This window comes from Panthera leo, chromosome C1 (genome assembly GCF_018350215.1).
Source record: "Panthera leo isolate Ple1 chromosome C1, P.leo_Ple1_pat1.1, whole genome shotgun sequence".
Lineage (NCBI taxonomy): Eukaryota > Metazoa > Chordata > Mammalia > Carnivora > Felidae > Panthera > Panthera leo.
The window spans coordinates 84,428,083-84,500,171 of NC_056686.1; the positions used below are offsets into that span (position 1 = coordinate 84,428,083).

Sequence of the window (72,089 nt, forward strand, 5' to 3'; positions counted from 1 at the left end):
GTAGTGTCTTTCATTAAAGAAGCAAGGCTGATGAGATTATGGCTGTGCTTAGATTTCAGTTGTCAAACAGAGGCATGATGAGGGAGAAATCGGGATGAGCCACTGCATCACTTTGGCATTTAGAAAAGCATTTAATCTAACTATAATTCATTTCTGGAGCCTGGCCCTTTAAATTTTAAATGCAGCAAATAAACACACAGATATCATCATATCCTTGGGAATACTATTTCTCCCCTGTTATTGTTTTCTATAACTGACCCAAAACATTAAAATGCAGTGCCTGCTTTTGTAGCCAAACACATAGGATCCAAAGTACCATTACAAAATAGCCCATTGAGGAGAATAAAAATTTACTACCATCTTCTATTTGTTTCCCTGATCAATTGCCTCTAATGGCTACTCTGTGCTATTCCCCTGCCTTCTCTGCTGTTGATGTCTTTCCGGCTGCCTCGTTTTCTACTTGGTGTCCTCTCTGTACTTCACATACTTTATCGTAGGCATACTCTCCACTGGTGAATTTTCCACTGTGTGGAAGATTCAGAGCACATCATTAACCCCAGACTGACCTCCTGCTCCTGACATTTACAGAACTGCCCAGAAGTGCCCCTCTCCCCTTACAGCTGGTCTGTGCTCAGAAAATGCAAGCAATTATAATACTGTCCTGAGGTAAAAACATAATTAGGAAATCAAATCACTGGAGGCAAAAATATCCAGAATAATGCTTTCCAAAGCCAAACATAAGTGATTTATTAAAAATTATCTGTTCTCATTTGTTAGGCCGTTTTCCAGAATTCAAAATCTCATTTAACACTTCTATCCTTACCTATGATGGCACATAAAAGGTTATTTGAAATGTTGTTTATAATTATGAATTCGTGTGGTCTTACAGAAATCAAAATACCAAGAACAAATATATGCAAGGATAACAAAGCAGTTGCAAGCAAATGTTTTTTCCTCTAAATAGATTCTCAAAATTTCCTCTTACTGAATAAAATCAACGATGTGAGTGGGTTCTGCTAGAAAATATTAACAGGCCTACAAGTAAATTGATTCAATAAATACTTACCAGGTGCCTGGCATGTATCTGACACTGATGAAATACAAAACTAAGTCAATCTGTAACTTCTTTATTCCTCAGTATCTTCATCTGCAAAAGCATAATAATAATAGCACCTAAATCAAATATTTGTTGTATTGCATGAGTTAATACATGTGAAGGACTCGGGGAGGGCCTGGCATCTAGTAAAGGCTCAAGAATGACAGTTATAGTTATTTTTATATTATTGTTTTAATAATAATTATAATGGTAATTAATTGTTGTAATTACTAATTTTTAAAAAAAAATTTTAACGTTTATTTATTTTTGGGACAGAGAGAGACAGAGCATGAACGGGGAAGGGGCAGAGAGAGAGGGAGACACAGAATCGGAAGCAGGCTCCAGGCTCTGAGCCATCAGCCCAGAGCCTGACGCGGGGCTCGAACTCACGCTCCGCGAGATCGTGACCTGAGCTGAAGTCGGACACTTAACCGACTGAGCCACCCAGGCGCCCCAATGTAATTACAAATTATTGTAATAATGAAGAAGACTCAGTCTAATGGCAAGACCTAAATGTAAGCATATAAATATGGACTTCCTGTGGTTGTTTTGGAAGTTTCTAGTGTTTTTTCAAACCTCATTTGCCTCTATAATATCACTACATGAGTAACAAGTCTGGTACAGATCTGACCGAGCATTGGACATCTCAGAGACTTTAAACCAAACCAGTAAAATAAGATCTTGCCTGACCTCTTCTTCCCCTTCACTCATTTCCAGAGAAAGCTTGGAAATACTTCTTTCTGGAGAAGGCCCAAGTTTCCAGCTGAGTCTATCCTGGATCACTTTTTGACTACCTTAAAGTGAGCCTGATTATCAGGTTAAACTCTGAACATAATTTGTTTATCTGTTCCTTTTATTTATTTTTTATTTTTTATTTTTTTGGTGGGGAGAGAAGTGTAATCTATGAAATGGATAATTATAAAACTAACAAGCATTTCCATAATCCTTTGAACCAGACACTCTTGCAAGCACTTTCCATGTATTGTTGTTTAATTCTCACAATAACAGTTATTATCCCCAATTTACTGATGAGGAAGTTGAGGCACAGAGACATTAAGCAATTCACCCAAAGTCACACAGTTAACCAGGATTTGAAACCAGTCAATGCTCTTAAGCACAACAATATACTGGTGCTTATACTACTCTATTCCCACCTACATAATAAATTTTGCATTAGCCAAAACTTCTAGTGTTTTAAGGCCAGAAGCCTTAGGAGCTCCTGAGTGGGAAAAAAAAAGCATTTGTTTTGTCCTATTCAACAAAGTTTAACTGTGCAGTTCCTACAACTAAGGTTACCATACATCTAACTTACCCAGGACAGTCCCAGTTTGCACCTGTTGTCCTGGTGACAAAATAAACAGCACTCCCTTTCACTTTCAGTGGCATCCTTCTGAATAATTTAAATTATATGTCTGGTCTCTAACTTAATATGTCTGAAAATGGGAAATGAATCTGTGTGTATATGTGTGTCTATGTTTCCCTTCAGATTTTGAATTATTTTGCTTTTTTTTATTTTGCTTTTGTTTTGTTTTTTGAGAGAGAAAGAGTGAGCATGAGCAGAAGAGAGGCAGAGGGAGAGGGGAAGAGAGAATCTCCATACCCAGTGGAGAACCCAACACAGGGCTAGATCTCACCACTGTAAGATCATGACCTGACCCAAAATCAAGAGTCAGATCTTTAACCAACCGAGCCACCCAGGAGCCCCTCGAATTCTTTACATTTAAAATGCTTTTTTAACATTTTTTTGAACTTTTTTTCATGAATTTGTCTCGCACAGATTTCTTCATTTAAAACTAAAGCATCCATCTTCGTTGTCCCCTGGCAATAGGGGTAGGGGGTATGAGGAGTAATGGGCCTTTCCACCCATGACACAAAGTGTTGGCAATATGTCTAATTAGAACTCAGTTACTTTCCTATTTTTCTGCTTAGTTCATGAATTGTTGTTGAAGTTACTTTTATAAAAGTATTTGAATGCATCCTTTACCAAACACTATTAATCACTTTCAATTTGTCTCAATCTCCACATTGACGTATTCACTCATCTGATTATTAAGTAAGAGAAAAGCATCCTCTTCTGATGCATGAAATTTTCAGGGGTGGCTTCAAAGTTTTCATGCATTTTGGGGGTATATATAAAGTAACAAGTAATGGGTTTTATTTCCCCCAGTGAATTTTCATTGCTTCTTGTTCTGGTTTAGTTGTCCTTGATGCTGCTTTGTTTTATGACTTCCTCCATCCTCTCTTAATCCAAAAATAAATAAATAATATTCACAATTATACCTCTTTTATATGCCTTCTGGGTATCTACCCGCCACTTCTCATTGTTTTAAAAACAGAGTGAGTCTCCTGTTACAGATTAGAAGGAGATATCTGACTAGAACGCCCTTCTTGTCTTCTCCCTCTGGTAAAATCTTACCTATCCTTCCAAGCCCAAATTAAATATCTTCTCTTCTGTGAACCCTCTAGCCAGAATTAATTGCTACCCCCTCTGTGATACTGCAGTTTTGTTCATTCTGTATTATGATTTTATCCTCATCTGTCACCTCCATCAGTTGCAAGCTTACTCAGAGCAAGGACTATATCTTACTCGTTTTTATATCTCTCCCTTGGCCTTAACACAAGGTCCGGAATATATATATTAAAAAATGCTTGATAATGAATAATACTTTATAGCACACAAAATTATCTCACATATATTATCTCATCTTAGGTCTATAGCAATATTATGTAGTATAAGATTATGAATTTCTGCACTTCATAGATGAAGAAACTGAGATCGATAAAGGATATGGAGAGAGGCTGTAAACCAGTCTATATGTTTCTAACTAATTAGATTTATACAAATTATACATGACCTAGTTTTCCAGGGCTTCAAAATCAATAACTTCGATTTAAGAACTATTTGATTTGACAACTTTTTCTAGTGTCCAGAGAAGACTTCTGAATTTTTTTTTCTGTTTTGAGTTTATAGTAACAAAGTTATCAGATTTGCTATAAAGTTCACCATGGCAGCTTCACTTGACACAAACTATAAGGACACACTATATACACAAGTCAAGAAAGACAGGCCTTGAAATTATATTTCCCAAGTAGATTTCCATGAATTTTAGAATGGCCTCCAGAATTGAATGGCTTCCACAGAGCAGACCTTGGCCAATGTTCATGATGCCAGCCTACCAAGAAAATTTCCATGCAACAACAGACCACAGACAGCTAAGGCAACATGGGTAAGACTGCTCTCAGACCACTGAAAAGTTGTCTAAGCTCCCTTTGCAGTGGTCCCATCCTTTTCCTCTTAAATCACTCATTTACTTTTCTCTCTAAGGAGGTGGGGATGCAAGAAAAGACATTGACATAATTTACACTTGACTCCTGAACAAGAAATAATGTGAGCTTACCAAATTTTCTGAATTTAATTACTAAATTTACTAAATATATATAACATACATATTAGATATGTATTAGATACATATAATTAGATATAAAGATAGTATATATATTTCCTTCTCCATTCATTACTAAAATCATTTTTAGTCCAGAAACACAAAATAAATTAAGTATATAAGCAAAGGGAACAGAATCAGCAAGTTGAGCCTAAGCTACAGTGTACCATGGTCAGACTGAAATAAGACAAGTCAGGAGTGTTTGTTCTTTTAGCCAGTATTTACTGAGCACCTGCTATGTACCAGGCATGGTGCTACATGTTAGAGAGTTAGTACGAGATGAAATTGACATGGTTCCTGACTTCACAGAGCTTCTACTCTCACAGGAAAGCAGACTTTGAACACTTACCTGCAGTAAAGTCTAAGTGCTACTATTCAAAATGTCCACAGAAGCCTGAGGAAGAGATATTTAAGCTCAGACTAGTGGATAGATATGTTACATAGATAAGGGAGGGTCAGGAAGATAGGGAAATGAGAATGTGCTTTTCAGGTGGAGAAAGATAAGGACACTAATGAGAGCCTACTGCCACATACTCTCTCTGATTAAGAAACACTAAATCTGGCTGTTTGAGTAACCACAAGAAATTAAGAATATAGGGAGAGAGTCAAAGCTCGAAGGGGTAGATAGAATATAAATCCTGGAGTACCTTAAGTCATGTTAAGGAGTTAGGGCTTTAGAACATTCAAAACAATGGTATACCAGTGAAGTGAGAGGAGTGCTGACATGATAGACCATTCATTGACTGCTGGATGAAAAAAGGATTGGAGGAGGCAAGATTGGTGGTAAGGAAACCATTAGGGAGCTATTACAAAGTCCCAGTGTAATAGATTGCAAAAATGGCTATGAAATATTCCTCTCCCTCTATCCACAACCTTTGGCAGTGTCTTGCCACAGTGAGTCAGGGGCTCTGGATGACATTAACAAATACAGCTCAAAGGCCTGAAAAATACTTGTACATCGGGGCTTCTTGTCTTTTACTGCACTTAGAATACTGAGACCACCACGTGGATGAGCTAGCCTGCTGAAGAATGAAAAGCCACATATGGAAAAGAATCCAGCACCCTGGTCAAAAGCCATACAGCCATGAGCTGACAGCCTGTCCATCACCATATATGTAAGTAAGGCCATGGTAGGTCATTAAGCCACCAGCGATCTCAGCAGATCACAGACACAAGAGTAAGCCCAGCAGAGCTTAGCCAAACTTGTCCAGACCTAAAAAACTACACAGCTGGCACACATAATTGTGAGTAAAGTAAAATGATTTCTATTTTAAGTCACTATGTTATGGGAAATTTTGTATTGTGCAGCAAACACTAACTTATACACTTGGCAAGAGATGATTCTGGCCTGAACTAGAAGGTTAGTGGTGAGGACCAGCAGAAGATCATCGGATCAGGAGATATTTGGGTGTTTTGATCAAAAGAACCCCATTATGTATGGCTTGACCAATAGGTAGATAGTGGGTCCTACTAGCTGAACTAGAGGACAGTAAAGGAGAAAAAAAATATAGGGAGGAAGATGGCAAGTACAGTTGAGAATGTGTAGAACTTCAGGTGATTCCAACAGGCCAACAGATAGATGGTTGGAGAACACTCAAGAGAGATCCAGGCTGCAGATACAGATTTAAGATTTGTTGGTATAGAGATTCTGGTATAGAAGTCATGATAAACTTTCCTGAGCAGAATGAGGAGAGTGAGAAGCCTAAGGGGCTCTGGTAATTACTATGTCATTTTGGACAAGTTACTCAACATTTCTGAGCATGTTTTACTACCTGTAAAATGATGTAATGTTAACTGACTTACTGAGCTATAATAAAGATTATATAAAATTTATTCGGTTTCAATCATCTGACACACAGTAAGGAATTAAAAACTGCTGATTACCATCCCCATCACTTACAACTAAACTGCACAACAATGTATTCGAGTCAGTTTTGTTCCCTGCTTTTAGTTCTTGAATATTTGAGGATTAGTGGTGAGTTTCAATCATGGGCAATAAGAATACTAAATCCTCCACTCTTCTTTTGAAATCTTTAACAATGTTTCTTAAGTTACATGCATCAGAATTACCTGTGATTATTAAATATGCAAATTCCTTAGCTCCACCCTTGACCTTCTGAACCAGAAAGTCTAGAGGATGCAAACAGGATCCTACATTTTTAATAAGCTCCCAAAGTGATTCTATACACACACTCCAAAGGTTCACAACCCAACCCTTCCCTGTGGCCCTTTATGAATAATCAAAAGACAAGCAGAACTGGCTGAAGTTTATTCGATATCCTATGAAATTTACACACAAATGGCTACTTCCTTTTTTTTAATATGAAATTTATTGTCAAATGGTTTCCATAAACACCCAGTGCTCATCCCAACAGGTCCCCTCCTCAATGCCCATCACCCACCTTCCCCTCCCTCCCACCCCCATCAACCCTCAGTTTATTCTCAGTTTTTAAGAGTCTCTTGTGGTTTGCCTCCCTCCCTCTCTAATCGTCTCCCACAACTCTACCCCCACTACTACCACCATCACAGGTAAAACTCTGCAAATACTCCCCCTGCCTGTGAGTTTGACTGGTCTTTCTTGAAATGGAAATCCTTGGCTTCTTCCTGAACCATTTTGTTGTATTTCTGAAGTACAGTCTGACCCATCCCACCATCCCAAAGCATCCCTTTCAGAGCAGCATACTTGATCTCCTATTGAAGTTCCAACTCATCACTCAGGCAGCTCTGCATGGTTTAATACGCAGTTACATACATTACATGGTTTTAGACTCATGAAATCGGTTGCTGACTAAGAATAAATATTGTCTTACAGCTGTTAGAAAGGTTCAAATACTTTAAACTGAATGCAGGAAGAAAATAGGTCCAATCTGTTCTGTTCTGCAAAATGTCAATAGAGACTGTTAAGCAGGCACGTCTGATACTTTTCTTTTTGCACAAATTACAGGGTAGAATAGAAACCAGAATAGCATGAATAGAAAGTCATATTTCAGGAGAATAAAGGCAGTGGCAAATCAATGAGCTGAACCTGCACAGGTAGCTACTTGTCATGAGTGTCTGAAGCTAAGTCCATCTGAAGAGAGGAGGAAGCACTTCAAGACAGAGGTCTCTAATCACAGGGCACTGTTCTAGGCACATGTTTTTCTTTTTTTTTTTTTTAATATGAAATTTATTGTCAAATTGGTTTCCATACAACATCCAGTGCTCATCCCAACAGTCTAGGCACATGTTTCTATGAACTTGCTCGTTCATAACACTTGGAATCAAAAATGCAGGGCCCAAAAATAAACTGTATTCGTCTTTCTGAGAGCAATTTGCCTATTTCTTAGCAGCTGCAGCAGAAGGGAGAAGATAAGCTAGGGAGCCACACACATGTTCTAAAATAGCATTAAAGGCCTATGATTAAAATACCTTTAAATCTGTTCAATAACACATTCCAGCTCAAAGCACTTCTCCTTCCCAGCTCTCTCTCTGTCTCAACCCCCGCCTGCAGAGAGCCTGTGTAATTGCCGAATCACTGATGTTTGAAACAAAGAAAAGATAATCCTTCTCTGAATAAAATCATTAAGAGAGTGAAGAAAGCCCAATCTCCGTGCTCCTATCATGAGATTGGGTTTTAATATTTCTGCTGGTACATTGTGAAATACTTATTTTTAAATAATACGTTAGCAGCAGGCTGTTGATTTATTCCCGTTTGAATATTCAGCCCCCACACACCCATGTTAAAGCACATCCTGTGTCCTTAACATACTTCAGCCCAAATAATAATCACAGATGGAGTGTGCTGCTCACCCCAAGAGCACTGTGCACCACTCTGTTTCTACCTTCATGTGTAGAAAGTCTTTGGTCTTAAATTTTTTTTTATTCCAGAAGAAATCAATGTATATGCATATTGTTCTCAATCAGAAGAGGGTGCTCCTCAAAATGAAAAGATAGCGTGTGTCTCCCTATGCCTGTGGTCTGCTTTGATTCCACAAGCGCTAAACGTCATGGTCACTGATGGTAAGTCCCGTTGTGCACAATTGCTGGTAGCAGTTGACACTAGGCAACTCAAGGAATCTATTGAGAGCCACAGTTTCAATCTCAAGAGAACTTTGATAGGCCAGGTGAGGAAAGGGAGATTGCTTATGTCACTCCTTCTTTTTTTTAATTTTTTTTAACGTTTATTTATTTTTGAGACAGAGAGAGACAGCGTGAATGGGGAAGGGTCAGAGAGAGAGGGAGACACAGAATCCGAAACAGGCTCCAGGCTCTGAGCAGTCAGCACAGAGCCCGACACGGGGCTCGAACTCACAGACTGCGAGATCGTGACCTGAGCTGAAGTCAGACGCCCAGCCCACTGAGCCACCCAGGCTCCCCGTATGTCACTTCTTCTTTTGATAATTTCCTTCTCCTTCATGCCTAACTAGATCTAGTTGAAATGAAGTTTTCAGGAGTTTCTGATGGCTGGGGATCTCAAAATCTGAGGATTAAAGAGGAAAAATTATTCTCTAATCACTGTAAATTAAATTAAACTCATTCCAATATAATTCAATTAACCCTTTCTCTGATCAAGACACTACTCAGTGAATGATTCAAATACAATATATTCTACAAGCTTTTTTCATTAAGCCTTACTAATAATTGCTTTACAATGAAGTAAAAAAAATATTAACCCCATTTTAAATACTATAGGAATTCTGAGGCTCAGAAACTTTAAGTAAACTTACATAAAATCAAGAAGCTAGTAACAAAATAATTCTGAAACCACTATTCTTATTACTGTAAAGGTGTGTTGGAAGAAAGACTAGTTCTAGGGCAATGTCTTAGTCCGTTTGGCAGCTATAACAAAATGCCATAGACTAGCTGGCTTACAAATGACAGAAATTTATTTCTCACAATTCTGGAAATTGGGAAATCCAAGATAAAGGTGTCAGCAGATTCGGTGTCTGGCGAGAACCCAGTTTCTGGTTCATTTCTGGTTGGTAGCCATGACCTCACATGGAGGGGAGATGAGGGATCTTGTCTCTTTTTTTATACAGGCACTAATGTCATTCACTTGGGATCTGCTCTCATAACCTAATTATCTCCTAAAGTCTCCACCTCTTAATGCCTTAATACCTTGTGGGGTTGAGGTTTTAACATACGGATTTTGGGAGGACATAAACATTCAGTCCATTACAGGCAAGATGTATAGATTAAATGAGATACTTGATGCTATAGCTAGAGGTGAAGGTTCACTGGATTCTTAAGTAGCAGGTATACCTAGAAATAATCTAAGTAGAAAAAAAAATTGCTAAGCCTTCAAATAACCTCTATCTCTATATTCAACTAGAAGTTGAAACTGTACCAATTCTTGAGAATCCAAATTGTAATGATTTTAGTGCAAAATTGTATGTCATTTCTAGATTTTACAGATATTACAGTAAATGTAGCTGAACATATAGCTGGAGGTTTGTACTGCAAATTTGAGCAGTATTGTGGAGGTATCCAAGTACCTACCACGCCCTTCCCCCCACCCCACTACCCTGTGAGGAAAGCAATAGCAGGTAATGTCTTCTATTAAAGTTGTCATGTTTTTACCATGTGACCTTGCTATACTGGTCATAACTCAACCAGGATGCCCACAGCTAGAATTCACAGATGCCCTTTTCTCAGTGGATGACAAAATACATCACAAGAATTGCTATTGGGTCCTGGAATAGTTGTTGAATCTTGGGAAATGTTCCAATTTTCCATAAAGCTAACTTAATTGTAAAATTTGGAAAGCAGTTTTCTATGCTTCCTCATTTCTCCATGAATTCTCAAACTAAATCCCAACTACCTGAAGAAGATAATTCACCAGAGCCTAACTAGCAATATTCATCAATATTACCATAGTTTTTAGCCACAAATAGGGAGAACTATTTTACTTGCTTTTAAAGTCATTGCAGACACATCCACTAACCATCAAAAAAATGCAAAATTAAAACCACAACAAAGTATCATCTTATACCTGTCAGAATGGCTATTATCAAAAAGACAAGTGTTGGTGAGAATGTGCAAAAAAGAGAACCCTCTTGATGGATTGGAATGTAAATTGGGCAGTCACCATAGAAAACAACATAGAGGGTCCTCAAAAATTAAAAATAGAACTACCATACAATCTAGCAATTCCACTGAATGTTTATCCAAAAAAATGAACACCAATCAAAAAGATATATGTACCCATATGTTCACTGCAGCATTATTTACAATAGCCAGGATATAAAAGCAACCTAAATGGGGTGCCAGGGTGGCTCAGTTGGTTAAACTTCCAACTTCGGCTCAGGTAATGATCTCAAGGCTCGTGCGTTCGAGCCCCACGTCGGGCTCTGTGCTGAGAGCTCAGAGCCTGGAGACTGGTCAGATTCTCTCTCTCTCTCTCTCTCTCTCTCTCTCTCTCTCTCTCTCCCTCCCTCCCTCCCTCCCCTGCTCATGCTCTCTCTCTCTCCTTCAAAAGTAAACATTAAAAATATTTTTTTTAAATAAGTAAATAAATAAAAGCAACCTAAGTGTCCCTCAATAGATGGACATCCATCAGTGGATGAATGGATAAAGATGTGGTATATATATAATAGGACTATTACTCTGTCATCAAAATAATGAAATCTTGCCATTCATGACAACATGGATAAACCCAGAGAGTATTATACTAAGTGAAATAAATCAAATAGAGAAAGACAAATATCATATGATTCTACTTGCATGTGGAATCTAAAAAACAAAACAAATAAACAAAATAGAAACAGACTCATAAATACAGAGAACAAACTGGTGGTTACCAGAAGAAAAGGGAGTGGAATGATGAGCTAAAAAGATAAAGGGGATTAAGCAGTACGAACTTCTAGTTATAAAATACATAAGTCAAGGGGATATAAAGTGCAGCATAAGGAATATAGTAAATAGCATTGTAATAACTTTGTATGGTGACAGATGGTAACTAGACTTATCCAGGTGATCTTTTTGTAATGTATGTAAATGTTGAATCACTGTGTTGTACACCTGAAAGAAATATAATGTTGTATGTCAATTATACTTTAATAAAACAAAACAAAAAAGAGTTTCTTGAATTCTCTAATAAAAAAATAACAAAGAAAGAAATCCAGCTAGCCTTGACCAAAACAAACAAACAAACAAACAAACAAACAAAAAACCCTCCTTAAAAATAGCTTAGCAACTTTATATGCTCTATAAATCTATCATAAATGATCAATAAAATAAAATTTTCCATAACATAGTAAAGTCCTTAGAACAAGTGGGCTTTTAATTTGCTCGCTGTGTGACCTATAATAAATCAACTTATATTTAATTTTGTTTCTGATTCCAGACATGTTACCTTGGACAAGTTACTTTGCCTGACCTGTCTGATCCTAAATGTTCTCACCTTTTAAATGGGCATAAAATTAAAAATAAATAGTAAATAAATGGGCATAAAATTGGTTCTTATTTCATAGAATTATTGTGGAATAAAAAGAGACAATACCTGCCAAGCATTAAATACAATTCTTAGAACATAGTTAATTTTTTTTTTCCTTTTGTTCTTCTTAGTCTCCAGTCCTGGCTACTTAACAAGTATAACCACTGCAATGACAAATATATCTCACTGAAGTTTGCAGTCTAAGACATAATAAAAAGGTCCCCTTTCCCTGAATTCTTCAATACTCAGCCCCGCCCCAGGTCTCCACATTTCTAGAGTTGCAGGCCCTCACATGAGGAAAGGTGTGCATGTAAAGGCACAGTCTTAAAGAAAGTTCCTTCCCAATTCCCCCCACAGGGGCAGGGGCTTATCTACTCAAGAGTTGAGGCAAGAAGAAGCAAGGTTATGGTCTTCCCACAACGTGTACAAAATGTCCTAACAATAAATAAAAACCCAGATGCTCTTGGCTGCCATTTCCACCCAAGGGACATGGTCAGACATAGCTAATAAAACTCTGGCTGACAGGCTGTCAGAGGATCATTTATTTTCATTCTCTGCACATAAAAGAAAGCACTTTTGAACCTATGAAACATGCCAATATGCACATTAAAATACATTCTTCCCCATTAGAAGTTTGACTTTCAAAGCAACGTAAAGGTCGTGTATCAAAATTAAGCAGGTGCAAAGAATCTCAAGACATCAACAATTCAATGTTAGAAACTTGAAATGGTTCAATGAAATGAAATATCCATATTTTATTCACCAGGTGAAAAATATTTTTGACTCATCACAGAAAATGGATGACTGACAAGCTAACAAGTTAAGCCTGAGACTTCAAGAAGCAACTCAAATTACATTGAATTATAAGTGATATGAAATAAAAAGCCACAAGTGCTAGAAAGCAGATGGAGGGGGGGGAAATTTAGCCAATTCCTCAATGCGATAGAAACATCTTCCTGGTGATGCTTAAATAAGGTGCAGAGTAAGAAAATCTGTACAGACTTCTGAGTTAGAAATTGGGCAAATTTTTTTTGGCCTGTTAAAATGTGATAGGGTGATTTAAAATTAGTAATCTAATACCAAAGGAAATGAAAGATACTTCTCCACACACTCTTCCTCCCTAAAAATAAAAGTCCATTAGACCTTTTTGTTTACTGCCAAGAAGATAATTAAACATTTTTTGTTCTGTTAAAGGCCAAAAATATTGATAGGCTATGGTGGAGTATAGAACTACTTTGAAGAAATAGTTCAATAGTTGGAAGCCATTATGGCCTTTATGTTAAAAGATCTAGTCTACTGATCTCATTCAAATACCTATAAGAGCCAGGTCAGTAATAATATAACAATAAGTAATAAGCAATGATAAATAAAGTAATAACACCTACAAAGTACTTATTATGTACTAGTGATGGTTCTAAGTGCAACACATACACTTATGAGATAGGTGTCTTTTATTTATGTTCAATTTAAAGATGAAAACCTGAAATGTAGAAAGGTTACATGATTTGACCAAGCCACATAGTTAGTGAGTGGTGGAGCTTAGATTCAAACTCGAACAAACTTGTTCTAGAGGTTGTGCACTTAAACCAAAAATATAAGAGAAGGAATAGGGAAAGAATGAGAACACAGATGTTCAGTTTTATTGTTGGGAACAAAAAGGCAGGATGGAGACTTTAGATAATTGGAGAACAAACCTATCTGTGAGTCAAATTCAATCCTTGTCTCGCTGGTTTGCAGAATTAGGCCTGAAGAAGATAAGGACTACATTGCCCAGAGTAGGACACAGTGGAAGCTATAGCCTTGAGCATTGATCAGCGTAGTCTTTCAAAGCCTCATAGTAGCTTGATTCCTAGAGACTGGGCAGTTGGATGAAGGTGGGGTTCTGTGGAGTGTCATACACTGGCTTACTTGTTCATAACACCTCAAAAAGGACAGGATCTGAGTCATTGACAGCTACTTGAGTTCCGATGGAAATGGAGGAGGCAAATAGAGCCATGGGCAAAGTTCCTGGAACACTTAGCTCTTGAGAGGAGATGTTACCTGCAGAGCCAGACACTTTCAAAAATATATTATGGAATCAGAAAAAAAGCAATAGCAATCTGTGATAGATCAGAGAGCCAGGGATTGCTCTTATTTTTCCTGGACTGTGCAAATCACAAGGTTTGGAATAGCCCAAGAGATAGGGCAGGACCTGAAAAAAATGAGTGACATTAGAATTAATCCTTGGAAAATGAGAGCAAGAAAAAGTTCCAGGAGGGCAAGACCTGTCTGCCTTCTTTTCCAAGACTATCCCCAGAATTGAGCACATGTCTGGCATATGCAGAATAAATAAACCAGATTTTCACTTTATCCAGAAAAAAAAAAAGGCTCCATGGTATTTCTTCCATCTCAGGTTTTGGAGCAACTCTTACTCTATTCATTGTTGATTTATAGATTCTTTTTAAGCTGAAAGGGACTTCCACAATTATTCTTATATTTTATAGATGACGAAACTATGACCCAAGAAACCAGCCAATTAGTGGGAGAGCTAGGACTAAGGACTCATCCAATCCTTCCTCACTCTAACAATATATCTACTTACTTACCTTCCAAAAATTCTTATAGTCTCAAAATAAAACTTCTGTTAAGAATAAAACATTTCAGACAATTACTATCTTTTGCATTATAGGTTTTGCACTCAGTCATGCTATTGTGCTCATGCAAAAGTAATTTCTGCTTCATATAGATGGCCTTTGTGGCCTCACCACCAACTTTCACACACCCAATTTACTTCTATCCAGAACACGTCCTACTTGGAGCTCAACCTCTCCTCCCCACGGAGACTTTCTTAACAATTCCTTTATTGAAACTTTATCCATTTACAACTGGGAGCCACTATTTGGCAATGGGCCCTTCCCACATTCAAAGAGGCAATTAGGGTCATTCACACTAAATTGGGTCAAGTGAAACATCTTCTCTATAATAGATAATTCATCCAGTCACTTTTATTTGCCTCTGAATCATTAAAGCAGACATTTCGAAGCGCAAGTCTCTTACCAATAATTTCTAGTGAGTCAGTGTTTTGTTTATTTTTAACTCAAGTTGGAAGAGCTAATCTTTCTTTTCTTTATTACCCTCTTAGGGTTTTGTCCTATTCTTACTCAGAGGTATGAGAAATAATCCTTCCCCAGTTAGTTTTGAAGAAAACCACTGGAGATGAGAAGGAAGTCACAGAATGCTAAACAGGCTAAAGCCACAGGATGCCAAACACAAGATTACAGTTAGAAGGGATGTCAACATCATTGAGACATAAGGTATCCCTCATTTTTTCTACACACTCCCAACAATAAATATCTGGCATCCATCCACAGACAAAAGTGCCTTTGAGGGAGCTGTGGGATCCAGCACCATACACCAAGGGACTCGGAAGGAATCTCATCCATCCATGCATCAGGCAATAGGCAGACAGACCTTGGTCCCATGTGTGGACACTCAGTAGCAAGGAACTTGTTCTAGTCTCTCTTGGCCCACAGTCTGGGAGGCCCAGAGAAAAATGACTTTTAGACAATTACTCATGGATGACAGAGCATTTCTGGAAGTCCAGATTTCCAGAGAAGTTCCAGCACTTTGTCAGAGCAAAAAGACACAAGTTTGGATGCAGTGGAGTGGGTAAGAAAAACAATTTTACTTTACTTGTGTCACCTATGTCCCAAGGTGGTATGGCTTAGGGCCAAGAAATATCTTCATCAGCCTGTCATTTATCTTGCAATGGAAAGGGAGAGTATGTGAGAACCCAACTTCCCCAGCAATGTGGGAGGCTATAAAAGGAGCTCATTTCTCTCTTGCCCCATCCTCAGAACTAAATCAGGTGCTCCATAACCAGGGAGCAGAAAGAGTCTGGTAGATGAGAATATCAAAGTAACTTCAGCTATCATTTAGAGTAAAAATGGGGAGCTACTGGCAGGTTCTGAGCACAGTAATGGCATAAATGCTAAGAAGAAACAAAGAGCAGGCAAGAGAACAAGAAGAGAGGACAGTTAAGAAGCTACTGAAATAATCTCCAGGTAATAGCTATAAACAGCTGTTTATAATGACAGTGGTGGAGATGGTAAGAAATGGTAGATTCTGGGTATTCTTTGGAGGTAATCCCAAGAGGTAATGCTGAATGATTACATGTGGAATATAAGAGAAGACAATTTCAAAAAACCAACTCCAAGTCTTTGGGATGCAGCAACTGCAATGATGAATAAATCATTGATCAAGGTCAAGAAAACTAGGGAAGAAGCTTTGAGGCAAAGATCAGGTGCTCAGCTTTGGATATGTTACATTTAAAATGATTATTAGATTTTATAAATTGAAAACTCAAGTAGGTAGTTAGAAATATGAGCCTAGATTTAGAGCAAATGTCCAGGATACAGTTCTATATCATTTATTCATCAGTACACAGATTGTGCTTAAAACCATGAGATTTGAGAAGACCACGAGTGCCTAGAGACAGGAACATTCACATGTAAGCTCTAGGGCACTTCTGTGTGAAGGGTTTGGGAAGATGAGGAAAAACTAGCAAAAGAAACTGAGATAAGGGAAAAACCAAAAGAGTACAGCATCCTGTAGGTCAAGAGAAAAAGGAGCTTCCAGAAGGAGAGAGTAATCAATGGTATCAATGTTATAGATACATTAATAAGATGAATGCTATGAAGTTACCATTGATTATAGAAACCTAAAAATCATTGATAGAGTTTGAGTAGAATGATGGAGAAAAAAAATCTAATTGAATTGGACTCAAGAGAGAGTGGGAGGAGAGTAATTGAGGATATAAAATACAGAGTACTATTTCAAAGAGTTTTTCCCTAAGGGAAAAAAGAAAAAATAGTCAGTAGTTTGAGACTGAAGGGGGTTAGGAGAAAGGTTTTTATAATCTAACAAACTAACTATGTGTATATTGGTAAAGGCATTGGACTGCACTTATATGGAAATTACAATTTTCCTTGAAAATTGCAGGCTAATTTTTATCTCATTCCTCTTGAATAGCTATGTTTAAAACTGGCATGTATTTTGTTAACAAGAAGACAAAGTTGTAGAATCAAACAATTCAACTTGGGGATACAGAGTAGTGTTAATAATTCTAATTGGATCCAATCCTCAATTAGATATTTCCTTCAATATTTTGAGTGTGAAAAATTCTTATCGATGCCCTTCATTATTACAGATTCCTGAATATTTTTAACTTTTAGTACTAGAGTGGATGTAAACACCATACCACATAAAACTGGGAAGACAAGCATGGGATGAAAGGTTAATACATCTAACAGCACGAACACATGTACTGAAACTGTTACAGAATTCACTGAGACATTAATGTATTGCTAGTCAGTAACTTCTATATTTTTCATGTTCACTTTTATAAGTAAATAATTTGGGACTTGTATCAAAAATGGCTATGAATTAATTTTAATTATATTGAGGTGTAAGAATAGAATTGAATTTAAAACCATTATGGTACACAGGTTTTCCCAGCACATGAATGGTATGCAACAGAATTTACGAATCATCTTGGTAAAAATAAATGGGATTCTCAGTTTCGAATTTGACTGGCTCCTGTGAAATGTTTCTTAGAAATGTGCATATCAATGTGGTATGTGGCATACACCAATGGTTGTTTGCCAAAATTATCTTCCCTTTGCCTTTACTGCCAGAAACCTCAAATTTTAGCTACCAAAATACATACAGCATCTCAGAACATAGACATTCCTTAACTCTATTTGCACCTAAGTGTGGCTGTGTGACTGGGTACAAGCCTGTGTAAATGTGAAAGTAATAGAAGGCATCTTCCAGGAAATACTCTAAAGGAGAGGGTACTTGCCCTGATTTATCCCTTTCGACTATCTGACTGGAATGGAGTTTTATTGGAGCATCCAGTAAACATGGGAATAGTGACTGTACAGAAGAAAGGTAGGAAAGGAGACAGAAGCCTAGATTTTTTCCTGACCCTATGTAATACCACTTCAGCTTTATGCTGTCTGTTCCAAACTTCTCAAATGCAAGGGGAAAAAAGTGTCTCGGGGCACCTGGGTGGCTCAGTTGGTTAAGCGTCCAGCTCTTGATTGTGGCTCAGGTCATGATCTCATGGTCATGGGTTCGAGCCCCACATCAGACTCTGCACTGACAGCTCAGAGCCTGCTTTGGATTATTTCTCTCCCACTCTCTCCCTGACACTCCCTCAGTTGCTCTCTCTCTGTTAAAATAAATATTTTTTAAAATGACTCTACCGTTTAAGCCACTATTAGTTGATGCTTCTCTCTTGACCCTGATACATGGGATAATACATAGAGGCCCAGAAAGTAAAAACTTTGAATGATGTAAGATAAAAATAGGGGACAGAAGTCCCAGGAATAATGCTTGAAATATTTTTTAGAAAGGGAAATTATGAATGCACAGATCCATATGCAGAATAACTAATTGTCCAGGAAAATCTCTTTATCTCTAACTTCATCTAAGATATTTATTTATTTATTAAAGCAAGGATTAGAAAGGCATCTATGGTATCTTAAGGCCCATTCTTGACCACCCTTCTCCAAACAAGAAAAAATGCTTTATGACTATCTTTGTACTCTGGGTACAAAACATGAAATTCTTCCTTACTAATATAGTTCAGATGCCCAAGCAAAAATGAAACCATGAATTTTGGTTAAACAAGGGGACAGTTGCCTCTACTGATAACTGCCTTGAATGAAATTTATTCAAAGGATATTAGAGATTGCTATCAGACTGCCTTAAGGAGAAAGAAGGAGATAATAGCCCTTACTAATAAAAATGCCTTGATAAAAGAGACAAAAGATAGGAAATATGATCAAAGAAGGAAATTGATGGTGAGGTTCAGAAAAGAAACACTACTTGTCATACAATATACTTTGAACCACATGAATAAAAAAGTACACCAAATCAAGATTTTACTACAACTTCCAAAACCAATACTTTTCTTCTTTGATTGTTTTTATTCAAAAGTAAAGGTGTTTCTCTTTGGTAGTGAGCACTGTAGGTAGAATAGTGTTAATTCTGGCATCTCTCTGTGAACATGAGAACGTAATAGGAAACTGGACAATTGCTCACATTTGACTCTATTAGACATTGACACTGGAAATGGCCAACGCTTTGTTTCAGAACAAAGGACATCAGGATGCTTGCTTAATCTCTCAATATTGGAAGAGGGCATTTATATCACTACCTACCTACCTAATTTCTATTTTCAGAAATACATGAAACTTTAAAATATTGCACTACTAGCTATTCTTATAGGGAAAATAGATTAAATAAATTCTTGAAAAGAGGAAGTATATTTGGTCTTTGGTAAATGGAAAGGGTGTACAAGTTCTGGAAAATAGAATGACTTTTTAAAAATGTGTCCACACTGGAGAGTGTGATGCTAAGTGAAATAAGCCATACAGAGAAAGACAGATACCATATGGTTTCACTCTTATGTGGATCCTGAGAAACTTAACAGAAACCCATGGGGGAGGGGAAGGAAAAAAAAAAGAGGTTAGAGTGGAAGAGAGCAAAAGCATAAGAGACTCTCAAAAACTGAGAACAAACTGAGGGTTGATGGGGGGTGGGAGGGAGGGGAGGGTGGGTGATGGGTATTGAGGAGGGCACCTTTTGGGATGAGCACTGGGTGTTGTATGGAAACCAAGTGGACAATAAGCTTCATATATTAAAAAAAAAAAAAAAAGAAAGAAAAGAAAAATAAAAATGTGTCCACAAGGAGGAGCAATCAGGCTACAAAATAGGAAGGAAACAAAGGCGTTCTGCTACCTAGGTTGAGATGAAAAAGCCAAGAAGAAACCAACATGACTATGAACCAAAAAGGAAAAGCATATGGTAAAAGTGCCTATGGTTCTGCAGGAATGATAAAAAAGGAAGGAGGGGTTAGGGTATGTAAACAAATTTCTGCTTCTGCATTTCAGGCATAGCTCTCTAGAATTTAGTTTTGTTTCCATCAGTTAGGAAAAAAAAATGCACAAGTACATACTCAGTCTAGTACTACCACAGGTACAGACCTAATACAATTAAATAAGATCTATTATTAAATACAGTTGAGCACAGTAAAATGAGTAGTGAGGCTACTGGAGGATGATTACTGGTAGGAAGACTCTATAACAGGAATATGCAAATGCCCTATGAAATATACACACATGGTAACTCTAATAACAACAAAGGCCAAACCCAACTCAATCTCTAATTAGATTGACTCAACTCCCATGCAAAAGACTGAGCAATGTGAACGATGTAACAATTTCCAGGCACCTATCCCCAGATTCTGTTTACCACAGTCACTGCATTCCTACATAAGATTAAGATTATGCATGCAAAAATCTGTAAGACACATAAAGAAGCAATTTTTAAAAACTGTCCAGGGAAAACCAAATTCAGATATGACCCAGATGTCTAAGTGTTAGACAGGGAATTTAAAATAAATATGTTTAAAATGTTAATGACTCTAATGAGAAAGGTGAACAACATGCATTAATACATGGGAATTTCAGCAGCCATAAAATCTGTAAGAAAAAATTAAAAGGAAATTATATAAATGAAAAATATAGTAACAGATAAGAATTCCTTCTACTAATCATTGGTAAATTCAACATGGCTGAGGAAAGAAGCAGTGAAGTTTACAGGTCAATAGACAAATAAATAAAGATCAGTATAAATCAGCCAAACTAAAACAGAAAGAGGAAAAATGAGTGGAAAAAAAAGGAACAGAACATCCAAAAGCAGTGAGACAAAATCAATCCAGCATACACATAATTGGAAACCCAAAAGGAAGAGAGAGAAGGAAGAGAGAATTATATGAAAGGTTAATGTTTGTGAATTTTCCAAAGCTACTGACATACACAAAACCACACACACAGACACATACAGACATACACATACGCACACGGAAATATCATATTAAAACTATAGAAAACCAATTATAAAGAGAAAATTTTGAAGTAATGCAAAGCAAAAAGATGTATTACATACAGAAGAATAAATGTAAGAATTACAGCAAACTTCATGTCAGAAACCATGCAAGCCAGAAAGCAATGGAATGCTATCTTTAAAGTATTAAAAGGAAACAAAAAAAAAACCTGTCAACCTCAGATCCTATATCCCATTAAATGCCTCTCAAAACTGAAGAAGAAGTAGATTTTTTCAGAAAAGCAAAAACAGATAAATTATCACTAGCAGACTAGTGGTAGGTTATACTATGACAAAATGCTAAAGAAAATTCTTCAGGAAAAATGAACACAATGCCACACAAAACCTGCAATTATACAAAGAAATGGAGAATACTGAAAATGGTATAAATTAAGATGAACAAAAAATTCTTTTTATTTTTAATAGCTCTAAAATTGGCTGCCTAAGGGGCACCTGGGTGACCCAGTAGGTTAGGCGTCCAACACTCAATTTTGGCTCAAGTCATGAGCTCACAGTTTGTTAGTTCAAGCCCCATGTCGGGCTCTGCACTAACAGCACAGAGTTTGCTTTGGTTTCTCTCTCTCTCCCTTTCTCTCTCTCTCCCCCTCTCTGTCTCTAAAAATAAATAAACTTAAAAAAATAATCTAAAATAAAATAAAATTAGCTGCCTAAGGCAAAAATTATAGCAGTGAATTGTGTATTTATAGTATACGGAAAGTACTATGTATGTCAACAATAGCACAAAGAATGGGAGAAAGGAATTGGGAATATATTGTTGCAGGGTCCTTACACTGTATTAAGCTGTGTAACATAATTTGAACATAGGGTAACTAATTAAATATATATAGTAAACTCCATACTAATCAAAATAGACAAAATTCAGGGCCATAATACAAATCCTAACAAAATAAAAAAATTAAAATCTTGTAAAATATATTCTCTGACCATAATTAAGTAAGCTGTAAATCAATGACAGATACCTGGAAAAATCCCAAAATACTAACAAAGAAACAATATGCTCCCAAGCCCATGGGAGAAAGAGGAAGTCATAAAGGAAATTAAAGAAGATTTAAAATTAAATGAAAATGAAAACACAGCATATCAAAATGTGTGGGATGAGCCTAAATTAGTACTTAAGAGAAAATCATAGTACTAAATAATCTTATTAGAAAAGAAGAAAAATTTCAAGTCAATGATCCAAGCTTCCAATTTAAGAACTAAAAAAAGAAGAGTAAAATAATCCCAAACCAAGCATAAGGAAAGAAATAATAAAGGAACGAGCAGAAATCAAACAAGTTGAGAACAACTGGTAGTCTACTATTCTTATATCCCTTATATACATTCTTATATTCCTTATATTCCTTAGAACTATCTTCCTTTTATATTAATTAATCTTTCATTATGCTTATTTCCTGTTATAGTCAACAATCCTTTTTATTTAATTTTTCCGATTCAAATTACTAATTATTATGTGGTTTTTCTTTCTTGATTAGACACAGACTAATACAATTACACTTCATTCTTCCTCAAAACCAGTGGTTTGAATAACATATGGAAGGCTTTGTACTACCTCTCTCTGAGGACTTTCAAACCACCCCACTGCAGAGCCTATAAGCCCCACTCTAAAAAAGGAGGGGAGTCTATTTTTTTTCTTGTCCTGCAAGAAAATGCCAATATGGCACCTGCATAAAATATGTGAATCAAAAACCCAAAGAAGCTTGCAATTTTCTTTTACCCCTTGAAGAGAAGGGGTATTAAAATCCCTCCCCCATTAAATCCCTCCCTTGGGACATGTAGGCTGGGGAAAAGAATTGTTCCATACATGATTAAAGCTTCCCATTGAGAGGAAAGCACAAGATTTTTCCTCTCATGTGCCACGTAAAACTTCATTACAAGACTATATTTTTCTCTAAGCTTAAAAAAAAAGTGAAATTCTGTGCATAGTCTTCCAAAATCCCATATGATTTTTATATGCTGAATATTTTAATACCATATACTTTTCTACTTGGAGGCTTATTCTTCCATATCCCTAACTGGTAGAAGTTAAAAGATAAGACCAGAGTCTACAATAATAATGAGAGTAGGAATGGGAAAAAGGAAAGGGAAAAAAATTCATTTTTTATGCTGATTGATTTGAATTTGACATGCTCGAAAAATTCTGACTGGCTAATCAATAGATTTGGGAAAAGAAATGGCAGAATTGAAAAAACTATAGACTATAGATAAGGAGAGTTAGAATTAATTTATTCATATTCATTGACCCTTGAACACCCTACAGAATTCCCACTATGTGAATATCTCACATCATGGGAAACACAGTATCAACACAACACTCCATTCCATATATGGACAACAGATTGTTAGAAAGTTTTATTTACTTTGAACTGAAGTCCATTATCATTGTTCTTCATTTTATTCCTTGGGTTTATACAGAATAAGTCTAAGTCATTTTTTATACAATAGTCTTTCAAACAGCTACAGATTTATGCCATTTTCTCCCTTACCACATTTTCTTTGTACCTTTGGTAATGACAAACTTTGGTTTGCTCCCAGAACGAGGCTCACAAAATGACTAAGATAGTGATTCTCATCAGTAATGAGATAAGACAGAGTTCTCACCTTACTACCTCAAGTGATGAAAGACCGAACATCCAGTTCTAACTTCACTAGAGTCTGAGAGAAGTGAAAACAAACCATCTGTCCATAATTGCTCCTGAGCAGAAGCCACCTCAGCTCAGAAATGCTTCTTTCTTCCCAGACCACCTGTTAAGAGTCCCAGAACTTTTAAGGTTCCTCTACTGGATACTGAGCCTGTGATCCCAGGATCTGTCATGAAGGACCTCATGAGAAAAGGCTAACATATTGAATACGAAGATGTGAAGAAAGACATTTTACATTTTCTCTAATGATCTTCTCAATTTATTTTAAGTAGTTCATTTCCTGATGTGTCCTACTAAAAAATTATTTGTCTCTTAGAATGTCAAGGTAAACATTGACAGTATACTGTTTGCAGGAGCTGGTTAGAATATAGATGCAAGGTTAATTTTAAGTTCAAAGACCAGTATTTTTCATGTAATCCACAAGATATGCATTGCATGCTAAAACCTGAATTAGATTCCACACCTGCAAAGAAAGGATTAAATGATTCCAGCTCCCACAGAAAATGACGGAACAATTTCTTCAATGGAACCTGGGGCATTCCAGACTCATCTCAGTTCTGGGAGGTTCCAGTCACTTTTCTCCAAGTCTTATTTCTTAAATGTTGATTGATATTACATTATATACACTATTTAAGTTAATGTATACATCTCTCAGATTAAGTTCAAAATAGAAGATACCCACCAGTTGTGTTTATTTAGTGAAATAGAATAACTGGAACTCCAAGCACAAATGTACAGATGACAGCAAAATCTAAATCTGGTCTAGATCACAGAAATAAGTATCAGCTCCATGAAAGAGCTCCTCATTTACATAGGGAGGAGGGGCAATATATTACAATACAAGACAGCAGATGCTACGTGCCAAAATAGCTACACACACAAGAAGGGAGGAATCCTTGTGGGATCCAATAGATGGGGAAGGCTTTCTGAAAATGTAGGCTTATCCTGAGCCCATAAAGGAAAAGTAAGATCTAGATAAAAGAAAAGAAGAGAACAAGTCATTCCAAGTGGTGGGAACTGTATAAATCAAAATGTGGAGGCAGGAATGTGCAGAGTATCTCCACTGGACAGTTAGTCCAATTGGACTGGAAGGAATAAGTCAGTGAGAGATAAGTATAGAAGGCAGGCAGGTCAAGGCCAAAAGGTAAAGGGTCATTTAAAAAATTCAATTTATAGGAGTTTCTATAAGAAAGAGTATTTTAGACTCAAATCAACAACACGAGAAACAGATGCTGGAGAGGGTGTGGAGAAAGGAAACCTTCTTACACTGTTGGTGGGAATGCAAACTGGTGCAGCTACTCTGGAAAACAGTATGGAGGTCCTCAAAAAGTTAAAAGTAGAACTACCCTATGATCCAGCAATTGTACTACTAGGTATTTACCCAAATAATACAAAAATTCTAAATCAAAGGCATATATGCACCTCGATGTTTATAGCAGCATTATCTACAATAGCCAAACTATGGAAATAGCCCAAGTATCCATCTACTGATGAATGGATAAAGAAGAAGTGGTATTGATTTGGGACTTGCATGAAAGAGATATTCCAGGATTAAACCATCAATTATTTCAATGCAGATGTAATTTGTCATTTTATTGAAGTTAACTTTAGTCAAACTGTGTTGGCCTATGTGAGAATACATCCAGATAGATAAGTAATCAATGGAACTATATTGAAATTACAAATCTGGTAACTTTTAAATGTTATATTATGTTCCCATTTCTTGTCCTAAAATAAGAAAAGTTGTATCTTTAAAAAAAAGAAGCAGCTGTGATAAATACACACACACACACACACACACACACACACACACACACACAAGAATATTACTCAGCCATTAAAAAAAAGAATGAAATCTTGCTATTTGCAACAAGGATGGAGCTAGAGTATATTATGCTAAGTGAAATAAGTCAGAGAACAACAAATACAATATGATTTCCCTCATATATGGAATTTAAAAAACAAAACAAACAAACAAAGGGGAAAAAAGAGAAAAAGAGAGGCAAACCAAGAAACAGATTCTTAACCATAGAAAGCAAACTGGTGGTTACCAGAGGGGAGGTAGGCAGGGGGAGGAGTAAAGTAGGTGATGGGGATTAAGGAGGGCACTTGTGATGAGCACTAGGTGATGTATGGAAGTATTGAACCCTATATTGTACACCTGCAACTAATATTACACTGAATGTTAACTGGAATTTAAGTAAAACCTAAAAAAAAAAAAAAAAAAAAAAAAAAAACTAAGGCATTCCTTTTAGAGCAAAAAAAAAAAAAAGCATTTTATCACTGGCATGATTTAGAATCACTGGTGCATAGTGATTTTTAAAAAGTAGACCATTTTTCACTGGTGTTGTTATTCTCTTTAAACTCTCCACATGAGGAGCACAGAGTAATGTAGAGAATTATTGAATTACTATATTGTATACCTGAAACTAATACAACACTGTATGTTAGCCACACTGGAATTAAAATGTAAAACTTAGACAGGAGGTGCCTGGGTGGTTTAGTCGGTTGAGACACTTCAGCTCAGGTCATGATCTCACAGTCTGTGGGTTCAAGCCCCATGTTGGGCTCTGTGCTGACAGCTCAGAGCTTGGAGCATGCCTCGGATTCTGTGTCCTCCTATCCCTCTGTTCCTCCCCCCACTCGTGCTCTGTCTCTTTCTGTCTCAAAAATGAATAAACATTTAAAAAATTAAGAAAAAATAAAATGTAGATAGATGATAGATAGATAGATAGATAGATAGATAGATAGATAGACAGATGATAGATAAATACTCTCTGCAGGCAATGCATCTCCTTTTTGCCTGTACCCAAGAGTTGACTGCTTTCATTTTCCCTATAGTACCACACTGATTTAGAATATGTTATAGAAACTTCATTATGAAATACATGCTCATTTTTTACATAATTCTCCCGCCCCCTTCCCTCATGTCTCTTTCTCTCTTTTTCTAAGCACTTACAGTTTTCTAGGCGTAGGCTAAACCTTTTATATACATTATCTCTCTTAATCCCAAAGCAATCCTGTAACTATTATTATCCCTACTTTACAAATGAGGAAACAAGAGCTGGAAGAGTTAATTGGCTTGCCCAAATTTACAATGCCAATGAGTCATACGCAGGCATCTCTGGTACTGAAGTACAGTTCCTTAGCCAGTTTCCCTATTTTAATTGCCAATCAATAATTAGTAGCTTTGCAACTATCTGCAACATATTCGAATCATACTTTTAAGCCATTATTGCTCCTGAGTTTTTCTCACATTCTCTGCTGCCACCATCTGGACTCTTGTAAAACTTTCAAGCTTTTCTTCTCAAGTCCTTTTCAGCCTTATCTGAGTTTTGCATTCCCTTAAAAAAGGGCTGAAATTTGTGTAGACTGGTTCTATATTACTTAAAAATTTCTGTTCTTATCAATAGGCTCTCCTTTACTTCTCTGCAACGTGTTAGGGTCATAAAGAGATTAAAATGGAAATTAATTGGCTAATAAATTGTACTGGCAAAAGAGAAATCCATAACAAATCAGCCACTGTGCCAAATGCTGCAGAGGGGATGTGTCGGTTCTAGATTCAGGGAGCAAAGTGAGTTTGATGCATTTTCCCTTGGTTGACTGTGGGAGCCATGAATTAATAAGTAAGGGAAGGTCGGGAAATACCAGCAAATCAATACGGCCATTAAGAAGAGGTTCAAAGGGCAAGGGAGGGACCAGCAGAGATTTAGCACACAAGTCATCAACTTCCAAAAGGCTATGACCCTAATCCTATGAAACATAAAACATGTTCACATTTGTAAAAACAGGAAAAACAGCAACACCCTTGCCAAGCCTTACCATGATATGGTTTCCCCATTCAATCTCTACCTGACTATTTATTAAAATCACTGATTGTGGGTGTGCTGTTTCAAAGGGACACATGCACCCCAATGTTTATAGAAGCACTATCAACAATAGCCAAAGTATGGAAAGAGCCCAAATGTCCATCGATGGATGAATGCATAAAGAAGATGTGGTATATATACACAATGGAGTATTACTTGGCAATCAAAAAGAATGAAATCTTGCCATTTGCAGCTACGCGGATGGAACTGGAGGGTATTATGCTAAGCGAAATTAGAGAAAGACAAAAATCCTATGACTTCACTCATATCAGGACTTTAAGAGACAAAACAGATGAACATAAGGGAAGGGAACCAAAAATAATATAAAAACAGGGAGGGGGACAAAACAGAAGAGACTCATAAATATGGAGAACAAACTGAGGGTTACTGGAGGGGTTGTGGGAGGAGGGATGGGCTAAATGGGTAAGGGGCACTAAGGAATCTACTCCTGAAATCATTGTTGCACTATATGCTAACTGATTTGGATGTAAATTTTAAAAAATAAAAAATCAAATAAAAAAACCCCACTGATTGTGCATTAAATGCTATTAGGTCTCATATGGGAAGGAGAGAGAGTCAGAAGTGTGTATGTTAGGAGGACAACTTACTGATGTGGAAGAGTGGGAGACAGAATTTTCAGTCCTCTCTTGGATCTGGCCCCACTGTCCCCCGTGTGTTCGCGAGCGGTTCAGTTTCATCTCTAAGTGCCTTCCTACTTCTCACACCTTGATTCCCTTCTTACAGTGTACAACCTTAATATCATATTGAAATTTAGGGAATACGAAGAATGGAAAAGAAGGCAACAATTTAGCACCTACTGCTTTCCAGGACCATGTATGGTTCTTCGAATCCATTGCTTCATTTCATTAATCCTCACAATAATTCTGTAAAATAGAGATTGCTACCCTTATTTTATCGTTGAGATAAACAAATCTTATGAGCTCAGAGGTCAGGTAAACTGACCAAATTATGCAAGCTGCTGACTGAGGAGAGCAAGATTCAAATAAAGCTTTATTTAAATGTATGAATGAATGAATGAATGAATGAAGTCAAGAAAGAAGTGCATTCTTCTCTTATTTAACAAAATAGACATTTCAAGCTACTATGTATTTCATTTCTCACCAATCATTGGGACTAAAATTCTGTTCCACTTGAAGCCGCCTGCAAAAATGCATGCAATAATAGTTAACATGTACCCAGCATTTACTAGGTGTCAGGTACTATTCTAAATACTCAAACCAGTTAATGCTCACAATGACTCTATGAGGGAGGAACTATCCCTGGACCCATTTAACAGATAAGGAATGTAAAGACTTGAGAGGTTAAATAACTTGCCTAAGATCACAGTTAGTACATGTAGAGCAGAAAATTTGCCTCCCCCTCCTTCTAGAGTCTGTGCTCTTAACCAGTCCACTATAGCACCTCTTCAATACACATACCTACACACACATCCTTCATATATATGTACACACACACATGTGCACAGTCTCACTTATTCATTACACAAACACATGGAACTATAAAGACAATAGATTCAGTGCTCAGATGTTCTGGAACACATCAAATTCTCACCATCCATTGTAACACTCCCTGTCTACCCACCAAACTGGAAGTCAGAGGAATAGAAAATTATAATTAAGGACAGATGAAAAGAATCATATCTCCTAAAACACCAAAAACTTCACCCTACCACCAATGTGTTGTGGTTGATAAAGTTTATAACCACCAGCACTGGAATTCATAAAACCTCTCAGAAAAGTGAAGACATTTTTCTGAGAATTTCCATAGTTATAGCTGTATTGTATTAGCTTGCTCGGCTGCCATAACAAAGTACAAAAGACTGAGTGGCTTAAACAACAGAAATTTATTTTCTCACAGATCTGGAAGCTGAAAGTTCAAAATCAAGGTGCTGGCAGGGTTGGTTTCTTTGGAAGCCTCTCTCTTTGGCCATTTCCTCCATGGGTCTCCACATAGCCTTTTCTCTGTGCTTGTTTATGTCTTAATTTCCTCTTACTACAAGGATACCAGTCATATTGGATTAGGGCCCACCCTAAAGACCCTATTTTAATTATTTCTTTAAAAACACTATCTCTGGGGCACCTGGGTGGCTCAGTCGGTTAAGTGTCTGACTCTTGATTTTGGCTCAGGTCATGATCTCACGGTTCATGGGTTTGAGCCCTGCATCGGGCTCCGTGCTGATAGTGCGGAGCCTGCTTGGAATTTTCTGTCTCCCTCTCACTCTCTCTGCACCTCCCACACTCTGTCTCTGTCTGTCTCTCTCTCAATAAACAAACAAACAAACATTTTAAAAAAAGATCCTATCTCCAAATACATTCACATTCTGAGGCACTATAAGGGTTAGGACTCCAATATATAAATATGGGGGTTAGCAGGAAGAGACATAATTTAGCCCATAACAAGTACTAAATAAAGAAGAACATTCTAACAGTTTAGAAATTGATTATGTTCAGAAGTGGATGCTTAATGTTTAGTGATGTCAACATAAGTTGTCTAGGTCAAGTGAATATTGCCATCAATCACGTTTAAAATTTCCCTTTTATCTCTATAACAAAGTGAATGAGAAGCAATTTTAATACATGAACAAAATAAGACACAGAAATTCTTAAATATTAATTATGAGAATTTAATTTGTATTGAGAAACTTAATTTTGAGATATTTTACTCTGCTGTCTTTCAAAAAAAAAGGTACTATATCTGATATTTTCAGAAACAAGGTTCTACTTCCTTCTAAGATAATTCTCATAATATTTTAAAATCTGGAGTTTAAACTTTAAAATAAAAAACAAACTTGGACTTGATGACCTATAATTTTTTCATTCCTTTTTTATTGAAGTATAATTGACATACAATGTTATATTTGTTTTAGGTGTACAATATATTGTTTGACAATTCTATACATTACTCACTGCTTACCAGGATAAGTATAGTCTTGGTGACTTATAATTTAATATTAGTTGGAACAATAGAAGACTTAATTCAATACAAGATGATTCTAAATATTTTATTTCCTCTGGCAATTGTGTTTGATTGCTCTCATAGCAAGAACAAGATTTTTCAAGCAAGTAGCAAAATTATTTTGTCTGCAATATCCTAGCAACGGCCTGAGAAGATTCATGTTTCAACATATTTAAATACTTGGAATAAGTTTTTGTTTTCCAAAATAAATAGGAAAGCCTCAGTATTCACCTTTTTAATTAATTAAATAACCATGCATAGAATTATCCGTTTCATACATTTAATACAAATGAAACTGTCTCGGTATGAGAGAAATTGCTATTAGGTAGTAATTCTTTTTTTTTTTTTTTTTTACGTTTACTTATTTTTGAGACAGAGAGACAGAGCATGAACGGGGGAGGGTCAGAGAGAGGGAGACACAGAATCTGAAACAGGCTCCAGGCTCTGAGCTGTCAGCACAGAGCCTGATGCGGGGCTTGAACTCACGGACTGCGAGATCATGACCTGAGCCGAAGTCGGCCACTTAACCAACTGAGCCACCCAGGCGCCCCTATTAGGTAGTAATTCTAAGTCAACTATATTTATATTCTAAGTTTTTGTGACTAATCCTAGAAAGATCAATAGATTCATAAAAAGTAAATCTGACCCTAAGAATTGAAATAAAGTAACAGAAATACTTTCTTATTCCAGGGATGTACATAGGACGGGCTGTAAGTCTTAGAGTTTGTTTAATTTCATTTCTTTACATGAAACCATAAGAATAACAAGCATCTTAATAAAATACTGGGTGATTTGCTCACTTCTACAATCAATCCCAATGTCAACAAGCAAAGTAGGCAAATACCTAAGTGCAACTAATAAGCAGCATAGGAATCTTGGTTGTCTATAAAATTGTGTCAAACCAGATTTAACTTGAAAAAAAAAAAGAAATTAAAGCCAAAAAAAGAAAAAAGGTTATTCAAAAGAATACAAATACAAAATCATTTACTAGGTACCTAGTAGGTACCTACATACCTACTACCTACTAGGTACCTACTGCTAGAGTTAGCAGTAGAACTAGTTAAAGGTCTTTTGAATTCAAAACTGAATAATTATTGTAAAGATAAATAAAAGGAATAGAAACATGAATAATTATACTCCGATTAGTTCATAATGAATTATGATTTCCTACAATATTGAAAAAGGGTTTCTTAATTCCTTTTTCTTTTTTTTTTTTGAAGTTTATTTATTTATTTTGAGAGAGAGAGAGAGTGCAAGCAGGGGAGGGGAAGAGAGAGGGAGACAGAGAATCCCAAGCAGGCTCCACACTGTCAGCACACAGCCCAATGCTGGGCTCAAACTCACAAACCATGAAATCATGACCTGAGCCAAATCAAGAGTCAGTGGCTTAACCCATTGAGCCACCCAGGTGTCCCCACTTTTTAAAGATTAATTAATAGAAAAGTAAGTACAAGAAAAATTATAATTAAGGGCAGGTGAAAAGAATCATATTTCCTAAAATATTCAAAACTGCACACTACCACCAGTATGTTCATTAAATAATTAAATTACATTACATGTCATTTAAGCCAAGCCTCAATTACACAACTTAGTGAAAAAAATTATTCAGATCTTTTGCCCTATCTCCTTGCTTCTAATAATAATTCTTTAAGCAAGTCACAAATCACCATTGTCAAATTGAAAAAATATATTTTTCTTTTCTCTTTCTTTTTTTTTTTTTTAGAGAGAGAGAGAGAGAGCTGGCAAGCATAAGCAAGGGAGGGAGCAGAGGCAAAGACAGAGAGAGAGAGAGAGAGAGAGAGAGAGAGAGAGAGAGAGAGAGAGAGAGAGAATCTTAAGGAGGCTCCACGCTCATCATGGAGACTGACCCAGGGTTTGATCCCACAACCTGGGATCATGACCTGAGCCGAACTCTTGACTTAAGAGTCAGATGCTTAACCGACTAAGCCACCCAGGTGCCCCCCCAAAATAAAATTTTAATATGTGTAATTATGTCAATTTGCAATTTATGAGCCACTCTGATAAAATATTTGCTTTTCTTGTAAACTAAACCTTGTATAATGGCTAATTAAGGTTTGAGATTGATTATTGGTTAATGCCCATTATTCATGATACGACTAAGGTTAATATGGATAATCCATAGTTTCCTCTGTTTTCAAAGTACCATTTTTAAACATCTCTAAATGTCATAGAAGAACTTTGACCTTCACTCAAATTTCCATATTGGATCACCGAAGATATTTATGTATTTAATCTTAAAGTATTCCACATGATGATTCTTTTAAAATTCAAACGAGTTGTTTTTAGTTTGGCATTATAGACAATCTGTTTTGAAAGCAATTGTTCAGTTTAAAGGTTTTTGCAAAAGAGGCCAACTCTCTTCAAAGTTAGCACCAGGTCCCCAGAACCCACTTAGATGGCTATAGATAGAAATAACATAGCTTGGAACTTTCTAATTTAGGGATTGACATAAAAACACTATCTTATTTTTCTGGCCCTTAGAGTTATTTCTCCTCAGTGACAGAAAGAGAGCTTTGAACTCTGCCAGAACTGATCCATTTCTCCTATTTTATGAGAAAAGCAAAACCAAGAGAACTAAGCCTGTTACTCCACTACCACCTATATTTTCAGGAACAGCAGTCACTCCAACATTTCTTAGATCTGTACGGCATAGTGAACTAACTTCCCAACAAGCTGGCCTCTTAATTTCATCTTGCTCTGAAAGTAAAAGAATAATGAGCTCAGTGATGCTGACACAATACTCCCAACCACCAGGGAGGAAACCTTAGTGTCCGGCTGTCACTCACTGACTGGGTTCAAGACTGATGAATTCCCGCTGCACAAAGCAGTGTTCACTCCTCTGTAGTAGTAAGTCTTGATGTTTATCTCATGGCAACTCTGCCAAGCAACGTAAGGATCAACTTATGAAAGAATACGTGTTTCTTAGCTGGTATTCTTAATTGCCCCCTGGAGAGAGAATGAAAAGATTGGGGGAGTTGGAAGCAGTATCCTATTTCTCTCCGATGTATTGCCAATTTTCTAAAAAGACATTTACTTTCCCATATTATTCCTCTTAAAACCTGGCCTCTGGCCCCAACCATTGAGGGTCTGAGAGTCATCAGATACTTTCTAATTTTCAAATCCAGTGGTTTCTTTTCAGTTCTCTGCCTCAGCTTTCATCATGTTTGATATTGTAGACCCACCTATTAAAATCCTTCTTTTCCATGGCTTCCATCTCCTTGTTTTTTTCCCCCTTTTTCCTCATTCTTGCTCTATGCTCGTTCCCCTGTAAGGGATTAGCACACATGCTAATAACTCTTTGGGATACAAAAATATTCTACCTCCATGTAAAGCAGTATAGAGCATGATGTTTACAAATCAGGTTCTAAAAGTAGACACACCTGAATTTGATTCCCAACTGTACAATTTACTGTAGGTACATACAATTATTCCCTTATTATTTCTCTGGGCCTCAGTTTCCCACGTCTATAAATGAAAATCATAATAATAGCGCCATATTTTTAGGTTTGAGAGAATTCAATTACTATTTGAAAAATATTTATCAGACTCATGGCACAAGAGTTTTTATTTTTCTTCTTCTTTTTTTTAATATTTATTTATTTTTGAGACAGAGAGAGACAGAGCATGAATGGGGGAGGGTTAGAGAGAGAGGGAGACACAGAATCGGAAGCAGGCTCCAGGCTCTGAGCTGTCAGCACAGAGCCCAACATGGTGCTCGAACTCACAGACCACGAAATCATGACCTGAGCCGAAGTTGGCTGCTTAACCGACTGAGCCCCTGCACAAGAGTTTTTAAATAAATATCGGTATTATATCTAATACCAGTGCTCTTTGACAGATAAAATTAGAAATGGATAGCATTATAGATCTTAATCAGAGAGTAACCAAGTGACAGTTGGATTTTTTTTTTTGAGAGAGAGAGAGAGAGAAAGAGAGAGAGAGAGAGAGAAATCATCAGCAGGGGAAAAGCAGAGAGAGACAGAATCCCAAGCAGGCTCCGTGCTGTCAGCACAGAGCCCAATGGGCTCAAACTCCCAAACCATGAGATCAAGACCTAAGCCGAAACCAGGAGTTGGGCATTTAATTGACTGAGCCACCCAGGCACCCCTGACAGTTGGATTTTAATTTGCTTGAATGGAATTACAAATCTAAGGATCCAGGAAAGACCACTGAGTCCAGGAGTCAGCAAGCTATTGCCCACAGGAGAAACACGGTCCACCTCCTGTTCTTGTAAATGAGTTAATGGAACAAAGCCATGCCCATTCATTTATGTTTTGTCTATGACTGCTTTTGTGCTTCAACAGCAGCACTGAGTAACTATAAAAGAGACTATATGGCTTGCAAAGCCTAAAATATTTTACAGAATAAGTTTGCTAACCCCTAATGCATTCTAACCCCCATAATTTTTCTAATGAGAAAATTAAATACAATCACATGATTCTGAAATTGCTAAGAAACTTCCCAACATATCATCTTTGTTAGTTTACAGGAAACTTATATGTATGCAGACTGTTTACTGATGGAAAAAAAAACCTTCTTCATTAGCATGTTTTGTTGTTTCTGTGACACAATTATAGTTTTTGGGAGTCCCACAGAACATGGGATTTATTCTGACACTATATATCTACACTTGCACTATGAAAAATAAAGCATTTTCCATTAGGGCCAGAAAACTCGAGGTTAAAAAAAAAATAAAACAGCATAAGCTCATGCCAAAAGCTGAATTTTCCTTAATAAAAAGAAAAGTGGCAGCTTCCAACTTCAGCACAAAGTAGGAGTGTCAAATTGCTGCAGAAACTGCTGTCTTCTGGCGATTGATGACCAGAATGACCCCAGAAGCAATTGTGTATTCTCATGAGATGGCTTGCTTAGGCACTTCTGGGAAGGAGCATGGGTCTTCAGAAAGGTTAGCGTGTTGTCTATTTCCTGGTAACTACTTGCAGAAGGTCGAAGGAGTTGATGGGACCAGACGTAAAGCAAGAATAGGGTCAGGCCATGGCATTTAATCAGTGGCTACAGGGGGCATCAGTGGATTGCCCAGAAAGAGGAACATTTCATGGCTGAAGCTCTGGTTTGCTTCTAGTATATTCGTGTTCATTCCCTAATGCAGTATGAACATCACAAATACAAGCCACTCCTGGAGATCCCAAGGGTAAAGCTGAGCTTCAACCGAAAATTCTCAGTCTCAGATGTAAACATCTTGCAGTGGCATCAGGAAGGGAGAGAAAAAGAAAACATCATTTTTCTTTTGGAGAAAATACCTCTATTTTCTTCTATGCCACCAGAAATGGCATTACCCTGGACTGCAGATGATGCTTAAGGGATGCAGAGATAACCTGTAGCTTTTGCTACCAGAAGACCTCATTATGTGATCCCTCTGGTGGTGGTCTACAATCACCTATTTCAGGATTACCAAGCATGGCTGTTAAAAAAGCAGACTTCTGGTTCCTGTACCAGACAGTGTGTATCAGCACGCCTGTGTCTCACACCCAGGCATGTGCATTTTCAACAAGCTTCCCACACAATCCTACTGCAAAGCTAGAGTCTGGAGACTGAGGGTCCATTGAAGGGGGAACTAGCGCTAAATCTTTTAGCTCTGCCATTTAGTCTAGCCTTGTGACTTTGAGTAATTGACTTAAAATGAGTCAAATATAATCTACTCTGCTAGCCAACAAGATTTATTCATTTTGAGAATAAAAGGGAAGAGCCCAAAGTGTGATGTCAGTGCAAGGTATAATTCCCCGGAAGAGATTAGTGCACTCAGCTAAAATGGCTAAATTGCTCAAAGGCAGGGATGTGCAGAAGGCTCCATGTGGGATTACATGGCTTTATTTTTCTAACGTACTCAAGGAAAAGTACTGTGATTTCATAAAATGTTAGCTTAGCTTTTTATGTTATGTTTGCTTCTTTCTATCCCATAAATTTAATTGAGTAAGCTAATGTCTATATGAAGGAAGAAAATCTCAGAAATGAACAATTTACCAAAGCTTTGTGCAGTACTGCCTGCTCAGTATATTCTGCGCAATTAAAAGGTCTGGGGGCAGAGCTTGAGCCACCCCAAATGAGAAACCATCTAAACACGTGAATGTTGCTACAGACTAAACTAGTTTCCCCAGTTTATTTTACTCTCCCCAGCTGCTTCAGAATCCTTCTTCTGCCTAAAAGCCATGACCACAAAATCCAATTTCACCTTCTCCAGGGCTTGGTACTCCTGAATATACAACAGCCAAATCTCTCCGGTATTTTACTCACAAAAAAAAAGGTGGCAAAAGCAGCTGTACTTGAAGTCACTGCTACTAAATAAATCCCAAACCTGTTCGTTTGCTTTTCTGCTACAATATACAGTTCAAAACTGGACCTGCACTGCTGTCCCCATGATGCCATAGTCACTCCTGGGACCGAGGAACTAAGTGGTCACTGACATTAATATAGGTATGCTGGGAAACAATATCCCCTCACACTCATTTTTTAAAATGGTTCATTAAGAAACACTTGAATATACTAATAACAATTGATAACATGTATTGATTATGTGGCTGATCTTTTTTTAAGTTTACTTATTTATTTTGAGAGAGAGAACAAGTAGGGGAGAGGCACAGAGAGTGGGAGAGAGAATCCCAAGCAGGCTCTGCACTGTCAGCATAGAGGCTACTTGGGGCTCAAACTCATGAGCTGTGAGATCATGAACTGAGCCAAAATCAAGAGTTGGATGCTTAACAGACTAAGCCACCCAGGTGCCCCTGTGACTAGTCTTTTAATACATCATCATCCTACCTCATCTTCACAAGAAGTCTATGAAGTCGATATTATTATCTCCACTTTACAGATGAGGAAAGTGAGAAAGCTGAAAATTGCAATGAATGTCATAGTATGGGCACTGAAAAATCACATTAGGTGGTCAGCCCATGTTTACTTGGTTCCAAATACCACAATTTTAACCATTACAACAAAACAGACTTGATGACCTTGATGTATCTGTCTCTCTTAACAATCTAATCCTTGTTCAAATTGAATCAGATTTCTCTGTTAGCCATTATTACCAATTTTCCTTAAAATCTAGGAATCATCTTTAATGGAAGGGACTGTATCTTTAAGACATATAATAAGGTGCTCAGCAAATATTTGTTGAATGAATGAATCCTCAGTACTTAGAAGAACTGCCAGTTATTTTAAATCTCAAATCCTCTTCCCTATTACAAGCAACTATCAGCATTATTTTCATGCCAGTTTAAATGAGAAGTTCTTTTTGTCAAAACAGACAAATATAAGGGAAGGAAAAAAGAGAGAGAGAGGGAAGCAAACCACAAGAGACTCTACAGAATAGAGAACAAACAGGGTTGATGGAGGGAGATGGACAAGGGGTTTGGCCAGATGGGTGATGGGCATTAAGGAGTGCACTTGTGATGATCACTGGGTGTTGTATGGAAGTGATGAATCACTAAGTTCTACACCTAAGGGAAATTTTACCATCTATGTCAATTAACTAGAATTTAAATAAAAACTTGAAATACAAAATAAAATAAAATAGTTCTTCACAGGTGAATTGTCACTACTAGTAATTACAGAAACATTGTTTATAAATTATTTACTTTTGTGTGAAGTGAGAAACCCTTGTGTGAACTAGAAACCCTTACTTCTGACCAATAGTAAACTCAGGGGTTCCAAGACCACATTTAGTTTCAATAATTCACTAGAAAGACTCACAGAACTCACCAGAAACACTTATCTCATGATTATGGTTTTAGATACAGATTAGGTTAGGTTAAAAGATAGAGATTAAAATCAGCCAAGAGAAGAAGCACATAGGGCAGAATCTAAGAAAGTTCCAAACACAGAGCTTTGAGTTATCCTCTCCCCATGGAGCCACGCACACACAGCATTACTCTTCCAGCAGTAATATATGATGATACAAATGGAGTATCAACCAGGGAGCCAACCAGGGAAGCTCACTCAAGCCTTGGCATCCAGAGCCTTTATTTGGGCTCTATGGTTGATTGCCCACATGGCTGACCTCAGTTGCCAGGCATTCTGGGGTCAAACTGATACTGTGTGACTCAAAGTTCCTACTATATTTAATACCGTTAGACTATCCGGAAATTCTGTCAGACTATCTGGAAATGCAGAGGTTGTGAAAACTCTGAAATTCACAGCCTCCAGTCCTACAAAGACTCCTATCAGGCATGGCATTGCAAGGATTTAGAGAATACCTCCCAGCTGCTGAGGGCAGAGGGCAGACCTCTTCTGGACAAGGATTATTCTTCACTACATAAAGAGTTTAAAGAAAATTTAATTTTTTTTTTTTAAGATTACTAGTTTCACTTGCACTGATATATGTTCCAATGTAGAAGATCTAGAGACCAATTTATAACTATGGGGCTGGGATATGGATGTGACCATCATCTTCCAGGCATGTTTTTACTTCAGAAAATATGATTTAAAAAGGAAATCGAGCTGGGGTGCCTGGGTGTCTCAGTCGGTTGAGCGTCCGACTCTTGATTTCAGCTCAGGTCATAGTCTCACGGTTTGTAGGTTCAAGCCCCAGATGGGGCTCTGTGCTATCATCAGCTTGGGATTCTCTCTCTAACTATCTCTCTGCCCTCCCCTGCTTGCATGTGCATGTGTTTTCTCCCTCCCTCTCTCTCTCTCAACCTCTCTTTCTCTTCCTCTCCCTCTCTGTCAAAAATAAATAAATAAAATTTTAAAAAACAAAATAGAACTGACTTACGAGGCAGCCCAGAACTACACATACAAGCATAGATAGCATCAAGCTACAATAGAAACCAACATGCAATAATAGCTATTTTACACGACCAAGTTAGAGAATCTAAATATGGAGGTAGATCTTACAGCATCTAGTTTAGAATCCAGTCCAAACACTAGACTCTGAAATTAGGCCTCTCCTAGATGATTGTCCCCAAAATCAATCTTCCTCTTATTTCCACCATTCTTTTCCTCCAGTTCATTCCAGACTCCTTGCTCTTCCCCCTTCTGACTGCCAAGGAAGCAGGTGGTTTGTCCATCTGGAACTCCAAGTTTGGCTCCATCCTGATCATTTCCAAATACACTGAATCCTCAAAGGCTTACATCTTGTTCCAATTATTTCAATTATTAGGTTTTTGGGTTGAAAGCAATAGCAACTTAATTACAATTAATTTCAGCAAAAATTTTGGACCTAGACACACACATAGGAGAATGCCATGTGATTTCTGTTGTTGCTTAAACCACCTAGTGTGTGTTACTCTGTCACAGCGCCCTAACAAACTAATACACAGACTAAATATGTATTTCTGGTCATTTGAACATCATGTTTTATAGTTGTCTCATCTCACTGGTCAAAATCAAGCAGAGTTCACATAAGAACTTCCTCTTTTGCATATGCAATTCCACTCTCTTATATTTTGTCATTAATCATCTTATACCTATTGGTTTCTCTATTCACATCACAGATTTTATTCCATACAAATACCATGAGAATCTAGGCTAAATAGTCATATGTTAGGTATAAAGACCTTAATTTCAAATATTGAACTTTGCAGACCCAGATCTCCATCATATTCTTTTAATAGATTCAAATTGTCTATTGAAATAGTCCATCTTTTTATTCATTTTGCCTTTATTTTCCTTTATTTTTGAACATATAAACCATGGTTATTTTGAACTCCTTACTAACTACATTCCGTACTTATATCACATCTAGGTCCATTTTTTCTGTTTTATCTCCTAATTATTTGTCACTTTACCCACTTATTTGCATGCCTAAAACTTTTTGTTAAATGCTGGATATTATAAATGATATATCATAGGTGCTTTGCAGTATGTTATCTTCTAAAGGACATTAAGTTTTTATCTGGCAGATAATCATATCACTAGAGGGTCACCCTCATCCTGCCACATTTAGTCTGAGTCAGGGGTGGGTCTATTTCACTTTGCCCTTTTTCCTAGAGTCCAACCCTTACTTCTAGCATACTCCTAGCATTCCCCTAACTTCTAGGATGTGGTATTTCAATGACAACAACAAGCCTAGGGAGTTCACTTAGCTGGACCCAAACATTAATGTTTCCACAGAGTTGTGAAACCTCTAAAATTCCCAATTATATTTCAGGCTGCCTTTATTTTTTCTCTGTCCCATCTCTTGAAATCTCATTCTGTCATGCTCCACTTTATGAGTCAGCCAAAGACACAGTGTGAACTTTTGTGTAGATTTTTGAAGGTCCTCTGTAGCTTCTTCTGTCTGATATCCTATCCTTCAAATCGCAGTCACCATGGTAACTCCAAACACCAGTCTGTTTCCTCTGATAGCAAAAATACTGTTGTCTGCTTGGGCTCTTTTCCCCCAAACAGTGGTCTGGAAATTCCATTCAGGGAGAAATCAGGGTGAATGCAGGATGTAGCTCATGTGTTTCCCTTTGCTCACAGACATTGCTTGCTGCCCATTTCCTGCAAGTAATTGTTTTATATTCTTCTCCATACTGGTACACGCTTTAGTGGGAGGGGAAGTCTGATACAAGCTAATTAATCATGGCCGAAATTTAAAGTCAGGCATAAAGTTCTTAAATACAGGCATAAAGTGCTTAAATACAGTTCATGATTAATTTCTTTGTTCTATATGCCCTTCTCTCCTCTCTTTCCATACCTGCAGAAGGAAGTTTGGAAGCTTGAGGAAATTGCTTCAGATTGAGCAGTTTGGGCTCCCACTGACAGATGTTGGCTGCTCATATTGACATATCCTATTGAAGGCTAATGAAATCTTAATGAAATATTAGTTCATTAGTACAAGTGGCTTGGAACAAAGTGGTTTTCAATTTGCGGGCTGCACAGAAGATCACCAGGGCAGGGAGTTGTTTTAAAACTCTAGGTGTTCTAGCCACACACCAAACCCATTACATTTAGAGACCCTGGAAACGGACCCAAGAAAGAAGTTGTTTTCAAATCTCTACAGATAATGCCAATAGCAGCCAAGGTTGAGAATCATGGACTTAAATTCTTGGCTGAAGCTCTCTTATGTAAAAATAAAACATCACTGAGATGATCCCTGAGCATCCTTGCCATGCAAGTCCGTCCTTCATCTCCATAATCCTGCATGAGAGCATTTCCTTCACCAGTGTTCTCCTTTCACTGCTCACGAAACAACGAGGAAAATCCAGTGAGGTCATTTTTGCCTTAGCTTTGTGACTTTGGTGAATACAAATGTTCTCCAAAGTTTACATGGCTTCATAAGATGTTTACCATGTCTGCTCACCTAGTCGTTTGTCAGAGGAGAAGGAAAAACAGCTATAATCTGTCCAAAGAAAAGTGTAAGTCAACATGAAAGATATTACAAAAATAAATGTTTTAGAAGTGGGATGAGCCTTTTTGTAAACACAAGAAAGCACCTGTTTATTGACACCATGCTACTGTGGAAATTATGTGCAAGTGTTTGCATAATTACAGATCTATATTCCATATATGTAAAGCAAAACTATTTGCATGAGTCATTTGCAGAAGACTTGGAAGCCTCTTGCCTGAGTCCTGACAGTGCTCAGTGCTCTCTCTCTTTCCCAGAGCAGATGTGTAATGAGAAATGCCATGATTGGCCAAATGGGCTTTTATAGGGAGGCTCTGGGAAGAAGAAAACTTGGAGCCAGGCCCATCCCCATAGCACAATCACCTGCTGTGGGCCATTCAGTTCATGCCAGGCATTTTTATCCACAGCTTTTTCTACCTCACAGGTGTGTCATAAAAGAACTACATAATGTGTAAGACACTCCATGGTGCTGTGAAGCAAGTAACCAAATAAATATAGGATGTTTACCTTGCCAAAAACCAGCATCTCAGCATCCAACGGGAAGATGCCAAGCCACCTGTTAAGGTCAAATGGTTTGTGACCTGAAGCAAACTGCCTCTGCTCAATACAAACGGTGTAACATCCTTGCCCCCCCATCCAAAATCTTCAGTGTGATCCAGTTATATTCTTCTTAAATGTATCTGTATATTTAGGCCTTTTCATCCTTATTCATACCTTTGCCCCACCAGCAAGATCTTTTGCCTTTTTCTGTCCTGTCTCTCCTCCTCCCTCAATCCCAGCTTCCACCATTGAAATATAACCTGTCATTCAAGCTCCAATTTAATTAATAACAGCTACCATTGTTTAGCATTTACTGTGTACCTGGAACTAAGCTGAATGCTTTACATATTTCATTTTACTGAATTCTTCCAACACATCTACAAAGTTACTTTCATTAAGCCAGTGTAACAAATGACAACCAAAACCCAGAGATAAAATAACTTGCTCAAGATCACAAAGCCAGAATTCAAACCCAGGCCTGTCTTGATCTAAAGCTGATATTATTACACACTATATTGCAGTCATCCTTACCAACTTCCCATACAAACTTTCTTGATGATTCCACAATACAGCAATTTCTCCCAACCTAAACCTAGCTCCCCTTCAGAATATATTTTGACATGCCTTGATTACTGTTTCGTTTATATTGCTATTTGAATTTAGATGAGTATATTTAGTTTCCTTTCCTAAGTATATTATAAGCCTATTAAAGCCCCAGAACCATTCGAATGCTAAACTAATGCACCTACATTCTCCAGACACATACAGACACTGGTCTTACTCTACAGTCTTGAGTATATTTTTTTGTGACCTTTTTATCACCTAGCATATTTTTATGTACAGTAATCTAACCCCACCAATAATTTGCTCTCATTTGTTAGAAGTCCAAATATGAGGGGTTAAATGAAAAGCATGAGGTTGAGAGGGCCAGTAAAGGTGTGACCAGAGATGAACATACCTACTTCCAAGGCATTATGTTATGATTTCTAAGTTGATAAGAACCATCAGAACTTAAAAAAAAAAGAACTTAACAAAGGCATTCCTTTTTTGTAATTTAAGGTATGTTTGCCAAAATATACTGACATTATACTGTATTCTAAATATGTATGAGTCATAATATTTCCCAATCAGCTATTAATAGTTACTAGTGTCTTCTTTGTTCAGAATGCTTTTCAATATGCCATAGCACAAAGGTAGAATCAAGCATAAAATAAATTAGCATAGTATTTTACATTTTAGGAATAATGAACACTAGGTCTATCTATGCAAACCGATTTGATGGATCAAGAAAATGCTTAGAAAATTCAGAAGGCAAAGCACTCTAGCCAAACAGAAAACTGAGGGTAAACTTTTAGAGCTTGAATGAAATAGATAATACTTTAAGAGGAAAGAGCAAATTATATAAATGAGTACTTATTGAGGAAATGAAATAAAACCTGTTATGAGTGACAAAAATAATTGGCACCCAGGAGATACCCCACAGGGACTTCCTGTACCAACCACAGTATAGTTGTTTTCTTCAAATGAAGGAGGGGTAAAGGTTACATGTTGTGTCTTCCAGATGAGTATAAAGTTACTCCAATGCTCAATTTCCTAATTCCAAAATTCTTGAGTAAGAGTGCTTTTGTTTTTGCTGGGAACACAAAATGGAATACAAAGGGAACTAAATTAAAGTAGAGAGGTATGCATCTCAGGAAGCAATGCATTTGCTCAGACTCACCTATGAACAAGCCTTGAGGACCCCTCAGTAGCATACCCTGTTTGGGGTATAAGAATATGAAACCACTTCATGATTCAGAAGTCAGGAATGTGAAATTTACCTTCCTTTTGGCCACAGTCTCAGTGTGTGGGAGTGTCAAGTGTATTCTTCTCTTATTTATGAGTTTGTCTCCTGTATAGACTGGGATAATACCCACTTGCTTTCCCTCAAAAATCTCAGGGGTGACTCATGGCTCTTCTATTCAGCCAGTATGCTAAGATACTGTGAGTAATAAATAATTTCTTTTAAGCCTGCAGAAACTTTCGTCTGCATTTACTTAGAATCTCATTAGACTTTTCCTATTTATCAACAGCCGTGAAACTTTCAAGAATTGTTACTGCAAGTTCTCACCATTTCCTGGAGTCCCTATAGCTATAGACTTTCTAGCCATATGATCTTAAAGAGTCAACTTATTTTTGTGAAAGCAGCTTCAGATACGGTGTCAAATGACCCGTGTTCATATTTCAGCTCTGCCTTTTGACCTTGATTAAACCAAGCACCTCCCTAAGCCTCAGCACCTTTCTCTATGCAAAGGGGAAATAATACCTGCCTGTACTTACCCACAGAATTGTGGTGAGGCTCAATTTGAGAAGTATGCAAAAATGCTGCATAAATCACATCTCTATAGCAGGATTGTTCATGCTATTTTAAGTGTCTTTTAGCCCCATCATTTCTATCAAACAGCAATTACAGGCAGTTAAGGTTTTATTTCCTTCCAGTCTTTTTTCTACAGTGTATGTGTTTGTGTATCTGTGTAGATTTACTTTTTTAAATGTAGGCAATATTTTATTATGATGTAATTCTGTATTATCATATTTACATATATTATGATATATGTATGTATATATCCCTAAGTTAATAAAAGTTCTTCCAAAATATGGTTAATAACAGCTTGATATGTCTATCATATATAATATGTATAATGAAGTATGATGGATACATGCATTTTCATGTTATTAAAAATTATTTCTAAACATGGTTAATAATGGATGCATTAAAAATATGTTGGGTAGTGCTCGTTTCAGCAGCACATATACTAAAATTGGAATGATACAGAGAAGATTAGCATGGCCTCTGCACAAGAATGACACACAAACGCATGAAGCATTCCACATTTTTGCACAGGTAGAAAGAGAAAGACAAATACCATATGATTTCACTCACATGTGGAATTTAATAAACAAAGCAACAGAGCAAAGGAAAAAAAAGAGAGAGAAAGGCAAACCAAGAAACACTCTTAACCATAGAGAACAAACTGATGGTTGCCAGAAGGGAGGTGTGTGTGGGGATGGGTTAATAAATAGGTGATGGGGATAAGGAGGGCACTTGTGATGAGCCTCAGATGTTGTGTGGAAGTGTTAAATCACTAAATTGTACACCTGAAGTTAATATCACACTGTGAACTAACCAACTGGAATTTAAATAAAAGCTTTTTAAAAATATGGTGGGTAATAATGCTACCATAGGAGTGAACCATAATTTGTGGGATCACTCTCCACCTTTAACTCATTAAAAATACACATTTACAGGTTCTTTTGTTTTTGCTTGTTTTGCTATTTTGTTGTTGTTGATGTCACTGAGTTTAGTTGCTATTATAACCAAGATTGTAGTAAACATCTTTGTACGACAATCTTTTTATGGACCCCTAATTCAATAGAGGACATTTCTAGAACTGAAATCACTGAATCAAATGTATGGATTCTTCTAAGATCTTTGGCTAGCCCTTGCTAACATATGGTCAGATTCTGTTCCTGAAGTATTGTACTGTTTAGACAATGTAAGAGATAAATTTTATGGTAGCTTCATCATGATTACCTATTTTAATCATTACCAATTTCATAGGCCAAAAAAAAGTAACTTTCCATTATCTATGTTTATATGATCACTAGTGAAGTTGAAAATTTGTCATGTTTATTGATTTTAATTATTTCTGCCACAAATATCTTATGTTTGCTCCATTTTCAGTGTTTTCCTTATTGACTTCTACACCTTATTGACACCTTAAGAAATTAATTACACAGTCATCCTAACTCATAAAATTTTCCAAATTTGTCAACTGCACTTTAATATTGCCTATGATTTTTGACATTGTAAGTTTTTTTTAAGTTTTTTTTTCTTCCAGTCTTATTGAGACATAATTGACACATGGCATTGTGTAAGTTTCATATAAGGTGTCCAACATGTTGGTTTCATACATTTATATATTGCAAAATGATAACCAACATAGCATTAGCTAATACCTCCATTTCTTTTTTGTGGTAATTTTTCAAGTTTTTAAAAATCATATTTACCAGGCAGTTTATTCCATTGCTTCCTTTTTTGATATTTTTGTGAGTTAAGTAGAGGGAATCCCTACTGCATCCATACAGTAATTCATCATTTTAATAAAAACCAGCCCCTAAGTTCAAAGACTTAGCAATCTAGAGTAAAGTTAGGGTGTGATGGTACTGATTATTGCTGCTCTACCAGGAAGTCAATTTGAAAGCACCTGCAAGGAGATTAGTAAATATTTCTGGTGCAGGAGGAATTAGCACCAACTCAGACACAGCCCTGTTTATAAGCCACTCAGATACATACTGTGCCAAGGAGTTTGGCTGATGGTGAGCACCCAGAAATTCTGACACTTGGAAAGCAGAAGGTCTGTGCTAGTACATCTGTTAAGTCAGAGGGGTCCAGGCTGAGGCTCAGGCTCAGGGAGACAATGGGGAACAGGGAATAGACAACACCAAAATCAGTTCTGCTAGGGAAGAGGGGTTTGGAAATGTCTGAGATGCGTAAGCTATAATTAACAAGGTGACTCTAAAAAGAACTGGACTTCCCTCCCAGTTCTAAGTTTCTGTCTCATCATTCTCTGACTCTATTTGCCTCTTGTGCTGAGTTAAGGGCAAACTTCTTGCTTGCCTTACATTTAAATTTGATACTTCTGTGTTTAGAAAGGCCCATGAGGAGGCACACTTGCCTCCTTAGCAGCATGAATAGTAACCACAGTTAATACAGTTAATAAGAATTAACATTATTTAGGCTCTTCCGATGGTCCAGACCTTGTTCTGAGCCCTTTATATTCATGGAACCCTTCAAAACACTTTTAACTGGTAGGAACACAATTTCCTCCATTTTATAGAGGCACAGAGAAGTAGATGACTTATCCAGGGTCACACAGCCCGCAAGAAGATGAGCCAGGATTTGAAACCAGACACCTGGTATCAGAGTTGGCAACTTTATTATATTCTATAATATTCTGTATTTACTAATACAAATTTTGGTAACAAGTATTTTGATTCCTATATGTGAAAAGATGTATGCAAATATATCTATACATTTGGAAAGATCTATGTATGTTATATCCCTGGATTTCTGCTTTTATTTATTATGATCAATGATAGGGGAGGATTAGGAATTAATTAAAGAATTATTGGCTTATCTAGGCCTCTGGCTTTCCCACCTTCTGAAACTTCTACCAGAAAACAATAGAACAAAGGAATAACACATTTTAGAGAAAAATGACTATTTTCCCACAGTTTGATGTTTATTAGTTCTGCTGGGGATTGACTTCTAAGGGAAACCAGACTCAATATAATGATCAAAGTAAGATCGAGTTTATATACCCACCTATTATATTCCTAGTACCTCTGGTGCTTCCATGGGTACCAGCTTAGTGCAGGACAGTGGAGTGTAGAGTGTGTGGAGGCAAATCCCCAATAACAACACAATTTCGGCAGTCTCTGAATAAGCCTTGCCAACATAGCTGACAGACTCTTGTCCCTTCTTGTCCCTTTCTTGCCACCTCGATATCCATGCAGACTCAGGGGTCTCTCATGGCTGCAGTTTCAGAATTACTTATGGCCAAACACTGCTTGATGTCTCAGATGGCAACAAGGAGAGGCTGTACTACTGTCACCAATTTTCTCTCTTGTCTCGTTCCCTCCACTCCATATCCCCACAGCCCTGCTAGACTAATAGTTTCCGTACAAATTTAGTCACATTCCTCTCCTTAAAAATCCTTCCATGGATTCCCACCTCCAACAGGTTAAAATCTCACCTCCCTAACATGGTGTCCAAGCCCTTTGACAATATGGCCCTTCTCCTATCTCCAACTTAGTCTATGAGCTCCTTACAGGAAAGTAACCCTGCTCTCCACCCTTGTGAATGGCACTTAATAAATATTTAATGGATGAATGGATGGGTGGCTCAATAAAAGAATGGATGAATAGTGTCTTTCACATGGTGATCATTTCTTTTATTTATATTGTTTATATTGTTAGCAAAGAACTCCAAAATACATTATCTCAATTAGACATGACAACAAATTCCTGAAATGGGTAATACTGACAATTTACACATAAGGAACAGGTTCAGTAAGGCTAAGAGACTTGCCAGACATCACGTTTGCGTCACACCAAACCTTATAGCCTTTCTAATATGCCACAATTCTTTCCCATAATGCATGAAGTGATCTAAATGTAGTTATTTAATGATGCAGAGATTTATAGAGTTTTACAGCTGGGAGACTCCCCTAGTCAACTCTTTTTATTGGAAACATGAAAAACTCAGATCCAGAGATATGAAATTGCTTAAATTTGTACCACTCATTAGCAAGAGACTAGAAAATTGCTTCCTGGATCCTATTTCTAACTTTCTACATCCTTAAATCCATCCTCTGCCAGTCTCTGTGCAACTGTACAACTCTAACCTTTCTGTGCCTCAGTTTCTTATACTGATAAATCGGGATAATAGTAGCACCTGCTGCACAGAATCGTTGTGAGGATATAAAAGGGATAATACAAGGGAAATTCTTCAAAATTAAGTGCTTTAAAAATATTATCTATTGGGGCGCCTGGGTGGCTCAGTCGGTTAGGCGGCCGACTTCGGCTCAGGTCATGATCTTGCGGTCCGTGAGTTCTAGCCCCGCGTCGGGCTCTGTGCTGACAGCTCAGAGCCTGGAGCCTGCTTCATATTCTGTGTCTCCCTCTCTCTGACCCTCCCCTGTTCATGCTCTGTCTCTCCCTGTCTCAAAAATAAATAAACGTTAAAAAAAAATATTATCTATTAATCACCATCATTTCACGTGGATGGGTTTTTCCCTTTCATAAATCAGTAACATTGAAGAAGTGCTACCGTCGTGATAGTGGTCACACTCAAATAATAAAAGCTGAAAGGCAGCGAAGCAATATGATGCATGTTCAAATGCAAATAGTAAGTTATAGGACTGGAAGATACTATGAGTGAATGATAGAAAACCCTAACTCAAGGTCACAGGCAAACAAACTGTTAGGCTTTTTTTTTTCCTTGAAACTTCCCACTTTCTGAGGGGAGGTAAATTATTTTGAATTGCAATGCATGGTTGAAAAATAATAAAGTAAGAAGCAACCATTTTTCATTATTTATTTCCTCCCCATAAAATAGTTGTATTCTTCTGTCTGCTAACTGAAATAGATATATGCCCAAATATACACATAAAACATAACTAGCAGTGAATACACTGCCTTACCTACTGAAGAACCATTCAACTATAATCATTGCCTCTCCTACTGAGTTCCAGCCAGCTGGTTTTCTCTGTAGGAAAGGATTTTCCATACTTCTCATTAATCAACCCCATGAATTGCATTTACTCATTGATACCTTGCCGTCCTAGCTTTCAGTAGTAGTGAGATTAGGTAGGGCTGTGCTGTAGTAACAAACAAAATTGCATTAGCTTACAAAATCAGAGTTCCATTTCTCACTCATGGCTCATGTCATAGTGGACTGACTGTAGCTCATTGTAGGACTCGCCTGATATAGTCATCCCTGGAACATTGTGGGCATCACAGCAGAGAAAAGGAGTTTGGCAAAGTGTGAACCTGCTCTCAAAGCTTCTCCCTGGGTGTAACACACGTCACTTCCATTCATCTTCATTGGCCACAGCAAGTCACATGGCCAAGTCAGTCTTCAGTATGATGAAGTAGATATTCATCAACAGCAGTATAATCTATCACACATTCCTACTGTAATCTTTATTCTTTTTTTTCCCCCTCCTGAGTTACAGCAGATTCTAGTTTTCCAAGGTTAATGTCAATTGTCTGTATCATTCTTCCTGCTTATTTCTGTGTGACTCCTGATTAGTTTTCTGAAACTGGATACTGAACATAGTGTTACTATCCTAAAAAAAGATACACATCACAAAAAAAGCTAAAGGGTTTATTTATTTATTTATTTATTTATTGTTTATTTACCAAAGTTAGGTTATCAGATGACTACATGAACTCATTCTAACATAAATTCCCATGAGCTTCTATATTGTTTCTCCAACTCTCTATTACACCTGTAAATGTAACTTCTAATCTTCTAAGTCTTTTCCCCCACAGGGCCTGGAACTTACAATAATTACACATTTTGTGTTTTCATAAATACTTGCTAATAAAATGATTAAAATAAACTGACAGCACCTCCTAGAATAAAAATAATAACTTTCAATCTTAGATCTATCACCAAACTGTTCTGCAATGTGAAAAAGGACAGGTCTACGTCTTTAGATTTAGAAAATGATGATGTCACTCTTAATGGTATTGGTGAGATTGAAGAATGTTCATTATTTAATGACTGTAATGGGCTCTGAAAGCATCCTGCAATTCATGTGCCTTATAATGCCAAGTCACCAGAATCCAAGAGAAGGGTAAAATTATTTTGGAAGTCATTCTCTCCATGAGTCAGGGAAAACCAACTTTTGCATAATTTACCTTACATGTAATTTCCAAAATTACTTTAACCAATTTGAGTTTGTAGAGTATTTTTCCCCAAATTACCTACACTCACCTCAAATCACCAGAACCAGAAGTCAGGTAAAGCAAGTTACTCTCTTCTGGGCGGCTTCATAAAATTCATTGCTTTGCCGAAATCCATCAATATCAGTGTTCCTCAACTTAAGGAGTCTTCTTAGATATTTCTTTTTCTAATCACCCACACACAATTTCAATACCACAGATATACTGTGTGCCTGATTATTTATTGTATGTTATCTGTGCTTTTTTCATTTAAAAAGTAAGAACTGGGGTGCCTGCGTGGCTCAGTCAGTTGAGCTTTGACTTCAGCTCAGGTCATGATCTCACAGTCCATGAGTTCAAGCCCCACATCAAGCTCTGTGAGGACAGCTCAGAGCCTGCAGTCTGCTTCAGATTCTGTGTTTCCCTCTCTCTGCCCCTCCCCCCTTTGTACTCTGTGTCTCTCTCAAAAATAAAAAATAAAATAAAATAAAATAAAATAAAATAAAATAAAATAAAATAAAATAAAATAAATTTTTTAGGGGCACTGGGTGGCTCAGTCAGTTAAGTGTCCCAACTCTTGATTTCAGCTCAGGTCATGATCTCATGGTTCATGGGATCAAGCCCCGTGTCAGGCTCTGTGCTAACAGCATGGAGCTTGCTTGGGATTCTCTCTCTCCTCTCTCTCTGCCCTCCCCCTGCCCAAATAAATCAATAAATATTTCCAAAAACTTTTTTTAAGTAAGAACTATTTTTTTCCTGCCTTTGGAGTAACACTGCCTCTTTGAGAACACATGATATTTAGGAAAGATGCTTTCCTCTGCCATGTACTTCCACCTTTTTTACACTTACAACAGAATGTTCTTCTCTTCTTTCTCAACCATGCCCTTTTGCATTTTCTCACCTCAGGATCTTTGCTCATGAGATACCTTATTTCTGGAATAATCTCATTTCTGTTGAGTCCAACCATTTTTCAAAAATCACATCAAGCTCTACTCCCTCCAAGTAGAAGTTTTTCTAAATACTAAATACCTTTCCCCTAGAACATTTACCTTTAACAGAAGATATTTTCTCTACCATAATATCTCAGTCTACTTTAAATTAATATTATTTAAATACATGAACTTCTCACTAAATTGTAAGCCGACAGATGGCAAGGACTACTAGTCTTTGGATCTCCCATTTTTTCAGAAAGAGTGCTCAATAAATATTTGTCATATTGAGTTTATTAATTTATGACTCAATTATTTCCAGCTAGCACTTCATATTAAAAATAGACTTCAGCTGCGAGCTCACATTGTTATTTAGATGGGTATATAGATATAGATGCATACACACACAGGTGCCACCTAGCTGGGAAAATGGGATATTCCTTCCACTCTTCATCCTCTGCACATCAAACTTTGGTTCCTCCCTGGAAAGTTCCCTGGATCTATCAACGGCACCATTATTCTTCATATTGTACAGGCTCAAAATTTCAGAGGCACTTTAATGCCTCCCTTTCCTTCATTCTCCATACCTAAGTGGTTGCTCAAACTTGTTGGTTCTTCATTTTTCATGAATCTTTGATTTTTTGCTTTTCTCCACTCCAGCACCTTATTTTAAATCTGTGACATCTCACTTACAGTCAACTCTTCCATCTACAGTTCTCCTCTTTCCACATTGCTAATCATAACTATTCTTCAGTCCATCTTACTCAGGATTATCTTCCTGAAACATAGACCATGATCTTATTCTCTGTTGCTCAGCTGCTTAAGAAACTGCAGACAATTCAGAATAAATCCAATCAACTCAACACAAATGCTACGGACTGAGTTGTGTCCTGCCAAAATGCATTTGTTAAAGTCCTGACCCCTGTTGTAATGTTATTTGGAAACACAGCCTTTGTGAGGTAATTAGGTTCATATGAGGCCATAAGGATGGGTCCCTTGTGATGAGATTAGTGCCCTTGTAAGTAGAGTGCTCTTGCTGTCTCTCTTTCTCTGCTATGTGAGGATACTGTAAAAAGGCACCATTTGCCAGCCACAAAGAGAGCTCTTCCTGGACCCCAACCAAGCCAGCATCCTGATCTGGGACTTCCAGCCTCCAAAACTGTGATAAAACACTTCTTCTGTTTAAGTCACCCATCTATGATATTTTCTTATGGCAGCTTGAATAGACTAATATAATAACCTCTGTGATCCTGCTTCAAATGGCCTTACCTAATCAACCCCAGCAGGCAAGCCTCCCCACAAGGAATGTTCAGATCTAGTTAGGCCTATGTCATTTCACACACACGCTAGAATGAATTCTTTACTTAAAAGGGTTAAAATGCTTTCCAAAATAATTGGTTACAATAAAGATTGTTATTGTTTAGATATCTTTTCCAAGGAATGTTCTTGCTAAAGTAGTCTGTAAGGCTCAAAAACTGTAAAACATACACATTGCAGGGTCTGCCCTAAGCTAAGAGAACCGCACTTGCATTTAAATTCAAAATACTATAGCTTCTTTACCAAAAGTAACATAAAGAGGGAGAAATTTGATCACTCACACTTTGCATTTAACAACTATTACTGTCCATCTATCATAAGCCAAGCCTTAAGCTAGGTGTTATCAATACAATAGTCAAAATGGACAGTTTCGACCTTTCTGGAAACTGCAGGTTAGTCTGATGAATGAGTCCAGCTCTTTCCTATAAGCTAATGTGGAAAATTACTTCATTTGCTTGAGAATAGGTCTGCATGTGGTTTCACATTTGGGCCACAGAGAAGCTGTTAAGTGGCTTGCTTTCTCGGAATGACTTCCTTTTATTTCCATCTCTGAGGCTGTCTGTCTCTTTCTCTCTGTCTGTTTCCCTCACTACCTTCTTATGTATAGATAAATGGAAAAGTTCTCCCTACACTGAATTTTTCCTTCTTCAAATACAGAGAGAAGATTGAACAGACCATTCTCCACTATGCTTTAGCAAGAATATCCTAAGAGTTCATGGGCTCTCTGAGAAACTCATAGCAGAGGCCATGCCATGCAGCTAAAGGACATTTTCATGTTTGAGAATTTACTGCCTCTGGACCTTTCAAAATAAAGTAGAACAGTAGGGAATCTAAGAAATTTAGTTTTGTCTCATGTTTTGGAGGATAATTTCTCTTTCTAATGTTAAAACCGGTGCCCTGCAAAAGATTTTAATTTAAGGAAAATGATTTTAAATTCAAATGTATGGATTTCTTTCTGGAGTTCACGTAACCCCAAACAGATATAATGTGCTTTATTTCCTTTTGTAAGAATTATTTTGCATATTTTATGTGTCCTCCAATGTCACAAAGCAGTCTATTCATTTTGATGACATAATGTTCTACTTAGCCAATTTTTATCCAAAGATCAAATGCTAAACTATGACAGAGTTGCCAATAGTCAAACCCAACTCCACATAGAACCTCAGTCTCGGGGCGCCTGGGTGGCTCAGTCGGTTAAGCAGCCAACTTCAACTCAGGTCATGATCTCATGGTTTGTGAGTTTGAGCCCCATGTCGGGCTCTGTGCTGACAGCTCAGAGCCTGGAGCCTGCTTCCGATTCTGTGTCTCCCTCTCTTTCTGCCCCTCCCCCACTCATGCTCTGTCTCTCTCTGTCCCAGAAATAAATAAACATTAAAAAAAAGAGAGAACTGTCTCTAATACAGGCTTTCATTCAGAGCTGAAATAGAGTTGTGTCATTCACTCCCTTACTGTCTTTTAGGAACTTAAAGAAGGTTTACCCATGTGAGCTCCCCCTCACACCTCATGTATATCTTGCACATCTTTGTAGAAGCCAATATCCTTCATCAGTGGGCCTGAGGTTCCCCAGTGGGGAGGGGCCTCACTATGCAGCAGTTTTGCCATTTTAAAGTCACAAATTAAGTAGAAATTATGTGAATTACACAGGTCTTCTAGTGTTATGGATTCAAGGTAAAAAAAATTTCCTGGGAAAAGAAACACAAATGCTGAAAACTTGCTTTTCATTGACCTATGCACACCACAAACAGAGTAAGAACAGAGAGGCAAGAAATCTTGTTTCTAAAAACCAAATTCTTGGGGCACCCAGGTGGCTCGGTCAGTTGAGCATCCAACTTTGGATCAGGTCATGATTTCACAGTTCGTGGGTTTGAGCTCCTCATCAGGCTTTGCGCTGACATCGTGGAGCCTGCTTTGAATTCTCTGTCTCCCTCTCTCTGCTCCTCCTGTGCACGCTCTCTCACTCAAAAATAAACATTAAAATTTTTTTTTTCAATAAAAAATAAATTAAAACAAAAACCAAATTTTTAGACAGGTCTCTGGTGGTTCTTCATATCATTTCCTTCTTCTCTAAAATAGAAATAATAAAAGTTTCTCATTTCAAATGTCCTACTAAGAGCAAAGCCTTGGACTTTTTCAGAACAAAGACCAAACTTGAATATTTTTGATATATTATACTTTAAAATATATATATTTATTTCAGGAAGCCTGGGTGGCTCAGTTGGTTGAACATCCAACTTCAGCTCAGGTCATGATCTCATGGTTCATAGGTTTGAGCCCCACATTGGGCTCTGTGCTGACAGCTCAGAGCCTGGATGGAGTCTGCTTAGGATTCTGTGTCTTCCTCTCTCTCTGCTTCTCCCCTGCTCACACTGAGTCTCTCACTCTCTCTCAAAAATAAATAAAACATTAAAAAATTTTAAAAAATACATATGTATTTCAAAAAATAATAGCATAATTATTGAATGCCTCCTGAGTGTCACATACTTTGTTAAATTCTGTTTCACCTCCCTACAACCCCGAGTGGGTATCATTATTATCCTTATTTGACAGAATAGAAAATTAAGGCTTATGCCTCAATTATAATAAAGAATAAAGAGGACACACAACTAATAAAGACTGAAGTCATAACTTTAACCAATGCCCTTTATCAACACACAATATTGCATCTCCATAATTTTCATGAGAAGCTTCATTGCCATCACCAGAGCCAGTTAAAGCCCCATCACCGACCCACTAGCTCTACCCTAGAAGCAGACAGAAGTCATTCAATACATCAGGCAGAACCAAATGGATGGAGTTGCATAGCATGTTGGTTAAAAAATGCCAACGAACCAACCAAACATGGAGACTGCCAGCTCCATCTTACTCCTATGGGACCCTGAGTAATTTATTTAACCTTCTTGTGTTTTGTTTTGTCATCTATAAAACAGAAATGATAATAACTATATCTATTTACAGGATGACTGTAAGTATTAAGCAAGATAACGTCTATAAAGCACTTAATGTCTGTCCTGTACATCAGTTATTTGTGTTAACATACGAAGACCATACCCTTTTAAGCTTTTTATTCTCAGTGCCTCTTAATGCCTGACTTATCATAGATTCTCAATAATTGTTTGATAAATGAATAAAAATAAGGTAGGTCAAGATTCATCATCAAAGGAGTATAAGCTTACCCCAAAACCAGGTTTTGTAGCAAATGTGAACTCAGAGAGATGACCAAGGTCAGATAATCAGTTACCCAAAGGAGAGATAGCAGATGCAAGCAGAATAAACATGGCTGTTGGGGCTAAGAGCAAGATCATGGTCAAAGCTGGCAGAAGCTAAAGGGGAAAAAGCAGGGCTTTTGAATATGGGTACATTTATCGGATTATATAAGGTGACTTGTCTGCCCTTCCTCTTTCCTTTCCTCTTCAAACAAACATTTGCTGGGTACTTTCTTTGTATCTAAACTGTATTAGTCTCTATGATTACAATTAATAAAATCATTAGAATTAATTAATTTGCTTATTTCCTCATAATGCTTCTTTGAACTGCAAAGAAGGTTGTGACTACGGTAGTTGAAGAGGGATTTCTCCTGCTTTGATTTTTACTGAAAGATAAGTATAATCTATATCTGATGCCAAACTGAGTGTGAGACAGATCACCATATACAGAATTTGTACCTGCCAAAAAGTTAAAGTAGTTTCCAAGTCATGGATCCACCTACCTACCTTGAAAATATAAAAAGGAGAAAGGGAGAGAGAGCATGAAAATTGAAAAATATTTGAGAAGAATATTTCTTTAGAGAAAGCTACACTTTGAGGTTTCTCCCACTTACTCAGAAGAGTGGTCCACTATTATCTCATTTTTCTCTCGCATGGACCTTCCATGGCACCTAGTTGAACAACTAGGTTTTCCCTTGCCATTGATGGGCATAGAAGACTGAAGCCTGAAGCCTAAGTTAGCCTGAATGACCTGTGGCAGGGTAGCCCTGTTGCAATCAAGCTATTCTCCTAAATTTTTGCTGGCACAAGGGTTGTATAAATGTTTCTGGTGGATGAGATGCAAGTCCCTCGGTAGAAAGAGCTACCGTGTTATCAAAGTGGGCCCAGTGAGGCAGAGACACCTACAGAAGCAAAAAAATCCCAGGAACAAGAAGCTAGAAGCTAGAAGACACTTGATTTCTAGGGACTGTAAAAGGGAGTCAAAGAGACCATGTAATATAGAGATAGATCTGAAAGAGTCAACAAACCTCAATGTGAGAGGTCTCCAGGAATGAGAATCCCAGAAAAACTCACAAAAATGCCCATGAGAGAGAGAGAATCACATTTGAAAAGTACTCAGCCCAGAAGAACCAATTTATGACCTTTTCTCTTCTGTTACTCCCAACCTCAACCTCCCTCTCTACCCAAACCTCAGGAGGGTCAAGAACAAGCTCAAAAACTGGTATGAGAAGATTGTTAAGGAGAAGAAAACACAAAGCACAGAAAGACAGAAGCCAACAATGTCTCTTCCATCATGTCTATCAACTAGAAGAAGGCCTGAGTTGGAAAAAGGGAAAACATCTGATACTGAATCAAGCTCATTTTGTATTAACATCTTACACTTGGCAACTCTGATTTATTTATTGACATGGGGTTTGTTTCTTAAAAGAGATGGTAGGATGTGTTAATAACCAAGTAAGAGCAGAGAAGTTATGGAAGCTACCCAAGTTCTGATTCACTAGCAAGAGATAATTACTCTCACTGAATGTCTGAAATAAAGCTGAGGGAGACAATAATGAAGTTGTGTTTTCATTATCTATCATGAGTCATGTTTGCCCACAGAGGCCTGAATCTCACAACTAATCTGTCTCCATCTCTCTCCATCTTCTCTCTCTTCCTCTTCCTCCTCCTCCTTCACTCTTGCTCTCACTCTCCACCCCCTCCTATCCCTCTCTCCTTTATGTCTGTGCATTTATCTGTCTCTCTCTTTCTCTTTTTCAAGGACCTTTGGAATTGTCATTAAAAGAAATTTAAAATAATTGATATTGTAACATACTAAGAGAGGTAAATAACATTCTCAACACAATTCACCTTGTACTCTCTATTAGTCAGTGTCCTGATGCAGAGAGCAGACATACACATAAAGCACTTAGTTCAAATACAGCCTTGCACATAATAAGTACTCAAAGAATAAAAGCTATTATTACTTTAAACACCACCTCTTGGAAATGCTGAGGGACAAGTCGTGCTGAGAATCCTTCACTTTTTCTTTTTACATGTTGTTCTGCCACTATGTACAAAGAAATGTATTGTATTATGCATTCTCTTTCAATTCATACATTTTGTTTGCAGATACCAAGCCCCTTTCCAATCATTAGAAATAATAAATCACATTTGCACATTCCAAACTCTGAAGAAAGTTAAATATTTACAAAGTTCTGCACGGCAAATAAAGAACAATTGACTGAGACAGGCCCTTAAGAATGATTCTTTATACATTTTTAGAAAACTCTTTCAGAAATTTGGCACAAATATTATAACAATAATTCATCCGATCTTTAATGTTATCACTGCTTTTAACTTCCTCAGATCCAAGCAAGAATAAAATGCAGCAAGATCTACAGGAGCTGTTACTAAACTAGTATTTTTCTAGAATGCAAACTTTTGATTGTGCCCATTGAAATCACCTAAAACACATAGTAGGGTGAAGCAAATTTTTTTTTTCTATTTTCTTTCTGCCGTTCCCTGCTCCACAGTCAAATGATAAAAAGGGATAACCTTCCAGCCATCTGATGTTACCAGAAAATCCTAAATTTTCTGGATTTTTATGAAAGCATGCATCCATAAAATCAAACATCCAAATAACCAACAATTATGTGAATCTTTGTGGTCTACACAGCACTTCCACTATTCACGACTCTTGCAGTGCTCCCCTTCCCCCCATGAGCTAGGCTTTATCATCCTAATTTATAGATTAGGCAACTACAGCACAAGGCCAACCAACCAGCAAGTGCTGGGTTATAACTCAACTATTGGACTCCTGAATCTTGTTTATTTCAGTATTTCATGCTTTCTCAGCCTCTTTAAAAATATTTTGCTCTTTACTGAAAGTTGATCAACTGTAAGGAAGCGAAGTGATGTAACATTTAGGACACATGACGAGGACAGAGGAAACTCTGGTTTGTTTGTTTGTTTGTTTCAGTTACTGAATGACTATGAAATGCAGCAAACACTTTCTGGGTTTTCAGGTTTCTTCTGGTGAAGTAGACATTCCCACTGCCTTCCAGGGAGATAATGACAGTGGGAAGGGAGCAGATGAGGATGGGGAGATATATCACATGCTAACTCATCTTAAAAGTAGAGCTGACTTCAGCCTTTGCAAGCGTGTGGTTTAGCATAGACCTTGACACATGGCATGAGTGAATTCAGAGAGGCTATGAAAAAAAATGGTTAGGAAGATAATAACAGAACACCCAAAAGCATCTCTTGCTAGTTCCAAATCCAGCATTAGGCAAGGCTGGGCAGCTTCATACATTGAAGTCAACAACTCCATTGTGGGCTAAGTGGTGAAGACACAATGTGGGCTTATCTGGGAGGATAAGAGATCTAAAGAAACAGAGAAAGTGTCTATGAAGTGCTTTGAGCTCTTCAAAGATAAACACTGCTACTCCAAGTTGCCATCAGCAATGACTTGTTGTGGCACTAGAAGGGAGATGTTAATTGTGTTACAAGTAGGCTTGCTTTGCTTATACCTACAAGAATAGTGACTGATAAACCTGACTCACCAGGTAGTTAGCAATCTCACTCTCCCTAGTACACAACAGAAAAGGTTTTGTCTTAACAATGTTCTCTGCTCTCTTTCTATGCCATATCTTAAAGATTGCTCACCTTCATCAGCTACACTGTGGGCTATGCTCTTCCTTTTCCCCAAACGCCTGCAATGAAGAATTCTGCCTCAAAATAACATTTTTTACCTTCTTCCCCTATTAGCCATCTCCTCACCTTTCTTCTAACTAACATTTCCTTCCTATCTACCCTCACACCAATAAGCAGATATGTCCAAATTTAAGAAAGTTTAAGAAATATAAAAAAATTGAACTTATAAATATAGTAATCATGAGTGATGTTTCTGAAATATTTCATTTACAAAAGAGTAACAGAGTCTTATAAATATTGTCCAAATTTCATTTAAAATGTATTTAATTTTTTACCAAGTATATTACCAAGTGCTTTTCCAATTGTATAAAATGAGGTTCACTTATATTACCTTCTTTTATAAAATGACTAGGTAACCAAATAAATAAACAGAATCAGAATTCATCTTTAATATTGCATTATCACGTTCTTATAGCATGTCGGCTTCAGCAATGCCATGAAAGGGATAATACGAGATCAGCCCATGGATTTCATGAAATTTATAGCTAAATTTTATTTTTTTAAGCTTTTTTTTTGAGAGAGAGCAGGTGTGCGCTCATGTGTGCACATGAGTGGGGGAGGGGCAGAGAGAATCCCAAGCAGGCTCCATGCTGTCAGCATAGAGCCTAACGCGGGCTTCAATCTCACAAACCGTGAGATCATGACCTGAGCTGATATCAAGAGTCAGATGCTTAACCGACAGAGCCACCCAGGAGCCCCTATAGCTAAATTTTAATTTGGGCTAATTTGGGCTTTACTACAAATATCATTTCAGGCCCTAACGACTTTTGGGCATTGGACAATTTTGTCATTCCTCAACATACTAATGTGCCTGGTGATCTCTTAAACAGAGGGACTGGGCTGTTTTAATACTTCAGTCTACAAAAGGCCACTTGACTCTGGTCATTTTTCAAAATTATAAGTTTTTGTGAAAAATACACTAGAAGAAAGCTTTTAACAGTTATTTCCTAACTCTTTTGAAGGCACAATGTCTTGCTCTTAGAATTCTTTCAACATACACACTAAAAGCCAGTTTTAAATTTGTCAAAATCCCTTCAGCATGCCCCTTTTCCTAAGCCCCATCCAGCCATAGAGATAAATTGCTATGCTCATACCACCAGGTTTAAAATTCCATCCACAGGGACACCAAAGGTGAGCTCTGTTGCAGAAAGAGAATTAAGCTTGGCAAATACATGTAAACTAATTTCTCTATTAGATTAGCAAAAGAGAAATTTATCCTCCTTATAAAAAAAACAAAAACAAAAACAAACCCTATACTTAACATGGAGCCAATTTTATATCTTTACTTTTATTTCCCCAGAAGACTTTAAAAGTGATGATCAAGGTGTTTCAAATAAATGAGTGCCAGGTCAGAATGAGGTCATGGTTTGCTAGGAAGGAGATACTTCACAGCATTAACATCACCTTGCCAAGAAAGTCATAAAGAAAAACTATGCCTTCATTCAGGCTCCAGATCTGATAGCCTTGTGGGAAAATACATAGATGATAGATGATAGATAGATAAATAGATAGATGTAACGAAGAAATACCTCCCACCTGCTGAAAAGCTACAAAATTGTGTGTATGTTTATGGAGTCCTAGCTGCACCCACATCATACTATAGTTTACTTCCTTAATATAAGACAAAAGAAGAGAGTACATATCAAGCTATACTTTTTTTGCCTCTATCAAGTTCTGATCCAGTATTTAGACATCATAAATTATTATAGTTTTTTTTATTTTCCATTTCTAGACCGCTCCTAAACTATTAAACATCCAGAAACACTCAATCTATCTCCTTCAGATATTCTAGAAAAAGTTTGCTTGGGAGAAACCAGTCATTTTCTGTTTTGATCTTCTGAAATCTACCCTGTTCAAAGAAATCCATCACTACCGACAGGTTGCAGGCGTGCTTAATTCCATTCTCTGTAGTTGCAGTCACACCATTTACCAGTTTTGCCCACCCACGAATTCAACACAGTCTAACCAACAGACTTAGGTCAGAATTACCTGTATATTTAAAAAATTCTAGTATTGAATCAACACAACTTAATCAACACAGATACAAGCAAGATGTCTGAACCAGAATTTAGAATCATGATAATAAGAATACTAGCTGGAGTTGAGAATAGATTAGAGTCACTTTCTGTGGAGATAAAAGAAGTAAAAGCTAGTCAGGATGAAATAAAAAATGCTATAACTGAGCTACCATCTCGAATGAATGCCAAGGATGGATGAGGCAGAGCAGCGAATCAGCGATATAGAGGACAAACTTATAGAGAATAATGAAGCAGAAAAAAAGAGGGAGACTAAGGCAAAAGAGCACAATTTAAGAATTAGAGAAATCAGTGACTCATTAAAAAGGAACGACATCAGAATCATAGGGGTCCAGAAGAGGAAGAGAGAGAAAAGGGGGTAGAAGGGTTATGTGAGCAAATCATAGCAGAAAACTTTCCTAACCTGAGAAAAGACACAGACATCAAAATCCAGGAAGCACAGAGGACTCCCATTAGATTCAACAAAAACCCACCATCAACAAGGCATATCAAAGTCAAATTCACAAAATACTCAGGCAAGGAAAGAATCATGAAAGCAGCAAGGGGAAAAAAAGTCCTTAACCTACAAGGGAAGACAGATCAGGTTTGCAGCAGACCTATCCATAGAAACTTGGCAGGCCAGAAAGGAGTGGCAGGATATATTCAATGTGCCAAATCAGAAAAATATGCAGCCAAGGATTCTTTATCCAGCAAGGCTGTCATTCAAAATAGAAGGAGAGATAAAAAGTTTCCCAGACAAATAAAATTAAAGGAATTCGTGACCACTAAACCAGCCCTGCAAGAAATTTTAAGGGGGACTCTCTCAGAAGAGAAAAGATGATAAAAAAAGACCAAAGCAACCAAGACTAGAAAGGACCAGAGAACACCACCAGAAACTCCAACTTTACAGGCAACATACTGGCAATCAATTCATATCTTTCTGTACTCACTCTAAACATCAATGGATTAAATGCTCCAATCAAAAGACATAGGGTAACAGAATGGATAGGAAAACAAGATCCATCTAGATGCTGTTTACAAGAGACCCATTTTAGATTTAAAGACACCTTCAGATTGAAAGTAAGGGGATGGAGAACCATCTATCATGCTAAAGGTCGACAAAAGAAAGCTGGAGTAGCCATACTCAGTCTAGACTTTAAAATAAACACGGTAACAAGAGAGGAAGAAGGGCATTATATTATAATTAAGGGGTCTATCCACCAAGACCTAACAATTGTAAAAATCAATAAAACTAAATTTTCTTCTCCCACAAAATTTTTTAAAATTTATTTACTTATTTTGAGAGAGAGAGAGAGAAAGAGAGAGAGAGGAGAGAGAGAGAAAAAGTGGGGGGGGGGGTGCAGAGAGATGGAGGGAGAGAGAATCCCAAGCAGGATCCACATTGTCAGCACAGAGCCCAATGAGGGGCTCAAACCCACCAACCATGAGATAATGATCAAATCCAAAATCAAGAGTCAAACACTTAACTGACTGAGCCACCCAGGTGCCCCTGGTTTTTTAAATCTTCCTAAATCCCTAGGAAAAACTTTCCTTCAAATATTTAGTCTGATAAATGTCAATAAAATCAAGAAAGAAGCCTTGCATTCCTGCACATCTGTCAAATCAATGTAATTATGTGGCCAAAGAATGACCCAGATCCAGAATGGATTTTTAAAGTATCATCAATAAGTTTCTGAAAAGTAAGCTCTTGAGAATATGGGATAGGGAAATGATATGACTAAAGCTTAGGAAAACATGATTTTATTATTTTTATTAGTTAGTTCATCAACACTGTCTATAAATACAAAGGAATCCAGAGAAGCAAATCCTGCATTCAGGGCCACTTTCTTCTGGAGACTTTTGCCTCTTTTAGGAAAGAAGCTGAGATGCTGAACAGAAATTCTGAAAGCCTTTATAGGCCAGAGAAATGAACTTTCTCTGGTGAAATACTCCATATTTCAGGTTATAACCCCATAGGGCTGAGTCTTAGGAAGAAGGATAAACTAGAAATAGTTCAACCTTTGCAGGGACTGAAGCACAGCTTCATATCATATTAATTTCTATAATTAGAGCAAGTTGATCTGGGATGGCTAATGCTTCTAGGCTCTTGCCAAAAGAAAATATACAATTAATAAGGCCTGGGATAGCACTATCATAAGCTTCAAATTAATTTCATAGTTTTCATTATACATTTTTCAGCACAACCAAAAGTAACCAGACAATGTAATTAAAAATCAAGAGAAATAGGGAACAATAGATTTAGGCAATCCAGATGATGAAAATTTTATGCATAGACTTTTTCATATGTCCAAAAAGACAGAAAACAACATGACAAATTTTGACAAAAATGTAGAAACCATATAATAAAACCAGATATTAGAAACTCAATGGATGAGTCTAAAATTAAATTACATACAGCTGAGGACAGAATTACTGAACTAGCAGCAAAATTTGAATAGAATCATCAAAATGAAGCACGGAGAGATAAAAGTAAAGAAAATACAGAAAAGAGGGTAAGAGACATAGGAGATACACTGAGAAAGTCTATCTAATTACTTACAACTGAAATCCCAAAAGAAAAGAAAGCTAATGGGGCAGAAAGAAGGAATTCCAAAGTTTCTAAGCAAGTGTCTTTCAGAGAAGCTAAAATCAGCTAGTTTTAGCAGTATCTTCTACAACAGTCAATGCTAAAATAAAATAATAGAATTGTCAGCCAAGGTCCAAGACTTTTATAACTAGCTTAATTGCCATTTGCCTTAAGTCAAAAGCAAACTGTGAAAGTTATTCTCCTTACCGCTTTTAACTAAAATAAATGGGTTTTGAGGTGTCTGATAGTTATTCTGATGTTTTATCTTTTTAGTGATAAAATGACTTTAGGGGTGCCTCAGTGGCTCAGTTGGTTAAACGTCCAACTTCAGCACAGGTCACCATCTCACGGTTCATGAGTTTGGGTCCCACATTGGGCTCTGTGCTGATAGCTCAGAGCCTGGAGCCTGCTTCAAGTTCTGTTTCTCTCTCTCTCTCTCTGCCCCTCCCTTGCTCACATTCTCTCTGTCTCTCTCTCTCTCAAAAATAAATATTTAAAAAAATGACTTCAATGTATTTTATGTTTTTTGTCTTAGGGCTTGTAAATACGATGTTTCCTAACCTACAAAAATCCAAAGCAAAAAGTATCCTACAATTACTCTGAGTAAGCTTTCAAACATAATTTAAGTTTCAAGGAGAAGACACAGCAAATATTTGGTACACTCCTCAGTTAAATATTCTTATCAAACTAAATGTGACCAAGAGGTAACTGAACTTTGGGGAATTTTTGCCCAGTGATATGACACTAACTAATCAATTAGGAATAAAAAGTCAGTCCCTGGGGAAATCTGTAGTTATAAAAGAAAATTTTTAATATTAAAATGTATTCAAATTTCACAAGATTTCTCTCTTAAAAGTTGCTGATAAAAATTTTGCCAATTCCGAGGAAAGATGTGTCCTGTGGAATCCAATTGACCTAAGGCTTACTTGGATTCCATCTGACATCACACAAAACGAGCTTGATCAGACTGTTATCTAGCAGCAATTGCTTTTGAAGTTAAGAGAAATCTGATCATAAATTGCTTAACTCAGTTAAGAGTGAACAAATATCTCCAGCATACTGCTTGGTACCTGAAAGAATTCATTTACTTCTAAAAGGTGAGTCATTTACTACTACCCACTCACTAGTCAGATAACATCAATATTGGTAAAAATTTTTCCCAATGTTGTCTTAGTAGTATTTATTTTCCAAACTTCACTGAGAGAAAGGAAAAATTGATTTGAGGAAGGAAAATTCACAGTGCTTCTGCATATTTGTGCTTTATTTTATCAAGCTTGATGAATTATGCTCAAAAAATAACACACAAATAAAATTTCTTTACAATGCCAACACACTGTGAAATGTCACAAGATTCCACAACAATCTGGGTTGCCCAGACGACAATAACAAGGGGTCCTTTTATATTATGTGGTAATGCTATTGTTGTACAGAGAATGAAATTTAATGCCAAAATAATTATAGAAGCAACCCCATGATAATAGTGATTTCAAAAAGCATTTTCTTTGGAAAGTTGAAAAAAGTTTTTGAAGGCCTGTCAGAGATCAAAGAGGAAAGAAAATATAATTCTGAACAGAGACAAAGCAAATATTAAACCTAGCCACAGTTCATGTCAGGGCCAGCAGATGAGAGGTCAATAACACTAGAACTAGAATCCAAAACAGGGTTCACAAGTCAGAACAAAAGTCAAGTAAGAAAGATAAGCTGCCCAGTCAGATTCTTTCCACATATAAGCATGAAACTATAGATGAACAAGGATGTTGGGCACTCTGTCTCCTTTATGAAAACAGAAGTGACTGATATAGCCTTGGCCCTTGGATAATGCCATTGTGGGTCAATAGGTCACTCTGCTCCCATCAATCAAGAGACTATATTGGTACTTAGATATTGGCAGAACAATGTTTTCAGTGTTAGTTCTGCAGTTTTAGGTGCAACAGACTCTCTCCTCCAATGCAAAGTCTTTTTAGTTGATGAAGATAATCTAGTCAACATAAAAAGTAGACAAATCACGCAATTAAAAGCAGTATTTGTTGAATTTCGCTAAATAAAGAGACTCACTACAGCATGTACTTGGTGTATATTTCCTGAATAAAGGCTGGGAGAAGATAGAATCCATTCATATTTCAGGAATCACAACACAGGGACAATAGAGGCCATCAAATCCTACCTCTCACTCATGGAAGGAGTATCTCTCTACAACTTCCCTGGTTAATGGGCAAGCGGCCTCAACCCAAACACTTCTGGAGAAGGGAATGGGTAACTTCTTGATTGCTAACTCTACCTTTTTTCCCTTTAAAAAATTGTATCATTAATATATATACACAGGGATCATACTTTTTAAATTATAAAATAATACTCCCTCCAAACCACCTGCCTAGTTCTACAACCACACCACCAGCACCACTGTATCCCACCCTGCACCAAAAACCATCATTATAAATTCCCTGTTTATACTTCTGGAGGTTTTATACATACAAGAGTGAATGCAAATATATTTTTCCAGTTCCACTTTAAGGAGTTCCACTTATTAGAAAACACTCATTTGCTATAATTCTAATTTGGCTTCATTTTATTGAACAGAAAACTTAGAGCAATCATGTTCAAAGACATTAAACAGCATTAAATTTGAACACATATGAGTGTTGTACACTACCCTAAATGCTTTACAGTTAATATGCCACATTATCCTTACAAAAATCTTATAATGTATTATTTTCATTACAAAGGAAATTAACCTTTGACACAGAAATAAAACCTGGACATAGTGAACTGCAATACAGGTTAACAAAAACATCCTTTGATTTCTTTTTGTCTTATCCTTCTTCCCTAATGCCCACATCTACACTTATGTCATTTTTTTCCTCCTAAATTCTGCCATGTTCACCTCTAAGGGAACCACATATACAATATCAACTTCACAGCTCCTTAACCTACATAGACTTTAGCATAGACTTTGGAGACAGATCTAGATTTGAACGAACTTTCACCATTCATGAGCTCTACAAACCTGGATTCTATCCTTGCCTCTTTGAAAGTAAGAAATTGGGGGTAGAGTGGGGTGAGGGTGAGGGAGCACAAAATGAAAAAAATTCTATAGATTTTTGCTACCAAAAATTTATGATTCTGAACCATAAGTGGGTCTCCAGCTTTATTTTGTCCCTTTTTAATTTATCCTATGGTGATTAATCCAAACCGCTGTCATTTTCTTTTTTCCTCCTTACCTCATTTCTATAACCCTCATTATCAGCATATTAACTTCAAATAAGACCAAGCCTCTAGCAGAATGACAAAGTGAAAAGAGAAAAGACATAAATTATCAATACCAGTAATGATACAGAGGATATTACTACAGACCCTGCAGACACCAAAAGGAATATGGAGGAATACTATGAATAAATATACATACATAAATTTGACAAAGTAGGTGAAATGGACAAATTCCTCAAGCTACCACAGTTAAACTTATATGAAATACATAATTTGAATATCCCTATAACTATTAAGGAAATTGAACTCACCAACTGAAACCCTCCAAAAAAGAAATCTCAAGGTATAGGTGGTTTTACTGAAGAATTTTACCAAACTTTAAAAACCAAACACCAATTCTGTACACTCTCTTTCAAAAAACAGAATAAGGGAAAGCTAATATTTTGTGAAGATATTATCTGACAAAGACAATAAAAGACCAATATTCTTCATGAACATAGACACACAAATCCTTAATAAAATATTACCCAGTAGAATTCAATAAAATGCAAAAAGAATTATACACTATGACCAAGTGAGGTTCATTCTGGGCATGAAAGGCTGATTCGGTATTTAAAAATCAATCAGTATAACCCATCATATTAACAGGCTGAAGAAAACAGTTGATCGTGTCAATTGATGCAGAAAAAGCATTTGAAAAAAATCCACTATTCATGATTTTTAAAACTCTCAGAAAACTAGGAATAGAGTGGAACTTCCTCAATTTGATTTTAAAATCTACAAAAAATCCTATGGGTAACGATAAAAAGCTGAATGCACATACCTCCATCACCACCACAACAACCACCATCTAGATCAAGAACAAAACAATGATAGCCTTCTTACCACTATAGTTCTGGAAGCTCTCGCTAGTACAATAAGGAAAGAAAGGGAGTGGGAAAGGCATAGAAACTGGAAATGAAAAAATAAAACTGCTTGTATCTTCAGATGACATGATTGTCTATGTAGAAAGACCTAAAGAATCTACAAAAAAAACAAAAACAAAAAAAAAACCTAGTACCTCCTAGTACTAATAAATGAGTTCAGCAAGGTCACAGGACATAAACATACAAAAATCAATTATATTTTATATACTATCAATGAACATATAAATGCTGAAATTGAAAATATAATAGCACTTACAATTGGTCAAAAAAAGATAAAATACCAGATGCAAATCAAGGACAAGACTTAACATGTTGAGAAGTAAAACACTTATGAAAGAAATCAAAGAAGATCTAATAAATGAAGAGATAAACATACGCACAGATTAGAACACTAAGCATAAAATGGTGTTGTGTCTCCCCAAGCTGATATACAAGATTTGACACAATTCTTATCAATATTCAGTAAAATTTCTTATAGATACAGACAAGATTGTTCTAAAATCTACATGGAAAGACAAAAGGACTGGAATAGTTAAAATAATTTTAAAAAATAAAGTGGGAAGAATCAATCTATCTGAAGTGAAGACTTACAATATAACTGTAGTAATCAAGACTGTGTGATCGTTGGAGGGATGAGCACATAGATCATAACAGAGAATGAAAAACATAGTAACATAACAGAGAACCAAAAAATAGACACACACAATTATGCCTAAATGAATTTTCACAAAGGGAGAAAAACAAATCAATGGAGGAAAGGTCACCTTTTCAACAAATTATGCTGAAGAAATTGGACATTCATAGGTGAAGGAAGGAAGGCAGGAAGGAAGGAAGGAAGGAAGGAAGGAAGGAAGGAAGGAAGGAAAAGGAAAGAAAGCAAAGCAAAGAAAAAAAGAAATGTAACCTAAGCCTTACCTTATACAAAAATCAATGCAAAATAGATCATAGGCTTAAATGAAAAACAGAAAACTATAAAACTTTCAGAAGAGCACATGTGAGAAAATCTTCAGAACCTAGGACTAGACCCAGTTCTTAGACTTGGTACCAAACAAAAAATTGATAAATCGGACTATCAAAATTAAACCTTTTTCTGTGTGAAAGACCTTGTTATTGCAAACTATGGACTAGAAGAAAATATTTGCAAACCACATATCCAACAAAAGACTGGTATCTAGTAACTAGAATATGTAAAAAATTCTCAAAACTCAACAGGAAAAAAATCCAATTAGTAAGTAGGCAAAAGATGAAGAAACATTTCACCGAAGAGCATCTACAGATGACAAATAAGGAAATAATGGTGGACATCACTAGCCATTAGAGAAATGCAAATTGAAACCACAATTACTTATGACTACACACCTATCAGAATGACTAAAACAAAAAACTGTGACAACCATAAATGGCACGGATACAGAGAAACTGGATCGTTCACACTTTGTTACTTGGAAGGTAAAATGATACAACTCCTCTAGAAAACACTTTACCAGTTTCTTCAAACACTAAATGCAACTACCATACAATCCAAGGGCAATTGCACTCAGGCATTTAAGCCAGAGAAACAGACTTATGTGCACCTAAACCTGTGCATGGATGTTTATAGAAGTTTTATTCATAATAGCCTAAACCTGCAAATAACACATGGCACTTTGCATACTGGAATTATAATTCCTGGAGCATTTTAGTTATTTGCTTCCATGTCCTTCTACCAACTAAAAAAATGACATTTGAGGGGCGGCTGGGTGGCTCAGTCGGTTGGGCAACCGACTTCGGCTCAGGTCATGATCTCGCAGTCCGTGAGTTCGAGCCCTGCGTCAGTCTCTGTGCTGACAGCTCAGAGCCTGGAGCCTGTTTCAGATTCTGTGTCTCCCTCTCTCTCTGACCCTCCCCCATTCATGCTCTGTCTCTCTCTGTCTCAAAAATAAATAAACGTAAAAAAAATTTTAAAAAAAATGACATTTGAGGTCAGAAGTCTTATATCTATTTGTGGGACGTAGTGTGGAGAGTTAAGGAATGAAACTCTGGAGCCAGAGAGATGGTCGGGATCAGACCCTACATGGTAGCTCACTGGCCTTGGAGAAGTTATTTGATTTCTCTGTGTTTTTATTTTCTCATCTGAAATAATGATACACCTTCTTGTACAACACTTGGAATAGCTCCCAGCACACAGTAAGGTCACACCACATACACCTGACTTCTGGCACTTAGCCTGACAAAGAACGAGTGCTTTAACAAATGTTTGTTGAATGAATGAATGAGTGAATGAACGAATTATTAAGGTTCTGAAATAATTCTTCACAACTGTATAAATTGTTGCCCCTTTTAAAAAAATCTAATCAAGGCCCTTATCACATCTTATCATACTAGTATAATAAACTCTGACCTAATAAAAGAGATGAAGTTTAACATAGTTAGCCCAGTGCCTGACACAAAATACTCTATGATTATAGCCATGATTACATGGCTACAGTCTTTTGTGAACTCCTTCCCAGTTCTGTCACCAGGAATCACCTTTCTCTTACTCTAATAACATATTAATGTAAATCTCTTAACATAATATTTAAGACATTACAATCTGGCATTAACCTAATTCTACATACAAAGAAAATGCTCAATAAGTAATAGCTAAACTTATATTTACTAACTTTCTCACTAGATTCTTTTCCACATCCTATATTCAAATCCCACCAAATTACTCACTATTTCCTGAAGAAGCAATGGTTCTACCTGAAATGTTCTTTCTGACAAATATTTTCTCTTCAACAAAGCCCCATACCATCATCTGTCTCTACTCAAACCCCACCCATACCTATCCATCTAAATCATTCTTCAAACATTCATTTATTATTTATCTTCTTATCCCTGAGGACAGCACAGTGCCTGGCACATAATAACGCTCACTAATAATGTTTGTTACATGAATTGAGGAAGAGAGAGAATCGCTAAAGTCACTAATTTTCAAAACTCTTGAAACTTGCACTGGTTTCTTGGAAATGTAATCATTATAACTGAGTGCTATGTGAAATGTTTGGTAAAGTGCTTGAGTTCTAAGAAGTAGGACACTAACTTTTAAGACATTATTGAAAAAGTTGCCACATGAATCTCCTAGGAAACCCTGAGTGTGTCTCTAAGGGGTGTGTCCAAGCTGGGTGTTAAAGGAGGTGCCACCATTCTGACCCTCCTCTCCCTGGCTCCCTGCCCCAGGAACACTACTCCCAGCTGCCCTACCTCGTGTTGCCCAAAGCTCCCAAACACACACTTCTGGTCCACATTCCCACTGTGTCCTTTCTATGTTTTCTAGCAGCCTTCTTTCTCTTTCCCATCCAATCCAACTTCTAGGATCCTATTCTCAGCTATTTTAAATAATACTAATACCCAGATAACTAACATAACTTACAGATTTTCTTCTACCCCGTCACATCATTTGAGCACTTGAGAATTCTGAAGTCATTCCTGTTTTGACTTCAGAAATCCCAGCCAGG

At 37.1% G+C, this 72,089-nt stretch overlaps 1 long non-coding RNA gene and 1 other non-coding gene across 2 annotated transcripts; both read left to right on the forward strand.

Moving 5' to 3' along the window:
• Positions 1 to 1,491: 1,491 nt before the first annotated feature.
• LOC122228124 lies at positions 1,492 to 42,344 on the forward strand. Its single transcript, XR_006206436.1, has 3 exons — positions 1,492 to 1,611; positions 5,528 to 5,654; positions 41,053 to 42,344. It is a non-coding gene; the product is annotated as an uncharacterized LOC122228124 (long non-coding RNA).
• Positions 42,345 to 45,008: 2,664 nt separating this feature from the next.
• On the forward strand, positions 45,009 to 45,115 carry LOC122228919. The gene has a single exon (XR_006206806.1). It is a non-coding gene; the product is annotated as a U6 spliceosomal RNA (small nuclear RNA).
• The last annotated feature ends 26,974 nt before the right edge of the window (positions 45,116 to 72,089 follow it).